Source organism: Talpa europaea, assembly GCF_964194135.1.
Source record: "Talpa europaea genome assembly, chromosome: 6".
NCBI lineage: Eukaryota > Metazoa > Chordata > Mammalia > Eulipotyphla > Talpidae > Talpa > Talpa europaea.
In genome coordinates, this window is record NC_140072.1 from 117,035,266 (window position 1) to 117,107,354 (window position 72,089).

At 41.9% G+C, this 72,089-nt stretch overlaps 2 protein-coding genes across 2 annotated transcripts; one reads left to right on the top strand and one right to left on the bottom strand.

The window, feature by feature from the left end:
- Window positions 1-822: 822 nt before the first annotated feature.
- On the bottom strand, window positions 823-1,996 carry KCTD12 (potassium channel tetramerization domain containing 12). The gene has a single exon (XM_084235379.1). The coding sequence runs from the start codon at window positions 1,959-1,961 to the stop codon at window positions 981-983; it is 981 nt and encodes a 326-aa protein (XP_084091505.1). The 5' UTR covers window positions 1,962-1,996; the 3' UTR covers window positions 823-980.
- On the top strand, window positions 1,960-59,738 carry ACOD1 (aconitate decarboxylase 1; the record flags this gene model as incomplete). The annotated part of the gene is made up of 6 exons (XM_084234902.1): window positions 1,960-2,615; window positions 4,167-4,218; window positions 55,404-55,565; window positions 56,326-56,415; window positions 57,664-57,869; window positions 58,760-59,738. The coding sequence occupies 6 exons, from the start codon at window positions 1,960-1,962 to the stop codon at window positions 59,736-59,738; spliced, it is 2,145 nt and encodes a 714-aa protein (XP_084091028.1).
- Between the last annotated feature and the right edge of the window lie 12,351 nt (window positions 59,739-72,089).

Genomic DNA, 72,089 nt, shown 5'->3' on the forward strand with positions numbered 1-72,089 from the left:
CCCCACCCCTCCCACCCCCAAGTCTTAAGAGCTAAGGTCCTACTGCCAATCACTGCAAGAATATGGGCTTTTCTAATACCCACGACGTGCATTACTACCCAGTTCTGTTTACAGTCACTGCCAGGTGATGGCCCACAGTGCTTGGTGACCTGGGCTGTCTTGTCTCCTCCAGCAGCCGTGCTTTCTGTCTCTCCCGCCAACAAGGGCTGCCATGTCAACCAGTCCAATGGAAGGCTTCTGGCGAAGAGCCAGGAGAAAGGGAGACTCCTCCGGCGAAGGTAACACTCTACAAGTCTAGGCCACAGGTTAAAACTTTAATTCTGCATGGAAAAGATAAACTCCTTCACTGTGCCCGCACTAGATGCTTCTCCTATTTTTACCTGTAACAACTTCTGGAAACTTTATTCATGTATAGTCACTGAACTGCTTCATAGGATCCTGATTCCAGGCCCAGATTCTTCCATCCAGCCTCCTAAAACTACCTTTAAAGAGGGTGGACAAGACTGTATAATGACCTTAAAAACATTAGCTATCCCCAGACAGCATTATCAATTCCTCTCTCTCACGCTGGAATGAGTCACAAGGGCTTGAAAACATTTCAAGGAATCTTCGACACACTGGACACGGTCCAATCAGGTTCTCAACATGTCATTTATTCCCATGTACTTGGTGGCTCTGTGGCCATTCTGCCCCCACTAGATCCAGACTGAAGGGCTATGGGAGAGGAAAGGCTAGAGGCCCCGGGACAGAGAAGCAGGGGGGCAGGGCGGGAAGGCCGGGGAGGGGGGAATAAGACAGGGCTCTCAGTCAGAGGATTCGCGGCTGCAGGTTCTAAAGTGGGGGTGCCAGTGGGTCTGGTCCCAGCTACTGGAGGTGGCGAACAAGGGGACAGGAGGGTGGTTGGGAAGGAGAGCACTGATCCTCTCCCGCGCAGGAAAGAGGAATCACGCGCGCTGGAGACGCGCGGGGGTCTGGGGGGCTCACTCCCTGCAGAAGACGTACTCGGTGTAGCTGGTCCAGATCTTGTCCTCGCTCTGGTCGGTGCTGCCGGCAAAGGCGCAGGTGCCCGTGGAACTGCACGCCACCATGTGGAAGCCCGACTCGGACAGCTTGTCGAAAGCCTGCTCCAGGAAGTTGAACTTGAGGTAATAGCGCGAGGTGTAGCGCTCCGGGGGCCGGTCCGGGTCCCGGCTCTCGTTGAGAGTGTCCCCGAACACCTCCTTGGCCAGGGACGTCTTCCCGCACACGGTGATGCGCGCCACTCGCCGGAACTTGGCGTCTGCCTGTGCGTCCCGCCCGATGGTGTAGGAGCCGCGGTAGCCGATGGTGATGTAGCCCGAGCGCCGGCTGCCGTCCAGCGACTGGGAGGGCGTGAGCAGGGGCCCCACCGCGCCCCCGGACGGGCTGCGGCTCGCCAGCTCCAGCGTGGGCGACGGCGCCCCGGCCGAGGAGCCCTCCTGGTGCTCCGACTCCGCGTAGCCGAGCGGCAGCAGCTCGTCGCCCATGGAGCCCTCTTTGTGCACCCCGCGCCTTGAATGCGGCGGCGGCCCGGGGCCGGGCTGCTGGGGCGCCCCGAGGCGACGCACGAGCTCCGGCAGCTCGAAGTACTCGGCCTCGCGCTGCAGCCGGCTGCGCTCGGGGAAGTAGTCGGGCAGCACGAGCTGCAGGTCCCGCAGGTAATCCAGGATGTAGCGGAAGAGGAAGCCGTCTCGGTCCAGAAAGAAGCGGCCTTTGCTGTCCCGGGCCAGCTCCTGCGGCTGCTGCTGCGTGAACATGCGCCAGAGCAAGGAGTCGGGCACCGACACGACGGTGCAGCGCCGGGTCACATACACCTGACCCCCCACGTTCAGCTCCACGATGTCGGGGAACAGCGGCGGCTCGGCCGAGGACGACGAGGAGCCGTTGCCCCCCCCGCCGCCGCCCCCGTTGGGTAATCCACGTGTGCTGTCCGCCAGAGCCATGGCACGGCGGTGGCGGGGTGGCAGCAGGGACTGGGAGCGCGGCCGCGCGCGGGAGCCGCAGCCGCCTTCCCCGGACGCCCGCTCAGCCCAGCACCCCGGCCGCAGCCGCAGCCGCCGCCGAGAGCCGCTCGGAGCCCAGCGGTGCAAGCGCGCCGCGCTGCGCCCCCGCGAGCCCCGGTGCGCTCCGCCGCCTCGCCTCGCCTCGCCTCGCCTCGCCCGCGCGCTCCAGGCGAGTGTCGGGTCGCGGCCGGCGCGCCGCTTAAGTAGAGCCGCCGGCTGGGGCGCCGCGGCGCGCAGGAGGCGTGGGCGGCTGCGGAGCGGCGGAGCCGCGCTCCCCCGGCGGGAGGGGTGGTGCCGGAGCGGAGAATCGATTTGCATTTTAAACGCTGACGCCGCGCCCCACTGCTGGCTCCACCCCGGCCGCGCGCGCCCGGGGCGACCCGACTCCCCACGCGCCCTCCCCGGCCTGCGGGGCCGCGATCCGGCCCCTTCCCGCTCCCGCCCAACTTTTCCCCTCTGCGAAGGGCCGATCCTGGGACCGGCCGCGGCCTTTGGAGAGGCAGTGCCTCACCCGGTGGGTTCCGAACCCTCTCCGGCGCCAGAGAACTCTAGGGGGAGGCGTAAACTTTCGGGCTTCCCCTGCGGAGACTGCAAGTGAGTGGCCGCCTCCGGCCTGGCCGCCTCCGGAGCAGCAGCTCACACCCTGGCGCCGTGGCCGTCGTGTTGCTGACCGTTCTCGAAAGAGGACATTAATCTGGAGCGTCGAAAGGGCCGCCTCAGCGCAGAGGCAGCCAGTTCTTGCTCGCTTTGACGATAGCTTTGAAAAAGCCCCGAGACACAAGTCCCGCAGGCTGGCGTCTGGAGGACGCACTTCGATCGTTTATTTTCGGGGTAAAGAGATGGACTTGTAGATTGGGAGAAAGTGAGCTGAAATGGCTCTGGGGGAACTTGAGTGAGCTAAGGAGTGACTTGGGTCATGGTCTCCCCCCGGAGGTAGCCACAGAGGCGCCCACAGGGCCTTCCAGGCCAGGCTGAGTCCGGTGAGACCAGAGGGACCCTTCCAGCCTGCTCTGTAAATTGCGCCATAAAACACAGAGGGTTTGCAGCTCTAATTTAGAAAAACCACCTTTCAGCCCTTGTGTATCGCCCCCAAGGGCCAAGCGACCCTGATCAGGCCCGGTTCCCTTTAGTCTCAGGTTTCCTATACTTGAAGGCCCTCTCCTCCTGGCTCACCCTCTCACACCTGCTCCCTCCAAGTTTGTCTTCACCTACACTAGCCCCCAGAGGACTTCCTTAGCTTCCCAGGGCTTCCAGATCGCTCCCATCACAGGCATGCCCTGCTCAAAAGCCAAGCACACTGAGATTTCACATCCATGAATGACTGATCTCTGACTTAAAAAAAGAAAAAACAATACAAAATGTCCCTAATCTCCACAGAAAGGACAGAAGAGAAGAAGATAGAGCATACGGAATCATTAGATTAATGGTATTTGTGCACCTGCTGTGGGCCAGACACCAGTTAGTCAAGAATACAAGCTTGCATAAGCTTTGGGGCGCTTTCAGTGTGGTGGGATGGGCAAAGTCAAAGTCTGAGCAGTTATCATATCAGTTGGAAGTAGAGACCATCAGTCAGGATGAATCCAGGGAGACTTTTGTTCTTGATAATAATGTTTACCCTTTTGTGTAACTGCCCAATCAGCTTTACAGTCTCCTCACGGATAAGTGTCATTTTTACTTTGAAATGTTTATGTCTGCTGAACAATTATCTCACTCATGTCAGTGTGCTGAAATAAGATCAAGCCCCAAACCAGCTCCCTTAATTGCTAGTACAGATTTTGATACTGACTATATTTGACCACTCTTTTGTCTGTTCTTCGGGATAAATAATAGATGACACTAAAGTTCCAAGTTCCAACAGCTGAATTTCTAGGTGGTTATGCTACTATTTGTTATTTCAGTGTCACAGGAGGACAAAATCAGCTTTTTTTTTCTGCAATCCAAGAAAAAAACTTCTTTGTATCAATACTGCACATATTTTTGTGTCAATTCTTTGTTCATTGTATCAGCAAATCTTGTCAGTTCTGCCATCAAAATTCCTTCAAGACTATGTTTCACCACCTTCTGCCACCACCCTGGGCCAAGCCACCCATCATCTCTTGCCTGGCTGACTACCGATTCCCTAACTGCTTCCACCTTTGTCCTCAGAACATCAGAACAAAAAGTGATCGCCATACCCAGGAACTCTCCTACATTGCTGGTGGGGTGTGCACACTGGTCCAATCACTATGGAAAGCTGTCTGGAGGTTCTTCAGCCTACTAAAAATGGGGCTACCATAAGACCCAGCAATTCCACTCCTAGAGATCTACCCAAAGAATACAAAACCATTAATTCAAAGGAACATCTGTACCCTATGTTTATTGCAGCACTATTTATAATAGGTAAAACTTGAGGGCCTCCCCTGGTGGCGTAGCGGTTGAGCGCTGGGCTGCGAGGCTGCCCGCAGCCTCTGTAGCGCCGGTTCGTTCCCTGGCTGCCGGCGAGGGTCCCATGAAAAAAAAAAAAATAGGTAAAACTTGGAAACAACCCAAATGTCCAAAAATAGATGACTGAATCAAAAAGATGTGGTACATGTACACAGTGGAATATTACTCAGCAATCAAAAAAGATAAACTCATGCCATTCACAGCAACGTGGATGGAGCTAAAAGGAATTATGCTCAGTGAAATAAGTCAGAAGGAAAAAGAAAAATATCAGATGGTTTCACTTATAGGAGGAATATAAGGGAACCAAATAAGACATCAGAGTAAAAAAATAGTAACAGTACAAAACACAACAAAGCAAAAACAGACAATCATAAACTAGAGACATCCTGCAGGGGAGGAGGCGGGAGAGGGATCAGAGGGCGGGAGGGAGGCGCACAGGGGGCTGAGGTGATGGTGCACGGGTGCATTGATGAAGGAAATTCTATGGGGACTACACATGGGGGGAAGCAAATATTGTTTAAAAATGAACAATGATGTAAAAAAATAAATAACTTAAAAAATAAAATAAAATAAATTCAGGACAGGAAGAAAAAAAAAGACATTCCTATTAGAACCTATGGCACATCATGACACTCTGCTCAGAGTCCCTCAGGGTCTTTTCAATGGCCTACAAAATGCTACATAATGGAGCTAATCCCCCTAGCACCCCACCTCAACCCCTCTTTCAGAAGCTTGCTGGCTTTGCCATATTAGCCCACTCTCATGGTTTTCCACGGCTTTGCATTTCCTGTCCCTTTCACCTAAAGGGCTCTTTTCCTTCCCCTACCCCACCCCCATATCTTCCTTGCCTTGTTCAGGTCTTTGCAGCAATATTGTCCCTTGATTATCCTACTTAATGTAGCATAGCCCCACCCATGCAGCTTCCCACTCCCTGCTTTGTGTTCTGTTTCCCTGCGTTAGAATGTGTTGGATTACAGGGGGAAATCCTTCACTCCCCTTGGTTCTGCTCAGGCTGGATGAAAAATCAAAACAGTATTGGGTGGGCAAGCAAAGGGAAAAAATCAATTTAATAATATGTGTAAGGGAATTTACAAGACTGTAAATTCTGGCATAAAATGGGGTAAACCAGAGATATATATTCTGTGGTAAGGGACCAGAGATCTCAGAGAGAGAGGGTGAGTCTTCATATGACAAGGACAAAATGGCTCATCTTTTACTCTAAGTTTGGGGGGGGGGGAGATGAGTTTCTCAGATAGGGAGAACACATTCACTGATAAATCTACACTTGAATGCTACCCCCCAAACTACAGTCCCCAAGGTCATAAAAAGTGGGAGCAGAGATTGTTTCTTTGATTAAGAAGAGGGCCTCCCCTGGTGGCGCAGTGGTTGAGCACTGGGCTGCGAAGCTGCCTGCTGCCTGCAGCCTCTGCAGCGCTGGTTCGATCCCTGGCTGCCGGGCGAGGGTCCCACATGGCGCACAGACCTCTCCTGCCACCTGCTGCTCCCCTCAGCAGTGTACCTCGGTCCTTCTGCCCGCTCTGCTCCCCGCTCTGTCTCTGGTGAATTCTCTCACCCTCCCGCGCTTCTGACTGTACCCAGTGCTTGTATAAATAAATAAACAAATCTTAAAAAAAAAAAAAAGAGGATTGAAATAAGGGCAAAAGCTCTTTCTCAATTTTTAGGGTCTTCACTCCTTTTAAAATAATCTGCCTTGGCGAAATAAGCCAAAAAGAAAAAGAAAAATACCGGATGGTCTCACTCATAGCAGGAATCTAGAAAACTTAAATAAGGGACCAGGAAAATGAATAACTATAAGAAAGTGAAAATCAAAATCAACAAAAAACTATGAACCAGAGACACTTTTAGGGGGGCGGGGGCGGGAGGGGAGGGATTGGGGTCAGAATGGGGGGCTGCAATTGTATGGGGAATATAACAATAAAATTTATAAAAAAAAAATATTCTTTAAGTAATAAAGAATGTAATAAAAAAAAAATAAAATAAAATAATCTGCCTTGGACCTCCCCGGTGGCGCAGCAGTTGAGCGCTGGGTTGTGAAGCTGCCCGAAGCCAAAGCCTCCGCGGCACCAGTTCGATCCCCAGCTGCTCCCCGGCCACTGGAGGAGGGTCCCACATGGCGCGCAGGCCTCTCCTGCCGCCCGCTGCTCCCCTCAGCAGTGTACTTTGGTCCTTCTGCCTGCTCTGCTCCCCACTCTGGCTCTGGTGAATTCTCTCACCCTCCCACGCTTCTGACTGTACCCAGCGCTTGTATAAATAAATAAATAAATAAATCTTTTAAAAATAAATAAATAAATAAAATAATCTGCCTTCTTTAAGAAATGGTAACATTTTCTCCAGAGGCCCATTGGGCCTCAACTGATCTTAGTTGCAAGTACGAAGGTGACAATTATTGGGCAGAAAGCCTTCTGATCCTTTTGGGAAGATCAGTTTCACAAACATAAACTGCAAGAACTCAGATTTTCCTCTGCTTGATTCATGGCTGCATCCCCAGTGCTAGAACAGAATTCACATATACTAGGCATTCAATAAATATCTGTTGCTCACTCACCTATTCCAACAATATTTATTAAGAGTCTACCACGATATTTCAGATGGTGTGTTAAAAAATATTATATGTTCTCTTGGAGCTTACAGCCTGATGAGGATGACAGATAACAAATATATAGATAAGTAAGTCCACTTCAGATAGAGCTAAATGCCACAAAGAAAATAAAATTGTGAAATGTGACAGAGTGACTGATTGTGTAGATACTACTTTATATGGAATGGCAGGAAGGCCTCTCTATGAAAGTGACATTTGAGCTGAATCATAAGAGAGTCAGGTGGAAGTTCTGGAGGAAGCGTATTCCAGGCAGAGGGCAAAGCGAGTTAAAGGAGCTGGGTTAGGAATGAGCTTGAAGTATCTTATAGCAGAAGGTTATCTGTCATATCATCAGCTTGCACCCAGTGAATCTCCAAAGTACCCTTGATGAGTCCAAGCTCAAATGCCTAGACACAAACAATATACTACCTTCATTCTCTGCTACTTGATATAACATACTCACTCACCATAAGCTAGTCTACACAGAAAGTCCTTGGTATTTCCTTCTAGAAGCCCAGGTTGTATGAGAGAGACATAATAATGAATGAAGCAGGAGATATGAGACTGAAGGTGTAATTTTCTGGTTCATCTGGGTGTTCTATTTCTTACCTATGGGCTGGTGTCATGAAATTCAAGAGGAAATATAATTATGGGACTATAATGCTGTTCTTAAGGACCTGAGTGCTTCTGGCGGGGAGAGGATTATAACTCTTCAGCTTCTTCAGTATATTGAAAATGCTTAATTGTCAGAGCAGAGGGAGGGAGGGATTTGGAAAACCTGTGTTTAGTCTCAATCCCATTTCTAGTGATAGATATATTGATGGTCATTGTTCCTTTTCAAATGACTCTCCTAAATACTCTCCTAAATAAAAGACAATGTATCTTGAAAGGGCTTTGTCCTTTTTGTCCTAATGTGTGGGGCACTGGAAACATCTCTGTACGTACATGCTCATTGGATTTGTATTTCCTCCTCCATCTACCACCTTCTCTTCCAGCCGGCTTCCCATCCCAACCCATCCCCAATGCACTTAGGGACTATTCTGCACACCAAAGATTTGAGGCAGAACTCAGGAAGATTAGGAGAAATAGAAAATTAAAAGGAGAGGGAAAACTTGGGTGGAATGAAGCGAGCACCTCTGAGGACTGAATGAATTTAATAAATGTGAAAATTATCAGTAAACTGTAAAACACCATTCAATGTCAGAATCATGATTTTTCACCACCTATCAGGTTCCTGACAAGGCTGCTCAATAATACTGAATGAAAAAAATGAATGGCAAAAACATTAAAATGAATACTGTGAGGAAAGGAGAAAAGAGACAGAATCAGAGATTGTCTCAAAGAAATGTTCAGTTCATTCATCATCCCTCCAATAAGTGTGAGTCTTTTCTGTATGCAGGCTTTAAAAATCATTGAGTTTTTGCATTCAGAAGAAGAAAAGAATTGGATACAGAGATTAAATAACATTTAGTTTGAATGAATCCTGGGATAAAATTATCTTAATAAATATTTGGTAAAAGATATGCCAATACCAAATTTAAAAAGAGAAAGAAATGTTATATGAAGGACAGAGCTGAAATATTAGGTTTAGAAAATACAGAAAATCCCAGTATTACTATAAATGATATTTATACTTAGTAGAACCAGACAAACAAGTTAATAATGTACAAATTAAAAAAAAATTTCTTTCTATATCTTTATAAACAGTATTTAAGGCTTTTTAGGAAATAATAATATAATAACAAGTATTTATATAGTATGTGCCATGTGCCAGCCTGTTTATAGAATTATAGATTAACTCATTTAATCCTCACAATAACTCTATATGATTGGTACTTTTTTATCTGAGTTCTACACAACTGAGTAAATAAATGAGCTATACTTGAATCCAGACAGTCTAACTTTTAGAACCTGTACTTTTAAAAGCCATATTTTAGTCTCTCATGTGTATAAGTGCATCATGTGTGTTAAATAGATTCTATATGCTTGGGAGTGATAGACCATCATTTTCACGGACTCTTCCACCCTCAATGGCTGGGAGATTATACAGGGCTGTGGGTCATCTTATGGTAAATTTCTGCCTACCAAAAAGCACAAGATTATTAATTGCAATAGAATGCAGGACAGTGGAAATACAGCCATACAGCAGACCTCATACTATGAGGCCCAACAAAAAGCATAAAGCCCTCTCCTATAGAAAGACATGCTATCAAATTAGAAAAAGATGTCCGGATCTAGACTGTATAGGGCCATGTTTATCTTTATGTAAGCATTGGAGAAAATATGAACTTGAGGTTGTTTATATTTACTTAAATTTATATAAACATGTACTGAAAGAAAATAATTAACTGTTGGGCGCAGGCTGGGTGTGGGGTGGGCAAGGGATGAATGAAGATAGACTCATGGGAGTACGAACTCTCAATGTATACTCTATCTCATGTGATTGGTAAGTGATCCAAATCTATTACCTATTAAAACCAGGATTCAAAATTTAATAAGGGCCTCCCTGGTGATGCAAGGGGTTAAGCACAGCACTATGAAGCAATCTGCAGCATGTGTTTGATCCCCAGCCAGGGAGCTACCCACATGGAGTAGCAGACCTCTCCTGTCTCACCCACTGCTCCCCACAGCAGTGTATTTCAGTGGATCTGCCTGTTCTGCTCCCCATTCTGTCTCTGGTGAATCTTCTCACCCCCTGCACCTCTGGCCTGTACCCCACTTCTTGTATGCATAAATAAATAAATCTTTTTAAAAAATAAAAATATAGGCCTCCCCAGTGGTGCAGCAGGTTGAGTGCAGCACTATGAAGCTGTCCACAGCCTCTGCAGTACGGGTTCGATTCCCAGCCTACGAGGGAGATACCCACATGGCGTGGCAGACCTCTCCTGTTGTGCCTGCTGCTCCCTTCTGCAGTGTATTTTGGTCCGTCTGCCTGTCTGCTCCCCACTCTGTCTCTGATGAATCCTCTCATCCTCCTGCACCTCTGGCCTGTACCCCAGTTCTTGTATAAAAAATAAATAAATCTTTAAAAAAAATTAAAAATAAATAAAATTTAATAAAGCAAGCATTTATATAATACATTCTATTATTGTCCTCAGGAAAAAAAAAAGAGGTTAAAACCTTGATAACACACTTCTCCTGCCAGGGGAAGAAATAGTTTATATTCTACATATTGGTAACTTGAAATTCAATATAGCTGCCATGAAGAAGGATTAGGAAAGAGTTAAGACCTTGGCGCTTATTTCTGCTTTCTATCAGTGGCACAATCCCACCTTAAGTAGGTATCTCCAAGGATACATCTGAGCCCATGGATAAAATAGACACACTATTGTCTACTCCTTGACCAACTTAGTTACATACACAGTAAATATGATTTTTGTTTCTGGCTCTTGGAGTTTGCAAAACTCCATGTTCTTAGTATATTTATGCAGTTTTGTTCTGATCTCATTAACTCTAGACAAGGATAAAGTAAATCTGTGGAAACTGCTGAGATGTAGATGCCAATATTTGAAAGCAAGCAGTATCCACTGGCCTTCTGAGGCTTGTAAATTGAATAAATGTATCCTACTTGAGGCTTTTAGTAATCCAGTTGGACACAAAAATAACTGGATCTCACATAACCAGGTGATTCTTGATTTCTGAGCAAGGCTAATTTTAACATCACTGATATATCCTAAGAATTTGAAGGCCTTGAGTGCAAGTTTTGGTGTTATACTTTGAGTTAACGATGAATGATCACATTTTGCTGTGGCGCTTCACTGCTTTCAGGGCTTTCCTATTGTCAGATTCACTTGATTATCACAACAATTTTGGGAGTACTCAAGTGTCACAAATGAAGAAAGTTGCTCAGATAAGGTGACATTACCCCACGTCTCAGGTAGCACCTGAATACAGAGTGCCTCTCAGGTTGCTGAGATGCCTTGCTGGAGTGCATATGGATGCTTCCTGATTCAGAATTTAGTGCTCTTAGAACTATCCAGCAGCCCTATCAAATCTACTAAATGTAATGCCCTAAATGTCATTCAAAATAATCACCTTGGAGACTATGCTTATTTGAGAAATGTCAGAATCACTCACCATTTTAGCACATCTGCTTAGAAATTTTCCTCAAAACCAGTTTACACAAGAGTAAGCATCATGCCTTTATTTATCCTTATGCCAAATTTTGGGTCGATTTCTTTTTACAAGACTGTAAAGTAGACACACTTCTGCAGAATAGACACTCATGCCTGAGAATAGGCCAGAACAAAGCCAATTTTCCTAAGTGTGAAAATGAGGTGATGATGATCAGGTTTTCACCTTTTGACATTGAGTTTTAAAGATCTTGTCCCTGGAGTTCTCTAATTTGCTGAATAGTATTGAGTTTAGGTTATGCAGAAAGAAGGGCTGATTCAACTGCAGAGATTTTAATATGCGATTCCAGAAAGTCTGCATATTTCACTGTGAGGTTTGGACCAGAAGCCAAGCCACTGGCTAGACTGCCACAGTCAACTTCTTATGTAATTGTAAGATCATTTTTTGATACAATTAGGGGGGAAGAAACATTTCCCCATTTTGCTTTCTAGTTATGACAGAAATATGCGTGATATTTCATAGTAGGGAAATGGTCTCAAATTATGCTAAACTTTAAATTTATATAGTATTTATATTTAGAAAATAAGTTTCTTTTTATTTACAGTAATGCACAGTGAGAAAATTACATACTTTTGCGTTGGGTGAAACTATATTCTTTCCCAGATTTTGTAACTTCAAATCCGGGATATTAAGCAGTTACTTAAATATTCTGAACTTCAGATAATTACCTTAAAATGGAGCAAAGACATCTACCTCCTTGGACCTTATGAGATTAAATGAGATGATATAAAGTATTTTATTTCACAGTTTTGGGCACATAATTGACACATCATAAACATAAGTTTCTGCCTTAATCCTCCCCATCACCCATCTCACTTCTACAATCCAAACATTGGCTGTTGATTTTGTTTACCTTGCTCTTCTCCTGGTGTTATTACACCTTCTCTTGGATGATGTCTCTTCACCAGTATCTAAAATGGATAGGGTAACCAGCATTTCATCCTCTTTCCTTCTCAGTCGCCATATCTAACACAAGTTTGCTGTCTGAGTAGAAGATATAGTCAAACATCTAGACAACTGGGAACTCTCAAGTTTCACAACTTATTTTTCAACCTACGATTTGCAACTCAAACGACAAGAGCTTCACTTCATCTCTAACTGAAAGTGCAACCATTTGCAATATCTGGGAGGTAAAGTCTGGGCGAGAACGGGCAGCCATATTGTCAAGAGGGGAACTAAAACTCTCCAGATGGCCTTAGAATCTAAAGACAGTGACTTCCTCTTTGTGCTCAAGCCAGGGGCTTCGGCCAGGAAATGAAGAACCAAGTCTAAAAAACCAGAGCAGCAAGAGTAGCAGCCCAAACGCAACTGTACGTTTCCCCACAGTTCCCAGACTACAAGGGGACTGCAAGAGGAAGAACATATGTGCAAAGGAAACAGAAGTTTTACATCATTGTAGAAGATCAAAGAAGTTTAACTCTTCCTTATATTGCATGCAGCATCCCTTCAAATGCTTATGGAGCACCTATTCTGTGCCTGATCTTCACAGAAGTCACTCCACAGGTCCATGGTCCGTGAGAATCCACAAAGGTGCAGAGTGAGTAGCCAGCAATGGCAGAGGTCATGCATCAGGTGTTGTACATGTCACATGTGCAATTGGAAGGGAAGCTATGGCTATGTTTGTGAGATTTCTTTAAAAAAAAAAAAAAGCCAACTGGATACATATCAATATTTAGATATTTATATCATCAATCAATAAAGAGAAAGATTGATTTTTAAGAATTGACACACGATTGTGGAGTGGGTAAGTCTGAGGTCCCTAGGAAAAGTCAGTTGGCTGGAAATTCAGGCAAGAGTTGAAGTCACAGCCTTGAGTCTAAAATCTTCAGGCGACTGGAAATTCAGACAGGATTTTTATGGTACAATCTTGAGATGAAATTCCTTCTTTGGAAAACTTCAGGGTTTTTGGTTTGATTGGATCAATTTGATTGGATGAGTCCTACCCACACTATAGAAGATGATAATCTCCTTTACTTAAAGCCAACTCATTGTAAATGTTACCATCTTCACAATACCTTCACAGAGATGTCTAGGCTAGTGCTGGATCCAACAGCTGGGCACCACAGGTTCGCCAAGTTGGTAGTACAAATAACCATCAGAACTTACAGTATTTTATGAAGGGTGAAAAATGGGGGAAGAGGCCTTTCCATCAATAAGAAACCACAGCTTTATAAGGTATAAAGAACTGATACTACACTGTTTCATGTCAGGGCATCTGGGATTATAAATTTTGTCCCCTAGTCACTCTGTACTTAATGTCGCCTCGTGGGGCGGCAGTGTTGGGAGCGGCATGGGTTGGAGGAAAGACAGCTCAAGTCCAACTACAGAGACCTAGATGGGCTTGCACCTCTGGAGACACAGCTGGCGGCAGCTGGTCCCTGATCCCTGTTGGCTGCCAGTTTATCCTCCCAGTGAGTCTTATGGCAAAGACCCTTGTGGTATTTAACTGCCCACACTTGCCCTTTCTGTGTGGCCTCTAAATTGGCTCTGAAATAAAGGAAACATTTAGCAAGAGAGAAACATTTGCCAGGTGAGCCTTTTTGGCCTATTTAAGAGAAGCATACGACATATGTTTTCCAGCCGACTTTTTGTAAAGACAAAGAGGAAAGGAAAAAAAGAGACAGGAAAAAAGAAACCTCTAGGTAGAAAAACCTAACTTGACCCCCCCGGATGTGTGGAGCTAACTCTGCCACCACCTGTTGTCTTACTTAACCTAAAATGAAGTCCGACATCCTTTATGCACCCTTTTGTCGGTCTCTCCATTTTCTATCTTTCTCCATCGGGCACCGCTCCCAAGGCTGCTGCCCCTCAAGGCGACACTTAGTGTCAAGTGAAATCCAAGCTATTTGCTAACAGAGGAACACCGCCAATCCCACTCTCAGCTGTGGAGGATGGGGCGGAGGGTGGGTAGCTCCTCTACGTGTTTGCAGTGCATGAGCCGATATAAACTAGGTGTTCAGATACATTGACTTGGGCACATAATACTCACTTATTAAGATAGTCTCTATTATTAAGTTATTCTTTTGGTATCACTCATTAATAATTGTACTAAAGAGTTATGAAGAGGTCATGAAGAAGGAAACATGCCATAACCAGTTTGATAATGCCCCATCTGCGCCAAAATTCACTTTCCCACCCATCACATACCTTTCTATGTCTTCAGTTTCTAGATTTTTTACTAGCATAGTGTTAATGGCTTGACCTTCCTACCCATAAATGAGAAACAAATGTTGTTTGACTTTCCAAGGGGAAAAGAGAGAGGGAGGGGAAAATGAGAGAGAGAGAGAGAGAGAGAGAGAGAGAGAGAGAGAGAGAAAAGACCCCTTTCCTTTCTGAATAGCATTCCAAATCTCATGTAGTATGTTAACTCTGTAGACACAGTATATTACAGTTTTACAAGGTATCTGACAGCTAACTCATAATATCTCTTTGGAAAAAATCGAGAAATAGAAGTTGGACAGTAATATCAATTAGATAGACACATCGTTGGTAAGATAGATCTATAGATCCAAAGACTGTTGATTGATAGAACAATGTTGAACTAAAGTGTAAGGACAGGAACAAGGTTCTATTTTCACCCTTTTCTAATGAACTTTTATTTTTTGACAAATTAATACATGGGATTCATGTTAATAAAATAGATGAATAGATAATGGTAATCTAATCCAACAAATATGGAATTAACATTCAGAATCATCCACATAGGCTTCATGCAACAAAGAGAAGCAAACAAGAGATGAAAAATAAGGATAAAAGTTAAGTCATGCAGTTAAAGTGCAACTTAGTAGAAGTTCATATGAAATGTTATCTGGGACTTTGCATCAACCACAAGTTCAAGAAGTCAAAAACGGTGTACCTGTAACATAGCACAGACCCCGAACGCAATAGTTTTTGAAAGTTGGAAAGAACTTTAGAAATTATTCAAGTCAAATCCTTCATCTTACAGATAAAAACTGAGCATGCAGTAATAGAAACACACAACTGATATTAAAACTCCATCTGGTATCTCTGTTACGTTTCCTGTAGACAAGAGAATTTTAAGTCATTTGATAATAGTTTTTTTTTTTAAGGATATTTTCAATTTTTTTTAGATTCATTTTTTTATGCATACAAGAGCTGGGGTACAGAGATGCGGGGGCAGGGGGTGAGAGGATCCACCAGAGACAGAGTGGGGAGCAGAACAGGCAGACTGACTGAAATACACTGCTGAGGTGAGCAGCGGCTGAGACAGGAGAGGTCTGCCTCGCCATGTGGGTTTCTCCCTGGCCAGCCGGGGATCAAACTCGTACTGCAGAGGCTGTGGATTGCTCCATAGTGCAATGTTTATCCCCTTATACCACCAGGGAGGCCCTATAATAGTTTTGAATGTATTCCCTAATTAGTAATGTTGAGTATCTTTTCATATACCTTTTTTTCTGTATGTCTATATACCTTTTTTCAGTATGTCTTCTCTGCAGAAATGTCTACTCAGTTTCCTTACCCATTTTTTTTTTTTTAGTTAGTGTATTTATTTGTTACTGAGGTAATGGAGTTTCTTACACATATTGGATATTAACCTTGTATCAGATAGATGGGTTGCAAATATTTTCTACCATTCTTGAGGTTGTCTTTTCATTTTGTTGATTGTTTTCTTTGCTGTGCAGGCGGTGTACCTATAACATAGCACATACCCTGAATGCAATAGTTTGGTTTGGTTTGATGTAGACACGTTTGGTTTGATGTAATCCCACATGTTTATTTTTGCTTTTGCTGTCTAAATATCCACAGATAGATGAATAAAGAAAAACGTGGTGTGTGTGCATACATACATGTGCACAATGGAATATTTTCATCCTTAAAAAAGGAAATCAAGTCATTTGGGACAGAACGGATATTCCTTAAGCACATTATGCTAAGTGAAATGAACACCTCACAGGAAAGCACATACTGCAGGACTTACCTACATGGGGAATCTAACACAGTCAAATTCATAGAAGCAAAGAGCAGAATAGTGGTTGCCAGGGGCTTGCGGGGGTGGGAGGGACGGGATGAGAATGATGAGGTATTAGTCAAAGGGCACATATATTTCAGTTACACAAGATGAATAAGCCCTAGAGATCTGTACAGAATTGTGCCAATAATAAGCAGCATTACATCACACACTTAAAATTTTGCTAAGAGGATAGGTCTTATGTTAAGTGTTCTCATCACAAATAATAATAATAGTAACAATAAATACAGGGAAAAATAACTATTTGAAGGCAAGAGTTATTTCAAGGAGTGTAAGCAATGTTGTAAAGAATCCAAAAAATATAACGGCAATAGTTTGCCTTTTTTTCTTTTTAGACAGGGATAGAGCAGAATTGCCAAGAAGGGAGTACTATCAGTGGCAACATGGCAACTAACTCTACTTTTTCCAAGTACAAACAGCAAAACTAGGACCTACAAGTAGGAGTTATTAAAAAGACAAGTTGATGTTTAGCTTAGGAAAAAACTTTTTGGACAAGCAGAACCACCCATTAGTGGGAAAGTCCATTTCAGTAAGAACTGGGTTTCTATTCCTCCTGTAGATCAGAAGTGCGGCCCCACTGAAGACAGACCATGTGGAAGGAATCTGTGATTTGGGATAAGATGCTGCACTAGATGACCTCTACTTACTTTCTGTTTCTAAGATCTATAATTTCAAAGAACAAATTTCCTCACTGACTTCTTATACAAAGATAGTTATTTTTTCTAATCTCTCCAACTGCAGTGATCAAAGTTTGATAAAACACTATAACATTACAGAACCGATAATCAATAACGTCTATGTCTTATACCCTCCCTCTGTGCCAGCATATGTCACAAACAATAGATCAGTCATGCCTTAGAAGTTCAAATGAATACCCAATAATTAGCAGATTTGAACATATGGCATAGTTTTCTTTCGTTGAATCTTTGACTAAATGTAAGGGTAACATTCTGATTATCCACCATTCCTAAGTGTTATATAATCAATTTTATTCATTTATTTAAATAAATCCAACCATATAAACATAACACAAGAACATTTACTAATAAATCCACTTTTATAAGAACATTACAGTGAGTTACAATCCTATTGGAAAATATAACACCAATTCACATAATTTAAATCATTTTATTGCACAAATTGATTTTTTAATTATATTGGCTTCTTATCTGTTCATTCTACAAAACATTATTTAGCCCTTGCTCTGGATAAAAGTTAAAGAAATCATTATGCATTTGGCAAAATCCATATAATTATACAACACAGAGTAAATCCTAATGTAAAATATGGACTTTAGTTCATAATAATGTATCCATATTGGTTCATACAAATACACCATACCAGTGCAAGATATTAATAATATTAATAGAAGAAACTGGGGTGGGAGGGAAGTACATGGGAACTCTGTGCTTTCCATTTAATTTTTCTTAAACCTAAAACAGTTCTAAGAAATAAATCTACTTTTTTTTTTTAGTGAAGTAGTCAAACTCATTAATCCTCTGATTGTTTACCTTTGGGTAATGCCTCAAAAGGGTCTATCATTCTGCATTCATAATTGCTTGCCAATATCTCATTCATTGAGATATGGAGATAAAGAGAAAAAGAAACAGCTTTCATTTATCTCAGAAATTGTCCCAATGTGTGACATTGTGAAAATCTGGAAGTTAACTTTATTCCTCTCAATTTAATATAAGACCAGTGTCCTTAGTATATTCCAAGGAAAGAGAGACAGTTCTTCCATAATTAACAGTTTTATACATATTTGGATAATCTGATCCATTCTCCTAAAACAATCTTCACCATCCTTCTGAATCTTGTGGCTGTCTAACCGAAGTTATATTGATGCATTCTAAGCTATTCTAAGTGTGCAGGGATAGACTTGGTTAAAATGTTCAATATACCACATAAAAAGAGTTTAATAGTGTCACAGATAGGATAATGTATACATATTCAAGTGCTTAAACTAACTACATAATATTGGTATAATCACTTCTTGATGTTTTAAGTTTCAAATAAGCCCTATTTTTTAAAAATAGCCCTTTAAAAAAAATTAGACAGCAATTCAGCTGACCAAATAATTTTCCTGATACTTGGTCAGAGCACTTTAGGAAGGGTATGTATATGTGTATGTGTGTGTGTGTGTGTATGGTGTGTTATATGTGTGTATGTATATACGTGTGTTCGATATTTAAATGTTCTGATCAAGCCTTCAGATGGTCAGTTCAGAAAGGAATGGGTGAATGCTCTTTTTGTCCTATCAGCAGGATAAGGTAGTAACAATGCACCCTGTACAGAAACATCAAAAGGCACATGTTTTTTCCCTCTTGATATTTTCAGCTACCCAGGTGAAGCCAAGAGTGGGATTTACCCAGGAGGGGAGTTGAAGGTATAGGCAAGGGAGTGATTAAATTGATGAAATGAATCCAAGCTGTGCAAGGAGGGAAATGAGGACATGAGTGGGGCCTTCTCAAAATAGCACTTAAAGACATGGGATTACACTTCAATATTCTTTTCTCCACAAAGGAGGAGTTCAGGAAGTCAATAGAGCATATAATGGGGTTTCTAACCAAGAGCAGATAATGGAAAGATCATTTCCCAGCTCTCACCTTTACTGTCTCTCCATATCTCTCCAGCCTCCTTATTAACATTGAATGTCTGACTCCTGCAGCTTGGAGTCCACCCTGAAAGCTTCTTTTCAGCTTCTTCTAGATTAATCAATATTCCTTTCACTTACATTCTCTTTTGACCTTCAAAAGTAACCTTTGTTACTTGTGTGAAAGAAGTTGAATTGCTAAATTCAATCATTATGTTACTTCTATCTATTTCTGTCTGGCTAAAGACTAATATCCTATTTCCAAAACTAGAACAGAAAGCAGGTCCTTATTCCTCCAATTTAATAGGTACGTAACAGGAAAGCTAGACTCAACAGACATAATAAGTAAAACAAAAACTAGGAACAACTTTATTCCCTGCTTACCTTTGACCCAATTAGAATGAAAAGGAGTAAATCTCATCATTCCTGCCTGTGGCATGTGTGGAGGCCTGGAGGGAGACAGGTGGCTCCTGGGAACTCACCTGGCCCTGAAGTCCCTCCCAACACTTTCACATCAATCTCTTAGGCCAAAACTTAGTCATGGGACCTGTTTTGCAAACATCTCAGGGTGGGTAGATTCACATCAGTTTTAGCAGTTTGCAAGGGAATTCTGGAGCCCTTGACATCACTTTCATAGGTTTTAATGGTTGGCCATTAAAACAAGCCAGCAGGGAGACAGCAACTTGAGCTACCTTCCCCAGGATGATGCCACCCTTATATCCCCTCCTTCCTAGGCACAGTTGTGCACATTTGCACATGTGCACACACCCATGTGCTCAGGTATCAATAATCAGGTACACCTGCCCCACACCCACAAGTCTTCTACATTAAAAAGAGCAAGGCCACAGTGATGGCCACAGAGGCCAATGGCGTAAAAAGTGGCATCAGCTTCATTTACCCTACATGGCCACATCCAGTGCAGGAAGAAATTCACCTAGAGGATTAACAGCGAGTGGACAGCAAATCAGAATTTATTTTTAATTACTTTCTGGTTGTATTTTTTGTATGCATTTAGAAGTGAAAATTTCATAGTTTCCATATTTTGTAACTTCTGAATTTAAAATCGGGCCTCCCTGGTGGCACAAGGGGTTAAGCACCGCACTATAAAGCAATCCACAGCTTCTGCAGCACAAGTTCAATCCCTGGGCGGCCAGGGAGCTACCCACATGGCACAGCAGACCTCTCTTGCCTCACCTGCTGTTCCCCTCAGCAGTGTCTTTGGCCCATCTGCTGATTCTGTTCCCCGCTGTCTCTGGTGAATCTTCTCACCCACCCCCCCCCACACCTCTGGCCTGTACCCCAGCTCTTGTATGCATAAATAAATCTTTAAAAAAATAAAATAAAATCAGATGCCTTACTAAAATGTATAAATCCCTTCTTGAAAGGGTTCAGTGGACATAAAACTGAAGTTTGTTTATGTTCTCTTTATCTTCAAACCTGCTTACTTTGCATTCACAAGCAATGGGTGGGAGAAAAACTTCCCATATAAATTAAACAGGAATCCCTATCTCTTAGCTGCTTACTATCTATCTCAAAACCCTGAGACTATAAACTGATTCCATTCATTGCCCTTCATTAATCTCCAGCATATCAATAATATCTCTGGGGGCTTACTAATATAATACCTAGCCATTAACTTAGATTTTAGTATTTTTTGTAAAGTTCACCTGTAAAATTGTTTAGATACAATATGTCATCTTTTCAGGAAGAAATGCTAACTTTTTATAAATTATAACACTTTAGCTTCCTTATATTAATAAGAATTAAGAGCAACAAGGGGCATTAATTGTCTTCAGTTTTCTGAAATGTGGCATGAACTGATAATACAGAAGCCAGATACAAATTTCATTCTCTGTAAGTGTTAAGTGTTTAGTGAACCACTTTAAAAATACTACAATGTTAGAATGATGAGTAAATACATGAAGTAAAGTGGTATCTTCTGCTTAAATGGCAGCCTAGAGATAAAGACTAGAGTGGTTTTGCATTCACAACGCTTGAAACTGTAAACTCACTTGTAATGGAGGAAGAGCAGCACCTAGTGGTTGAAAGCACCAGCTGCGCCCACCAGGAAGTTGTCTGGAAATTTTCCAGGAAGCATTTCCACCACAGTTTCAAAAAATGACATTTCAGACATTTTAAAGGCTGGCATCTGTGATTCCTAAGATGGTGCTTATTTTGTCAGTTACCCGATTTGAGTCAATGAAATGTGTTTAAATGTTTCCAAATAAAAGCAGAGGTCACTGATATATCCAAGACTTTAGAGGGAGACCCTAAGCTTTTCAAGTATATATATGTGTGTGTGTGCATACACACAAACATATATATGGGTAAAATGTGCAGGTTAAGATAGTCTAGTTCTTAAATGATCTAAGTTTTTTTTTTTTTTGATGTGATGAGTCTGAAGTTATGTGAGACCATCTCTGCAGTTAGAGATATACTCTTATAATTAGGGATTAGTTTTTGGTAGAATAGCATTTGACTATATTAATTTTTCCATGCATGAGAATTGAATGTTTTTCCATTTCCTATATCATGATCTAAATCTTTTAATAATATCATGTAGTTTTCATTACATAAGTCCTTCATCTCTGGTTATGTTAATCCATAGATATTTGATTCTTTTTGAGGCAATTATAAGTGGAATTATTTTCTATGACCTGAGATTTTATTTGGCAATTATCTAAGTCTCCTAATACATTTGTACAAAAGAGTATTTATTTCTTAAGTATGAAGCTGGTGTTTCACTACAATTATTTCAAGAACTTGGAAGTGTCCATAAATAGCTACTCTGAAATTCTTTTCCTTTAGTGATAAACATAACACAGTATTTTACACACTTTGGACATGCAATAAATTAATAATTGAACATTAAAAAATGTTATAGTGGGAACAGATTTAATTATACAGCTTATAGTTTGGCTGATGTTGATAGTGGTAAGTAGAAACAATCAGAAAAATTACAAATAACCACTTGTGCATATGTTAATTCCTAAGTTAGATGTAAATTCAACTAAAATTACATCCAATTGCAAGTTCTCTTGTTGACATTGATTTTTCCCAGTGGCTGTAAAATTTCTGGGTTGTTACTTCTTCAAGACCAGCAACAGAAAAAAAGGAGTCTCAGTTGCTTGAAATCTCTGAATTTAGGGAAGGCATAGGTCATCTTTTATTTATTTTTGCATAGAAGAACTGGGAATTAGGCCAGAAGTGCTGGGGGGTGAGAGGATTCACTAGAGACAGAGTGGGTTACAGAACTGGCAGAATTACTAAAATACACTGCTGAGCAGGAAAGGTCTGCTGTGCCATGTGGGTAGCTCCCTGGCTGGAGATCGAAATCAGGCCGTTGGTGGTGATAGTGCTGAGAGTTAACCTCTAAGCCACCAGATCATCTTTTAAAGGCCTCAACTCATTAGGTTAGACTTGCATAGAATAATCTCTCTTTGATGAACTCAAAGTTAACTGATTAGGGAACCTTAATTACATCTGCAAAATTCCTTCACCCTTGCAATATAATGTAATATCATGGGATTGATATTCCATTTGCTTTGCCATACTCTTGATGAGTAAAAGCAAGTCCCACCCAGATTTCATCCCAACCCAATGAGAGGAAATTATACATAGGTGTCACTCACTGGAATCACCTTAGTGTCTGTCTAACAACCCACTATGCCCATCCATTTGAGTTATATCACCAGCTCATTCTGCAAACCTAGCAGGAGCCTCTGTCTCCTCAGCTTTGCTGGGCTCTGGTTTTTTGTGTCCCACCTCCAACTTCTCTGAGCCAAGAGACATAGTCCAGGTTGACGGCAGCAGAAAAAAGGCAAGCAGTTCAAAAAAGCAGAGGAGTTTAGTGACTCTGCCTCAGAGCCTCCTCCTACTTCCAAGACTTCTCAAAGTGGTTCTCGTTCAGGCTCCTGTAAGAAAGTCACTCTTCCATACACCATCCAAAGATGGTCAGTGAGTGATTCTGGGCAGCTGCTCCCAATAATACTATTTTTTTTTTTGTTTTCTTTTAAATATTTATTTATTTATGCATACAAAAACTGAGGTACAAGCTAGAGGTGCGGAGGGTGAGAGGATTTACCAGAGACAGAGTGGGGAACGGAACAGGCAGACTGACTGAAAAACGCTGCTGAAGGGATCAGCGGGCGAGACAGAAGAGGTCTACTGTGCCATGTGGGTAGCTCCCTGGCCGGCTGGGGATCCAATTCATGCTGCAGAGGCTGTGGATAGTTTCACAGTGTTCTGCTTAACCCCTTGTGCCACCAGGGAGGTCCCTCCCCCCACCAAATAACACTATTTGAACAACTCTGACGATTTTAAAAAAACTGAGCCTGTGATTGTTTTAATACTGCAAAGTAAAAAGTAAAACAAGGTTTTTTAATGCTGGAGTTTGGGTTATTTAATATACATAAAGTCATTTTAAAAAAATTAACACAGAAATAAGTAGGAAAAGTAAGTAGGAAAAGCATCAGATGTGACAATAAGACTGGCTGGGGATGTTCATGCATAAAGCGCAGTCAGTGAAGCAAGCCCTGGGGAGAAATACATGAGCTGCAAAGGAAATCAGAAGCTGCAGACCCCAAATGGAAAGCAAAATGACTTACCCCACGAGAAAAGAAAGCCCTGAGGAAGAAAGACCAATTTTATAAAAGTATAAAAATGAAACTAACTGGAAAAAAGCCTCAAAATTGTATAGAAAAATTTGTTTTAAGTACATAGAATTTTCTAATGTACTATTTAACACACACACACACACACACACACACACACAAACTTTTCTACCATTAATGTTTCTCTAAACAGATGCTCTTTTCCCTTTAGGGGCCAAGTTGTAAAATTGACCTCTATTTTCCCTGGCGAGGATGCTCAGTCAGGACCCAGTGCCTCTATAACTCTCCCCACTTTTCTTCCTGGTTCCACTTTCTTCCTGCTTCCCAGCAGATAATTCCTCCACCCTGTGCTGCCTTTGCTTTCCTTGATCTCCCACCCAAGGGGTTGGGAAACCAGTCTGGCTCAGTAGGTGGCACTGTCACCCTGGGTTTCTCAGTCAGGGTGACCTGGCCACAGCAGAGCTCGCCTCTAGAGATGCCATCACCCTCCACAGCCCTCCACAGTCCTGTGGCATCCCAGCTTGTCTGCTGCCCTCCCCTCAGGTCACTGTGCGCAGTTATGCCAAAGTACCTGCCTTTCTCTCAAAGTCTCTTCTGCCTGCAATGCCTTTCTCCCCTTTAACTAGCAATTTTTTTTAATTTTTATTTTATATATTTTTTACATTATTTTTCATTTTGCACAATGTATGCATTTTCATCTTGGTTATCATCCCCGTAAAATTCCCACGCCCCCCTTGTATTGATCCTACTCCCTTCTCCACCTGTGTAGTGTGTCTTTGGTTTATAGTTGCTTGTTGATTTTGATTTTTACTTTATTATAATTAGTCTTTTTCCTGATCCCTTATTTAGGTTTTCTAAATTCCTGCTATGAGTGCAACCATCCGGTATTTTTCTTTTCAACCCAAATGCCCAAAAATAGATGAGTGGATCAAGAAGATGTGGTACATATACACAATGGAATATTACTCAGCAATCAAAAAAGATAAACTCATGTCATTTGCAGCAACATGGATGGAGCTGGAAGGGATCATGCTCAGTGAAATAAGCCAGAAAGAAAAAGAAAATAACTAGCAATTTTTAACTTACCATTTTCTCCTAAGGCCTTAATGAAATGTCACTTCCCCTATGACACCTACTTGGGGCTTCCATGCAAATTTCGTAATCCCTACCTTAGTGGTCTCTCAGCCTCCCAACAATCCCCTCTGTTATGTTACACATCACTTTATGCTCATTCATTTATTTCTTCAACAAATATTTACTGAGCAATCGCATGGATCTGACACTGTATGTGGTTGAGGGAACAGAAATACAGAAGGTGTGGGGGGGTCTGCTGGCAAGAAGCTGGCAAGCAGGAAAGGGAGACAAGAGCCTGGGTAGAGGATGGACAAGGATGTGCAAGGTGGGGAGGGGTGTTAGGGACAATCAAAGGAGGCCCAAACTGCTGAGTCTTGGAAGTGGCAGGATGAAGATAGCTATGTGGTTGTGTAGAGGAGAGGGATATCTAAAATGGTCAACAGAAGGAGCAGTCAACCACTCCCAGGAAGAGAAAGACATCGGGGGCAGAGGGACAGTGGGGAGGCACATGACTGGGTTATGCATGGGGTTGGATAAAAAATACAGCATCTTCATATTTAGGGGAACTCAGAGAGATTGGTAAGAGATAAAGCTGGAGACAAGAATAGCGCTCAAAACATTCATGTCCCTCAAGGAGGTTTAGGTTTTATTCAGGGGGTAGACTAGAAACCGCCCTGGTAGTATCACAAAAGTACATCCCTAGGCTGCACCCCCAAAGGTGCTGATTTAGTAGGTGTATGGAAGGAACATGGTCAGAGGCTGCAGGAGAAGCAAGAGAGCACCATGTGGTGGGATCTAAAAGAAAGTTTCAGGAGTGAGCACAATGCTGGGATTAAGGGCGTAGGTTCTGAAATCAGACTTCTCTGTGCCTGTCCTAGGTACAGCAATTAGTAGTTGGGTGAAATAGAGTAAATTATTTTTTACTTTATGTCTCAGTTTCCTAATCTGCACAATGGACATACTTCTGGTACCCATCTTGTAGAGTTACAGTGAAACAAGTAAATATAAAAAGCATTTTGACTACTACCTGCCACACTTTATGTTCTTTTTTTTTAATTAAATTATTGTAATTACTATAACATTAGTGTACAACACAGCATAAGATGGAGAGGTTGGGGCTCACACCTCCAGCGATGTATGCCACAAAGCCTCTATGGAATTTGCTTTGGGACATCCTTTTCCCCCTAACACTACCACAACACACCCAACACCACAGCACCCAGAGTCCTATCCCTTAGTCTACTGGGCCTGCTCCCTCCTTTGTTACTCCCCTCCTACACTCCCGCTCTGGCAGCCTCAGTTCTGCAGTCAGATTTCTGGAGTTCATTTTGGTTTACTTTTTGCTTTATTTCTTTATATTCCATATATTGTAACAGGCTAATCCCCAGGCAATAGGGATGTTCCAGGGTCCCTGCCCCACCCAAGGGAGGGTGGAGCTGAGCAGGAAGGAAAAACGAGATAAGACTGAGGAAGGTAGGAAAGGGATCAAGAAGACCTGGAGGAGGCGCACAGGGCAGAGAGACATGTGAAGAAGCTGAGCTTGCTTCTCAGCCTTGGACTTGTAGCAGGGACTTGGGGGACATGGAAAGAGATACTTGAAATAGACATGGGTGAGAGACCCATGGTGAGGTTGACAATGGCTACCTTTACCTTGACCTGTTTGCTCCTTTGCTTCCAGACTTGCCTGGCCTCTTCTGCCCCTTTCCTGTGGGTCCCGACCAGAAGGGGCCTTAGATTTGTGGCAAGCTTTGGGCCTCAGTGGTCCTGCTTTGGACCAACCCTGCCTGTTTGGCTGGGCATTTACCCACGAGGGGATGAGTAACTCTGGGTGCTTCATTGGGAAACTATTTTAACTAATTTTTTTTCCTTTCTCTTCTTTTTATTGCACACAGTTATATTACAGTTTCTTTTCTATTGAAGGTCTTATGCACTAAGAGTATGTTTTATCTTACATGGCAGATGGCAAAACCCATTTATAGCAGGCAGGTTTGGGGATTCTGAGGTGCCCCTCACTGTACCCCACCAACAATATGAGTGAAATCACCCAGTATTTGTCTTTCTTCTTCTGATTTTACTTAGCATAATAACCCCCTCCAGTTTCATCCATGTTGTCACAAAGGGCAAGATTTCATCTTGTTTTGTAGCTTTTTCTGCTGTTTCATTGGTCTGTATATCTGTCTTTATGCCAATACAGTAGTACTTCAATACTGTAACTTTGTAATATATTTTGAAATCAGGAAGTGTGATGTCTCCAACTGTGTTCTTTCTTAAGATAACTTTAGCTATTTTGATCCCTTGTGATTATGCATTTAAAAATTGTATTTTTTCTATTTCATTTTTAAAAAAATGCTATTGGGATTCTGATGGGGAGAGCACTGAATGAGCAGATCATTTTACTTAATCACATATTACCAATCCTCATAGCTAAGTTCTAGTAAATCTTCTTTTATTAGTTTCTTATTATAGGTTCTTTTCTCCCATTTAATATTTTCAACTTTCCCAGGATCAGAGACCACTTTGTAAAAAATCGTTCCAGCTCTAATATCTACCATGGCCTATTACTCATAACAGGTACACACAAAAAAATTGTTATTAAATGAAATCTGACACCCTCTACATGGTCAGAGTATCTTTTGTTACATTAATTAGACAGAGCTTTGACCCAGAGTCACATTTTTTGAGTGTTTTTGGTTTTTTATCATTTTTCCAGCTTTATTGGTATATCATTGATAAGTAAAAAATTAACATATATTTGTAGTATGCAACATGGTATTTTGATCTATGTATATATTATGAAATGATTACCATAATCAAGCTAACTAATATCCATCACCTCACACAGTTCAGTTTTAAAAAACCTTTGCTTTGTGAGAAGTGGAAAAGTCTTATTTTGGATGTTTAAGGAGACATTTGTTGAATATTCATAAAATTTGAGAGTTGAACAGAATATGAATGTAAAAAATCCCCAACTTCCTTATTAACACAGGAAACCCCTCCCCACATCCATGAAATCCAACTTCTGCTTGAGCACTTACAATGATAAAAAAATTCCCATCTTACCCATTTCTGTCCATAATCGTGAATTAAAATTTTGCCTTTTTAAAGAGGTGCTCACTCTTTTCTTTTTATTTAACATTCTATAGGAGATATTCACTCATGCAATTAAAGAAGAAAAAGAAAATTTAGGTAAAATTATCACTATTTTCAGATTGGTACAATGTGATAACCAGAAAGTCAACTAGTACTAATTTTACTTTATGAAATTACCCAGCCCACTGCTACATTGAAGCTAACAATACTTCAAGACTACTACATTTAGGGGCCTCCCCCATGGCGCACTGATTGAGCGCTGGGCTGCGAAGCTGCCCACAGCCTCCTCAGCGCTGGTTCGATCCCCGGCTGCTCCCCGGCCACCGGAGGAGGGTCCCACATGGCACGCAGACCTCTCCTGCCGCCCGCTGCTCCCCTCACCAGTGTACCTCGTCAGTCTGCCTGCTCTGCTCTCCCCTCTGGCTCTGGTGAATTCTCTCACCCTCCCGCGCTTCTGACTGTACCCAGTGCTTGTATAAATAAATTAAAATTAAAAAATTAAAAAAAAAAGACTACTACATTTAAAGACCACATCATTTCAGGTTTTGAAAAATGAACAAGGAAAGCCCCAACACTATATCAGAAAGCTTGAGCTGCTATGACAAAATTCATAGATGTTTATTTCTCCCAGTTTTGGAGGCTGAGAAGTTCAAAATCAAGGGAGTGTTTAAATGAGCCAATACTGAGGTAAGAGGAAAGTGCAAACGCCATCTAAAGGCTCATTAGTTGGAGTACATAGCGCAGAGCACCAGCTGACTTCTTATGGGTCTGCCCTCAGCTTGGACCTTGACAGACTAGTCTAGCAAAAATGGACTATCAGGAAATGAAGGGTTTGCAAAATGTGGCTCCATGAAACAAAGTTAAAATAACAGATTAAGTGGCTGCGTTATACCTCAGGCCTATGACCAACTGACAGTACACGGGTGTTCATAATGGCTCCTGACAAGTCTGCTCTGGAAGCAAGTTATAAATCTTTCAAAGTTCTGTTGTTCTGGTGCAGCTTTTCAAATTGCTAAAAAAAAAAAAAAAAAAAAAAAAAAACTAAATAAAAACAATCTGATGTGAGATTAATCATATCAGTTCTAGCTTGGTGTCAGCTGTAAATCTGGAATATTTTTTACAATTTCATTTAAAGCTCTAGAAGGTGGTGGTATAATTAGTATCTGGCCCAGAAAAAGCTCTCTCACCTCTTTGATCCTCAGTTTATTTCTCTATAAAATTTAATTAGGTGGTCTTGAAGCAAAGTACAGCACAGAGATTTACATAAAAGCTTAGGAAGCAGGCCTCCCTGGTGGTGCAAGGTGTTAAGCACAGCACTATGAAGCAATCCACAGCCTCTGCAGCATGAGTGCAATCCCCAGCCGGCCAGGGAGAAACCCACATGGTGCCACAGACATCTCCTGTCTCGGCCACTGCTCCCCTCAGCAATGTATTTCAGTCAGTCTGCTTGTTCTGTTCCCCACTCTGTCTCTGGTGGATCCTCTCACCCCCCCCACATCTCTGGCCTGTACCCCAGTTCTTGTATGCATAAATAAATAAATCTTAAAAACAAAACCAAAAAAGCCTAGGAAGCTTCTTTTTGCAGCAGGTGGTATTTTATCGCCAAGATTTCTCTGGAAATCCACTGATGTCATGAAATTATATGTCAAATTTTATCTCAGAAAGTATTTTTCCAGATAAAGGATCTATAGTTTTCATGAGATTCTTACAGAGGTCTAAGAACCACTGTTCCATGATGATTATGCAAGTAGACACCCATCCATCCATCTAGCTCTGCTATATTGACACATTCCTCTATCTCCATCATGAGGACATTGAAGCAGAGCACTGTTTTGATAGAGTAACTGGTAATTTCTTTTCATTTTTCCTGTTACTTTTGATGATCCACCTTTTCAGGAGGCTGCAGTGGTTTTCTATATCTGCTTCCCTTCAGAAGAGTTGTCATAGAATGTAAAAGGAACTAAGATTCAATTTCCAGTAGTTTTGTTTCAAGTGGGTTTGAGGCGTAGGGTCCAGGACTGGACACAGTGCAGGTTTTCTAGGATCCAGCAGACTAGGTAAAGGAGGAGTCAGAGTCCTCAGTGGTTTTCGGCAGGTTTTTTATTTTATTGGCTGGCAGGCCTCCCAGCCCCCAGCAAGTCTTCACTCTGTCTGGGTTCTCCGGCCTTCTCTCAGCTTCTGCTTCTTTGCTTCTCTCTCGGCTTCTCTTTCAGCTTCTCCTGCTCTTCTAGGCTTCTGCTGGCATCCCCGTGACGCTGCCCTTAAAAAGCACAGTCTTAGCCCAGGTGAATCCCATCTACCTATGCCCACACCCTACTCCAGGTGCCCGCCATCAGGCATGCATTCAGGACAAGGATCCATCATCTATCCTGATGGCGGAAGGGCAGAAAAGCCTGACATTTTTCCTTACCCTACAGAGGACATATGCTGAAAGACTCAAGGTATAAAGTTTATTCCATACTCATTAGATTAGGATGCCTGCCTGACCAGGGTCAAGTCCAGTTCTGCTACAAAACTACAGACAAAGATTCTGCCAGGAAGAAAGGAATCAGAGGAGGAGAGATGAGTTGTCTCTGAATTGGAACCCCACACCTGCCCCCCACCACTGGTGAAAGAGGATAAATAATAGTCACTCTAAATGGATTAGGGGGAAACTTTAAACAATGCATAAAATTCCACAAAATAGAAGCAGGTAATAGGAAAAATAAATGCGTATTTCCGCAGACAAGACTGAAACATCTTTAGGGATTCCTAAATCAAGTGAGGCAGAGGAAGAGTCAGGCAATACCTTTGATTAGGATAGATACACAACAGAAAAAGGGCAAAAGAGACCTTTCAGTTGATATGAGGCTAAGATTTAGCTTCTGCCCTTCAGCAGAATAGAAATTCAACAAGGAATACATTTAGTTAAAACATTTTGCAAAAGATACACTTCTCAAATACCTATGTGTAGAGGCAGGACCAGGCACAGTGCAGGTTTTCTGATCCCATGCAGACCGGGTAAAGGAGCAGTCAGAGTCCTCAGTGGCTTTTTGCAGGTCTTTTATTGGGGTTCACCAGGCATATGGCAGGTACGGGTGCTGGGGGCCGGGAGGCTGGCAGGCCTCCCGGCCCCCAGCAAATCCTCACTCTATCTGGGCTCTCTGGTGATCTTGGCTTCTCTTCGGCTTTTGCTGCTGCTTTCTCGGCTTTTTTCTGGCGTCTCTCTGAAGCTGCCCTTAAAAGCACAGTCTCAGCCCAGGTGAATCCCATCTACCTAAGCCCACACCCTATTCCAGGTGCCCGCCATCAGGCATGCATTCAGGACAAGGATCCATCATCTATCCTGATGGCGGAAGGGCAGAAAAGCCAGATATTTTCTTTACCCTACACTATGTTAATGGGTGGGTATGTGCACCTGCTACAGAAATCATGAGAGACCATCAAATGTGCTGCTAACATCATATAGTATTGTGGTCAGATCTGCGGCACCACCACAGTGAACATAACCTAATCAGCTATCCAAGAAGGAAATAAAATGACTTTGCCGCAAGCCTTTCCTCTTGCCACCAGCACTGCCCTGACCCATCTGGACCATATGTCACGTGTTCACTATCTGTCCGCTGAAGGAATCCTGACTGGATTCTTGTTTGACTGAAGCAGTCCATTGTAAAGAAAATCCCTTTAACACGTTCAGATCCAAATAATCTTTTATATTTTGTGTGTTGCTAAATTCTGGTCTTTTAACTAACCTTTTGAAGTACTTAAGGAAATTCAGTTTCTGCTTTTTGAAGAAATCTACCCCTTCCCCAATATCACATGACTGTTTTATGACAAAAGACAGAAATCAGGATTTGAACTTCATGGCACATTGGCCTCTCTGACCTGGTAGGTAAAGGGGTGCAAATAACATAGAACATAAATTAGCATCCAGGTTGAGAAAAATCCAACCACAAACCAAGTTAAAATGAGTTTTTTCCAAAGCTTCACGTGAGACCTCAGCTATTGGGCCTCCTGAAGGTCACAGGATGAGGCACTATTTCTTGCCCCATGTCCAGCCTGCCCCTCCCCCAGACAATGGGTGAGACAGCACAAGCCCATTTTATTTAAGCTTTCTGCAGAAATGGCTTCCTTTAATTTTTTTCTCCTCAGCTTGTATAGATGGTTTATAGAGGAATTGTAGGGTAAATGGTTTTCAGGCTTTTCTGCCCTCCCACCATTGATTGCCCTGCCTGATGGGGCACCTGCAGTTGTTACATTGTTGTAAGCTGTGTTGTTTACTTATGTGGGCCATGGGAGGAACATTGAGATAGTCACCAAAAGAAGCAGAAGCAGGAGAGAGGCAGGAGAGAGAAGGGGAGAAAGAAGCCAGAAAAGCCTAGGGTGAAGACTTGCTGGGGGCTTGGAGGCCCCTGGCAACCCTGGCACCCCTGCCTGCAGAGTACCTGGTTGCTGCTCTACCTGTAATAGATCAATAAAAGTCTGAGAAAGCCACCGAGGGCTCCAGGACTCTCCTTTACCCTGGTCTGCTCCAATCATAGATAACCTGCTCTGTGGACATCCTGCCCCTACAGGAATATATCTTCAGACAATGTTCTGTGATTCTACAAGGCCACAGGAACATTTAGAACTATTTCCTGTTGTGAAATGTCCCTCTCATGAAGACTAGTTGATAAATTGGTTAATTCTGGGCAAGAAAAATTGCAGTTCCTCAAAGAGCCTAAATTCTGCAGCCAAACAATAACTGTATTCCCCAACTATTTCCCTTTTTGCTGTCACTCCAGAAATTAGAAATACATCTTGTAACATCCTGTAGTAACCGATTTCTCTTAAAATGGGGCTCATCTACTATCTTTATCTGTCTCTGATCTAAATTGTACATTGTATTTGATTTTATAAACAGTCTCAGCCTTTCCTGGAAATACGCTAGAGTATCATTTTAAAGAAATGCACTTAGTTTTACCTAAAATGGGTTTCCTTCAAGACTTTTATCTGTTTTATGTTTGCATTACTTTTCCTATTTTATTAATTTCTGTTACCTCTATTAGATGCTAAGTTTCATGAGAAAAGAAACAATATCTAATTTGTTCACTGCTGTATCTTCAGTGCCTGGCTCTGTGCTTGAGAGTAGATGTATCTGTGTTAGTCGAGATAAATCAGGTTGTGCTGCATTGAAAAAACAACCTGGGGCCTCCCTGGTGGCACAAGGGGTTAAGCACAGCACCGGGAAGCTCTCCGCAGCCTCTGCAGCACAAGTTCGATCCCCAGCTAGGGAGCTGACCCACATGGCACAGAAGACCTCCCCTGTCTTACCCTGCTCCCCTCAGCAGTGTATTTCAGTAGATCTGCCTGTTCTGTTCCCCACACTGTCTCTGGTTAATCATCTCACACAACCCCCCTACCTCTGGCCTGTACCCCAGTTCTTGTTTGCATAAATAAATCTTTAAAAAAAATTAAAAAAAAAAAATAAAAAACAACCTGAAAACCCCAGTGGATTGATGGTGAGGTTTGTTGTTTTGCTTTGTTTCGTTTTTTTTGCTCACTTTACATATCTATTGTAGAGGTTAGCTGTGTCTCTGCTCTACCTCATAGCCACTGAAAGATTGTTGTAGCAATAAAAAAAGAGTTATGACAAACCACAAATCACTTGTTAGCATTTCTTTCTCCTTCAGTATCCAAATCCCACTTATATGCTTAGAAAGGGATGTATAGCCCTCTTAGGGGGAGGCATTGCATTACTTTTCATTTGGTAAAAGGTAATACCACCTATAGCGCACCCTAGCAATTAAGCCATTTGGACTTAAAAATTATATAGTCTTAAATTAGGTGCTCCTTAATTATTTTTCTCAGGTATCTTTAACTTTTGGTATATTGAAATTGCTTATCTTATAATAAACTAATTTCAAAGTATCTCACTATACAATTGACTTGGTTATACCTGGGTCAATTATAATTCAGCATGAGTATCAGCTCCCTCTTGCATACAACTCAGAAAGTCTAGAGAGCAGCATATTAATATTCCTGACACTAATATAGTGACAGAATTGACTGTTACAAAGTCCCTATCAGAGTTTCCATCTTCTGAGACAGGATAGACTAAAAACTTTAACACTTTCATTTTACAAGACCTGAAAATCCTGGACAAAATTTATTGACTCTTTCAATTGGAAAAGCCACATATAATTTATAGTTAGCCCTCTGTCCCTGTGGGTTCTGCATCCAGGAATTCAACCAACTCACTTTGAGTTTCAATCTGCGAATGCAAAACTTGTGGGTAGAAAAACACCCATGTAAGTGGATGTACACTGTTAAAGCCCATGTTGCTCAAGAGTGATATGCATGACAAAATTCTTTTAAGGGCATTCCTTAAAGAAAATCAGGGAAGTTCAAGCATCAAAAATAAACATGAAATGAAACTACAGTAAGAAACCAGAAAGCCAAGAGTACATTATCTTGTGGGTGAGGACTTTCCAGTTGGATGTTAACATTGCAACCCCAGGGCTGAGGTGGTAAAGGCTTCATGGAATCTGCATACCATACTCAAGCTGAGGAGTTATAGCTAAAAGGACTAACTAACTTAAGTTACTAAAAGTTACACCTAAGCTTGGGCCTCCCTGGTGGTGCAAGAGGTTGGGACACAGCCTATGGAGCTGTCTACAGCCACTGAAGCACGGGTTCAATCCCTGGCCAGGGAGGAGACCCACATGGCGCAGCAGACCTCTCCTGACTCACCCGCTGCTCCCCTCAGCAGTGTATTTCAGTCAATCTGCCTGTTCTGCTCCTCACTCTGTCTCTGGTGAATCCTCTCACCCCCACACCTCTGGCCTCTCCCCAGCTCTTACATGCATAAATAAATAAATCTTTAAAAAAAACCAGTTATACCTAAGCTTGGCAGATTTAGCAAAAAAAAAAAAATACAGGGCATGTAGTGTCATAAGTATTACAGATGGACAACAAATGAAGTTTGTTTTTTTTTTTTTTATAGAGGCATGTTTTATTTATTTATTTATTTGTTTGTTTTATACATGCACTGGGTACAGTCAGAAGCGCAGGAGGGTGAGAGAATTCACCAGAGCCAGAGCGGGGAGCAGAGCAGGCAGAAGGACCGAAGCACACTGCTGAGGGGAGCAGCGGGCGGCAGGTGAAGTCTGCGCGCCAAGTGGGACCCTCACCCAGTGCGAACCGGCACTGCAAAGGCTGCGGGCAGGCTCGCAACCCAGCGCTCAACCGCTGCGCCACCGGGGAGGCCCCAAATGAAGTTTTAATATAATTATATTTAGTGCAGTAAATTATGTTAGAAAATTATTTGTTATTAACTAATTAATTAATTATTTGTTATTAACTTATGTTAGAAAATTATTTGTTTATCTGAACTTCATATTGAATGGGAAGCTCTGCATTTCATCTGGCAATACTAGATGCGCCAGTCCTGGTGGTGCAGGGCTTAAGTCTCAGCGCTATGAAGCTACAGGCAGAGTTCCATCCCCAGCCAGGTTGCTAACCCACATGGCACAGAAGACCTCTCCTGTCTCACCCATTGCTCCCCTCAGCAGCATATTTCAGTGGATCCACCTGTTCTGCTTGCTCCCCACTCTGTCTCTGGTGAATCCTTTCACCCCCTGTCCCGGCACGTCTGGCCTGCACCCCAGTTCTTGTATGCATAAATTTTAATAAAGATAAATCTTTAAAAATAAAGAAGGCTTTCCTATCTCCACTTGGGTTCTGAGTAGAGGAGGGAAGTCTCTCTCACCAATCCCCGCAAGAATTAACAGTTATAGGGCCTCCCTGGTGGCGCAGCGGTTGAGCACTGGGCTGCAAAGCTGCCCGCGGCCTCTGCAGTGCAGGTTCGATCCCCAGCTGCTCCCTGGCCACCAGAGGAGGGTCCCACATGGCGCACAGACCTCTCCTGCCACCCGCTGCTCCCCTCAGCAGTGTACTTCGGTCCTTCTGCCTGCTCTGCTCCCTTCTCTGGCTCTGGTGAATTCTCTCACCCTCCCGCGCTTCTGACTGTACCCAGTGATTGCATAAATAAATAAATTAATTAATTAATTAAATCTTAAAAAAAAAGAATTAACAGTTACATGAATTTATGATTCAAATTTATTGAACTTGCATGATCTTCACCTACCAAGCCAGAAATGAGCACAAGAAACGCCCCCTGCTCCCGGTCATAATACATAGCAGAAGCAAGTACAAAACTTCTTTGAGTGGTGGGGGTCACCCATTGAATTCAGGCCACTGTGGAGATCCACAGAGAAAGTCTCACTAAAGATGAGTTCACAACCAAAAATTACAAAACACAAGTGGGAGTGGGAGTTGCTTGTGTACAGCAAGTAAGACAGGCTGTCACTTGCCAGCTGAAAAAGTCAAAGGGCTCAAAGACCTTGAGACATGACCTGAGGGAGGGTCATTCCAAGCTGATTTCTTCTCTGTGTTCACTCAGGTGGAAAAAAAAAAAAATCTCAGTATTTAATTTTATGACTTCAGACATGATTCTCAGAAAAACAAAGCAAAATAAGCCAGTTGTAGTGATGGCAGGTCTAGCATTCATTAATCAATTTAGAACAGATCTTAAGGCACTTCAGCGCCTTTTGTTTTCTTTTATCACAAGAACTACTTCTTAAGCAAAGCTAGAGAAAAGCTCAAGCAATCTGCTTTTAAAACTTTTGGCTCCAATGATTTCCTTGGAATGCCTGTGGACAGATCAACTGGCCCAGTTTGCCTGATTTAGCACCAAAACTCCTCAGTCCTGGGCAAACCAAGGTAACTGGTCATAGGGAAAATTCTTCATCCTAGTAAAAGACAAATCAAGTATATCTATGAAGGTTTTCATCTATGTCCTCCTACCAGCAAGATCCAGGCAAATAAGCTAATAATTATCCCTTGGCAGTAGGTTCTGCAAAGGTATTGATATATCAACACTTCTACCACTTTCACTATTAAGCTTCCCTAAGCTTCAGCTTGTTCAGCTATACAACATAAATAACCATAGAATCATAAAGTGGTGCCAAGGATTAATGAGATGGAATAGAACATATATACGTATATAAAGCACTTAGTTTAGTTCCCTACACATAGTAGTAGGTTCTCAAGAAAGATATTTTGATTAAGTTTCAGAACTTTGAAGCCGTTAGATTTCATACTTCAGAAACATGTATTAAACGCTTCCATCTTCCATATTTGCACTCCATGCAACTGATAAGGGACTTATATCAAAGTTCTACAGAGAATTTATACAACTCAACAAAAACAAACAATTCAGTCCAAAAGTGGGCAGACGAGCTAAAAAGACAGTATTTTCATGGGCACATGAAAAAATGTTCAACATCACTTACAATCAGGAAAATGCAAGTCAAAACCACAATGAGTTACCACCTCACAACAGTAAAAATGGACCACATTAAAAAAAAACTGCCAACAATAAATTCTGGTGAGGCTTTGGAGAAAAAAGAACTCTTTCACATTACTGGTAGGAATGCAAACGGGTCCAATCACTGTGGAAAGCTGTGTGGAGGACCCTCAAATTATTAAAAATGCATCTACCATATGTCCCAGCAATTCCACTCCTAAGAATCTGCTCAAAGGACACAAAAACATTAATTCAAAAGGAGACCTGCACTCCCATGTTTACTGCAGCACTATTTACAACAACCAAGATGTGGAAACAACCTATATGCCCCCCAAAAGATGACTGGATCAAGAAGATGTATTGTACATACACAATAAAATACTACTCAGCAATCAAAAAAGATAAACTCATACCATTCACAGCAACAGAGATGGAGCTGGAAGGGATTATGCTCAGTGAAATAAGCCAGAAGGAAAAAGAAAAATAATGGATGGTTTCACTTATAGGAGGAATATAGTGAAACTGAATAAGGGGTCACAACAACAACAACAAAAAGATAAAACTAGCAGGCAAACTATAGAATTGAGGCCTACTGCAGGGGAGAGGGAGGAAAAGCGGGTCAGAAAAGGAGGGGAAAAGCACAAGAGACTATAGTGAAGGTTCATGTGTGATCTGGTGACAGGAATTTTATTGGGGATTATACCTGAGGGAAGAAATCAAACATTATACAAGGAACAAGATGTAAGTAAGTAAATAAATAATAAATAAATGCTTCCATTGTCCAAATTTTTGATGTGAAGTAACAGATTGGTGAATCATTCTCATATAGCACGTCAGAATCCATTAGCAAATTATTTTCTCTTAGTTTGTCTGGCTACTTATCTGATTATTCAGCCTTTGACTTTCAAAATCCAAAAATCTTTATCAAGACTTAAGGGAAATAACAATACTCTCAATAATGATCTTTTTCACCTTTAAAACAGCAAACTTGATGTACCTTATCTTGTCTGCCTATTCTTTTTTCCAAAATGTAAATCTTACAATGAAAATAACTTTTCTCTTTCCCACTTCTTACCATCAGTGACCCAGAACTAACAGTTTTCTTTTCTAACTGACTGATTTTCAAAGTATTCAAACTCCAAATAACCTTTAAATGGGGTGTATGTTTTATGCCATCCATTGTTTTAGTGACAGAGATAGAAGGAAAGAGCTCATTTCCCCCATGGTTGAATTGAGCATGTGCATATTAACGACCTTTTAAATTGCTATCAGTTTGAAGACATTACCCTCCCTCTGTTAGAAGGACTCAATGCTGAGCCATTCAAGTGAATTGTGATAGATTTGCCCCAAATCATCAATATAATGTTATTTGATCTCTTTTCTGGCCAAAATATAATGCAATGTTGTGACTGTTTTGAATATTGCTGTCAAATAAAGTTTATCTTTGACATTAGAAATACTAAAGAAATCTAAACCCGTGCTTCTCAAACTTTAGTGTGCATATAACTCATATTTTGAAAAACTTGGTAAGGGCAGATGCTGATTTGATAGATCTGGGCCCTGGCCCGGAATTCTGCATTTCTGACAGGTGATCCAAACCTGCTGGTCTGTAGATCTGGACAGCAGCAACACAGGTCTCAGACCATGGTTCTCAGTGCAGGGTCACGGGTCTAACAAATCTGGGCACCATCTGGTGACTTGTCAGAAATGCAAATTCTCAGACCCTGCCTCAGGCATTCTAAATCACAAACTCCTCTGGAGCCAGGCCCAGTAAACAGACATCCAGGGGACCCTGATACATACAGTTTGAGAACCGCTGCTACAAACTAATAAATCTGCCTGCCTACTTGGATTAAGCATTGTGCTGTTTCCCATCAGGAAGGGAACCAAGGCTGTCTTGGGGCCCTGACCAGACAGGCCAATGCTCACTTACTCATTGCTACTTACTCATTGCTCACTTAACTCATTGCTACTTCTTACATGAGTCACCCTCAATCATTAGTGCTCAAAACAATTGTGTGAGCCTACTAAACCTATAAATACTGTAAGCCCACAATGCTACTTGGGAGCATATTCAGTTTTATACAGCCTCTGCATTCCCCCAAATTGCAATTCCCAAGACCCCAAATAAACTTCCACTTTCCTCCACAATTTGGCACAGTTTGTTGACATATCCTTGAAAAGATAATCTGAAGTAAGTGCTTCTGCTAGCAAAATGTAAAGAAACATGTGAGACACATGGAGAACTGTCTTCCATCATACTGTGCTTTCATTGTCAGAAAAAAAAATGTAATATAATGATTTTGTTAGGGGGAAAAGGGGCTGCTCCATAACAATTTCATTATGTCCTCTAATGAGCAATTATAATAAACGGGCAGAAGCACAGTGTCTCTGATGTAAATGGCACCCTCTTATACACGGCATCACCGTGCAATTCACAACCTGCACAACCGTGGAATTGTTTGTCAGCTTTTATATTTTCAGCTTGCATGCCTCCTCTACTTGTATTGGTATTCTACTCTACTCAACCTTGCTTTTGCACTTATTTTATTCATTTGACCATCTCATTCCTGATTATATTCCTTCCCCCACCCAACTTTCCACTAAGATTTCCACTTAAGATTTTGATAGTTTTATACATGATCAGGCCCATATATTCCTGGACCTAATCCTACTCCAATATTGGAGTAACATTTGATGCCCCCAAGACTGGGACATGTAAATTAATTCTTAAAGATAAACTAGCAAAACAAATGTAAAATTACTGAATTCTATACAAAGCACACATGCTAAGGGAAGAGATAAAACAATAAATTTCTAAGAGTTACGGCATGGTCTCAGGAGCACAAGCATATGCCAAATGGAAGCTGCCATTTTAACAGTTACAAGAATTCAATATTTTAATTTAAAATATTTGGGGATTTTTTGAGAAGTATTTTTTAATTTTTTTATTGAAGAGCATTGTGTGATAACTTTGTATAAGTTCTACATGTGCATCATTATAAATCAACATCTATATATACATTAAGTTCACCAATATAAGTCCAATTCTATCTTTACACCATACAACTGACCCTTTACCTGATTTACAAATCCCTCTTATCCCTTCTCTTCTGGTAACCACTAATTTGGTCATGTGGTCGAAAAGTGTATTTTTGTTTTATCTGGCTCATTTGTTTGCTGTACCACATATGAATGAAATCACAAAGTGTTTGGATGATTGTCATTCTCCATCTGATTTACTCCACTAAGCAGAGAACCCTCTATTTTCCTCCATGTTTGGGACCATCTTCTTCATCCAGTCATCTGCCAATGGGCATTTGGATGGTTTCCAACTCTCTAAGAAGTAAAACTTAACCTCTAACAAGAACTACACTGAAAAGGTAGGTAAACAAGAATGTGCTATCATGTGTATAGATGTACTGATAATGAGAAGATGACAACTGATTTTAAAAGGGGAACAAAGAAATAGAAGTGGACAGAGTCTGTCTTGTGTGTCCTCGAAAGTCCTTGTATGTAGAGAAGACTGACAGAGAAATCTCCTCACTCACACAGAGACCAAACTCTTCCCTAAGCCTTGTTGATCTAAATCCCTGCAATCCCTTTATTCCAGCTCCACACTCAGCAAGCAGCATACTTGTCTGACTGCCCAGCCACCCTGGCATTGGGAAGAACCCTATGAAGTGAGAGCATCTATCTTTGCAATGGCAGAGAATCTCCAAAATGTAAATGCTATAGCGGCGTTCTGATCTATGCCTCAGCATTCTAGGAGGGATGAGGTAGTCCCTTCCCAGTGGCAGGTTACCCCCAGAGTTCAGAACTCAGGGCTGGGTCCAGGGCAGTCACTCAGGAGACTTCACAAAGGCATTTTCCCAAGAAGGCCCTGCTGGAGTGACCACTGGACCCTAAACTTCCCTTCATTACTCCTGATGACAACTGGTCCAACCATCAGTGTTCTTCCCTCTTTGAGGATAGTTCCTGAGCTGAAACAGATCCCAATAGTTCAGAAGTCCATGTATGCACAGAAACTTCAGGGCCTTTCTGGAAGACCCCTTCTATCCTGCTCCCCTCCCTCCAATCCTACACCCCCCACTCCCATCCCCAGTCTAGCAGACAAGAGAGTAAAGGCACCTGCATAGACTTAAAATCAGAACAGACTCCATCCTGTAGATTATGCAGGAATCTGCTGCCTGACTATAAACCAGACTTTCAACCCACACTAAAGACCAAGGAGCCAAGTAAAGATTTTAACAATGGGTTCCTAGCATTTGTGTCTCCACAGTATTTTCCTTACACATCAGGGGAGTGATTAAACTCCAGCATTTGCCTTCCTTTGCACAAAGATATCATCAATCTATCTTTACATTTTTAAAGTCAATGACTCACTGTTCCTACCTATACAAACTATATTCAAACTTGTGATTGCTGGAACAGTTCTCACAGAGTAAAATCTGTCAGACTGCTTCCTGGTTTCAAACCCTCATTTTTGACTCTTTAATACACTCATTAAGTTTTACTTACCCCAATTTATTTAAGCAGGCACATGTTAGGCAGAATGTCACTCCCAGGATTGAAATGCAATTTCTCAGCTGTTCAAAAACCAGAATAGGGTAGGAACATGGAAATGCCATATTCACATGGGGCCCTCATTTATGTACTCCCTCACTCACACAGAACGGTGGAGGCAGCAGTTATAGGTACTGAGCTACAAAGACAAATGCCAGGGAATCTGCCTGTTCTAAGGAGTATTTTTATTAGCAGGGTTCCTCTGAAGAAACAGACCCAATAGGATGATATGTATATACTGTTTAAGAAAGGAAAGATGGGGCCTCCCCTGGTGGCGCAGCGGTTGAGCACTGGGCTGCAAAGCTGCCCACAGCCTCTGCAGCACTGGTTCCATCCCTGGCCACCAGAGAGGGTCCCACATGGCGCGCAGACCTCTCCTGCCGCGCCCACTGCTTCCCTTAGCAGTGTATTTCCTTAGTCTGCCTGTTCTGTTTTCCACTCTGGCTCTGGTGAATTCTCTTACCCTCCCACGCTTTTGACTGTACCCAGTACTTGTATAAATAAATTAATAAATCTTTAAAAAAAATTTTAAAAGATGAAATTATGCCATTTAAAACATGGATGTAGAGCGTGTGGTGTTTAGTGAAATGTCAGACAGAGACAGACAAACTGCCCATGATTTCACATGTATGTGATACATAAAGAAAAAGGCCAACAAATGAAAAAAATAAACAAACTTTTAGACTATAAGACCAAATTAATGTTTATCATGAGGGGAGGGAGAAGGAAGGATGGGTAAGTTGGATATAGGGAGTCATTTGCATGAATGACAAAATTAGACTGTTAATGGTCAACATAATGTAGAATATATAGATGTTAATTTATATTATGTACCTCCAAAACTTATATGATGTTACAAACCAATAAAATTTAAATAAGAGATTAGTAATAATAATAATAATAAACAACTTAATTCTTCTGGTAAAAATAAGGAGATTCCTGTTGGTTTTTTTCCTCCTCTTTTTAAAACGCACATAAATCCTTTTGGAAACTAGAGAGGACTCTCATCAGCTTTTAGACCCAGGAATATTTCTCATTCCTGGAAGCCATCTCCCTGAAATGCACCCCTCTCTCCAGTTTCTGTGGGAAAGAAGGAGCCGGACTCCCATGGGCCTCTCCTCCTGTCACAAAACGACCCCATCCTGAAGGTCTGAAAAGTTTATTTTTCCTCTGGATAAAATCAATTAGCTAACATAGGCAGTCACCTCAATTACCAGGTAATCGAGACTGAACTGTAGGAGACAAATAGTGCTGTAAAGATCTCTTACTTGAGGGCCAGTAAACCTGAGGACGGTTTATCTGGAGAACATGTGCGTAATGAGCTGTTATATATAAGCAGATGAGACTCTTTTCTGTCTCTGCAGTGTCTTGGTGGATGGTCTGTGCTGCACATCACATTCTGGTTTAATGATTATTCAACAATTAAATTGTTTTTTCCCCTCTAACACCTCATGGAGCGGATTTCCAGGTTGAGAAAAGGTTTTCCTTTTTAGTTATTTCTCCAACATCTTATTCTTTCCAAACAGTCCTTAGCATCAGTGTTTTCTCAAAAAGAGGAGGTTTTCTGTTGATGTTGAGACAAAGGCTATCTTTCTTTAGTTGGTAGAAAAAAAGAATAACATTGATTCAAGGAAAGAAACAACAGAGGGTTTGAAAATCTTGCAAACTCGATTTTAATGTTAAACTGGGAAAATAGGATCATATTGTTTATGAGTACCAAGGAGGACAAAAAGAGGAAGGGAAGGGACAGGACTAAGTAGGGATTCCAGAAGACAGAATCCAAATAGTCAAAAGGAAGATGCCAAGTTCTAACATAACAAATGGCTACATTAATTCTAAATATTTGTCCTAATGTTGAGGAAATTTTAGGACATTAAATCCATAGCTAATTGTCATACTCTGAGTGAGACATGACAGACATTTGAGCTGAAAGGAATTTTTCACTCAATGAAACATGACAGTAGCAAATATCCTACCAGCACCCAAACTGCATGTTACTGTGTAGTAATCTGCGAGGGTAACAGGCCACCCCACATTGATAGACAAAGCCGATATATTTGAGGCATAAAATTGAAGTCCAGGAATGTCTAGTTACATTCCTCTGTGTTGCATGTTTTTGTTGACCACATGTACATAGCCAGTTATTTCACCAAAAAAGTGGGTTTATCCTGAAACAATAAAAACCAGTTAAGAAGTGCTGTGTTCTCACAAAACATACACGCAATCCCCCAGAGGAAAAGGAGAAATGTTCTTATGAAGATTACAGAAGGGGTAATATAAATGAAGAGTCCATTGGAGGACACTAGGAGTTCAAAGTGTGGTGGCTTTTCATTGCTGAGTGTGGTATTCTCCTGTTGGCTGCGCTGTTTCTAGGCAAGAAGGAATCTCTTCCTCCCTCCCATGGGAAGTACAAGGCATATCTCTTCTGGCTGGATTCTGATTTGTGCTCTGAAAGTCTGTATATGAGAATTGTCTTCTGGCTTTCCACCTCATTTAAATAAGGTTCCAGGGCCTCCCTGGTAGCTCAAGGGGTTAAGTCTCAGCACTATGATGCCATCTGCAGCCACTGCAGCACGAGTTCCATCCCCGGCCAGGGAGCTGACACACATGGCACAGCAGACCTCTCCTGACACACCTGCTGCTCCCCTCAGCAGTGTATTTTAGTAGATCCAACTGTTCTGCTCCCCACTCTGTATCTAGGGACTCCTCTCACCACCCACCCCCATACCTCTTACCTACACCCCTGCTCTTGTATGCATAAATAAATAAAATCAATCTTTAAAAAATAAAATAAAATAAATAAGGTTCCAGTTGATTAATTTTCACATTTTCATAGATAAAAGGCTAATAGGTTAACAATATAAAGGTAATTTATGGAGATTAAAATAATAATTTGGCCAAGTACATCTAACAGAGAACCCAGGAGGCCCACATGTTCTGGGCAGTAGGGAACTGGAGGATTCTGTGAAGCAAGAATCCCATCTGACTTTTCCATAGTGTGGGGAAGTAGCTCTCCTCCCATTTTTCTGCTACTAATCAAGTAAGCATCACTAAATTGACTTCTCAGACACCTTAATACAGAAAAGGTCCCAAGCAGCAGAGCCCTGTGGACGCTAGAAATGATAAAATTTAACCAAGGTATATTATATTAATACATTTGAATTCTAATTGACTCCTCATTCTCATATAACTTGGGTTGGTAGAGTCAGTTCCTAAGATTCTAGTCAACGATGTGTGCACTGTTAGCATAAAGACCTCAAAAATGAACAACTAGTCCTAAGGCTGTGGCTATGCACCCAGGTGAGCCCATGGGGGATGTTTCCATAGGTCCCAGCCTCGGGAACAACTGGTGGTTCTCTGTTCTCTCTCCTCCTCTACTCCTTTGCCTCTCTTCCCTTCCTGCCTTCCCTTTTTCCCTCCCTCCCTCCTCTAATCTCATGAGGCAAGTTTTCAAACTCTATCAACCATGAAGAAAAGATGCAAATACAAGAGAAAGGGGTAAAATCACAGAGACATCAGCAAAACATCCTGATGAATGGTCTAAGTTCAGCTAAATGGAGCAGCCAAAGTCATATGAAAAATAAGAAAAAAAATATGAAAATTAGATAACAATTCTTTGGTGAATAGCATCAAGCATCTGACCTGAGAAGTCAAGCCAAAATAAAGTAAGAGATGCCGGTTGTGGTTCCCCTCTGAGGAATAACTAACCACATGGGTCCATAAGACCAGCATTTATTTAAGGTGTGCAGCCTGGAGACCACCATCACTGGTGATCTTGTGGTGGTTTGATCCAAAAGATCTACCAAAGTGAGATGAGAGTGAGTAATGTGAAACTCTCTCTGAGGTAGAAATATGTAAATTACAATAATCACATTGAGGAAGAGGACAAATGCAATAGATATAATATTTACCAAATACATGTATTCAGAAGGAGAATACAGAGGGAAGTGAGTCAGTGAAATAATGGAAGAAAATTTCCTTGAGCTAAAGAAAAAATTGATGGTGTGAAAAAAGAGCCTCTGGTGTGATGTGGCAATATCAAAAGGAGAACAGATCTTTGCCACTGAAATGCTTAGCCACATTGCTTTTGAGTTCACAACAATTCTATATTTAAAGATAGTTTCAAAAGAATAAGAACTATTTAGAATCTATTATCTGTTAAGTGTTCATACAAAATTTCTGCACAGAATCACATTTTCTAAATGTCTGTGAGATTTATTCAAATAAGGTATCTATCCATTTTATTCTCTCTTAGAGAATAAACATCTGGTGCAGAGCAATATAACCCATGGATAATCACCCATCATTTGCTAGTTAACTGAGAAACACTGACAATTTTATGCTTACAAGGAAAAACACGAATATTACTCTTCTTTGAGGTAGAGTGATCTGGAGAATAAGTTACAACTACCCTTAACTCCCACAAATGGTAAGATTTTTCACAATAAAGTATGTTGAGTAATTTTTTTAAACAATGGTTTTATTTTATTTTTTAAAAACTTTATAGACTTTTTAAAAAAGATTTATTTATTTATTTATTTATTTATTTATTTATACAAGAGCTGGGGTACAGACCAGAGGTGTGGAGGGTGAGAGGATTCACCAGAGACAGAGTGGGGAACAGAACAGGCAGACTGACCGAAATACACTGCTGAGGGGAGCAGCGGGCGAGTCAGGAAAGGTCTGTTGTGCCATGTGGGTAGCTCCCTGGCCTGAGATCGAACTCATGCTGCAGAGGCTGCAAACAGCTTCCTAGGTTGCATCTTAACCCCTTGTACCACCTGGGGAGGCCCTAAGCAATGATTTTATAGCCACAATCAATATTGTTGTGGCTATTCAATCAATAGTTCAGATTCTTCCCTTCATAGTCCCTAGAACCTAATCCTTTCCTGTCTATTTACAAAATTCCATTCAAAGTTTAATAAATTAGCATAGTAAAGTTCTCATGCAGAGTGAGGGAGACAGAACATTACAGAAAAGAAGGTGCGAGGGAGGGAGGGAGGGGGAGAGAGGCAGAGGGGGGATGGTAGGGGGAGGGAAGAATATACCCATAAAAATGAGAATTGATAAATATTGAGCATTAAATCTGTGAGGCATTATCTTAAATATTCATTTTATTCTTATTTTGTTTGATGTTTTACTGAAGTTTTTATCTTTCCTGGGGGCGGGGGTGAGGGGGGAATAGACCCAGGACAATGGCAGATAGACAATGACTTAAGCAATGCAAAAGACTGTAATGACTCTTAGTGTTGTGGTTGCTTTAAGGGAAACTAAATATACTGTAGTCCAAAGTTACCTCTTTTCCAAGAAAATGAAACTTAGTAATCAAAGTCCTGAGATTTGCTCATCAGATTATGTTCAATCTTAGGGTAGGAAGAGCAAGGTAAGAGGAGGAAAACTGCAATTCAAATAGCACAGATCATTTTGTGCAAAATTGATCAGATTATATGCTTTTTCTTTTTTAGAAAGCCGACATTCTCACATTCCCTATTTGTTGTTTCAAATATTCCTTATTTACCCTGATACCTCATATTTACAAGTATTCTCTTGCAAATTGCTATAGTCAAAATGGCAACTGCATGGGGAATACAACCAAAATGAAAATGCATACGTTGTGCAAAAATGAAAAACAATGCAAGAATTATATAAAATAAAATATTAATTAAAAAAATAAAAATAAAAAATAAAAGTTTGAGACTGTATCAAAAAAATGGAAAAAAATTGGTGTGTTTACTATATTCAACTTGTTATCAGGCTAGCATTCTGTAGTATAGTAGATTAAAAGTTATATCCGGGCCTCCCTGGTGGCGCAGCGGTTGAGCGCTGGGTTGCGAAGCTGCCCGCGGACTCTGCGACGCTGGTTTGATCCTCGGCTGCTCCCCGGCCACCGGAGGAGGGTCCCACATGGCGCGCAGACCTCTCCTGCCGCCCGCTGCTCCCCTCAGCAGTGTGCTTCGGTCCTTCTGCCTGCTCTGCTCCCTTCTCTGGCTCTGGTGAATTCTCTCACCCTCCCGCGCTTCTGACTCTCCCCAGTGCTTGTATAAACAAACAAACAAACAAATAAATAAAAACACGCTGCTATTAAAAAAAAAAAGTTATATCCACTTAAAAAATCTTCCTGATAGGGCCTCCCTGGTGGTGCAGCAATTGGGCTCTGGGCTCTGAAGCTGTCCGCAGCCTCCGCAGCGCCAGTTTGATCCCTGGTGGACCGGGGAAGGTCCCACATGGCACGCAGACCTCTCCTGTCATGCCCGCTGCTCCCCTCAGCAGTGTACTTCTTCGGTCTGCCTGTTCTGCTCCATGCTCTGGCTCTGGTGAATTCTCTCACCCTCCTGCACTTCTGACTGTACCCAGTACTTGTATAAATAAATAAATAAATAAATCTTTAAAAAAAAAAATCTTCCCTGATACATTCCCATTACTAATGAAGAGGGGTTAAATGCATTTATGTGTTAGTGTGACTGACTTACCAAAATCATCAAGTTTGCATTAATTCATTCAATAAATTTTGATGAGCATCTACTCTGTGTAGAGTCCAGTGTGAAACCCTGGGATATAGTGATCAATAGGGTAGATCTTTAAACTATATTTTCCAATCTAATAAGAATAGAGAGGGAACTCTTGTGAGACAGATTCTGGTTAGGCAGACAGGGTAGAGACACAGAGAGTGAAAAGGTTACAGGACAATGGAAATTACAGGCCCTGCGCCTGCAAGCTGGCTGGAGTCAGCCAAAAATGCTCCTTAAGAAGAAAGCCGGGGGGAGGGGGGTGATGGCCCTGCTTTTAAGCTGAGTGTTAATCTTTAGAGAGCTTCCTGAGTTTCTAGCTGCAAACTCTTAGCAAACTCCTTCCCCACACATGTACTCAACAGAATAGAGGCCCCTTAGTGAGCTGTATTTGGTATAAAATAACCTAGAAATGACCGTTTTGGGGGTAACCAGCTTGGATTCCCCTCGTCATCATAGGGAAATTTCCTGCTTTCCTATCACTGAATAAACTTTCTTAAGTTCATTCTTCACAGTCCATGATCCTTGATTTTCGTGGCATGAGACAGTAATTCAGCCATCACCATGCCACACTGTGCCCATGAGAACAGGCAGATGGGATTCTTAAAGTTAGTGTTTTGGAAGGCTCCTAGATGTAACCTCTACAGTAAGTAGAGGTTCTCAACTTTGATACTATTAACATTTTGAAGCACTTAATTTGCTGTTGTGGGGCCTGTTCAAGGTTACACTAATTATAGGGTGGCATTCTTGGACCCTCCACACTAGATGCCACGATTTGGTCTCCAAACATCGTTCCTTGAAGGACAAAGTCAACCCTAGCTAAGAACACTAACTGTGATGGAAGATGAGAAGAAACTTGTAGGGTTGGGTCTGAAACAAGAGGTGCAGTGTAGCAAGAAGACATGAGAAGTGAGAGAAGGACACGGGTTCCTAAGGCAATGAAGACCTTGGCCACTTGGTCAGGGGAGAGATGCTAAGCCCAATGTGAGAATGAAAAGAAAACTAAAGGCAGATCTTAAGGACCCATATAAGTCACATTAACAGCAAAGAGATTGTATTAATCATCTACTACTGTGTAACAAATTACTCTCAAGATTTTTCCATTTAAAATAACAAACCGCGGCCTCCCTGGGGGCGCAAGGGGTTAAGCACCACACTGTGAAGGGGTTAAAACACAACCTGTGAAGCTATCCACATCCTCTGCTGCACAAGTTCGATCCCCCAGCCAGCCAGGGAGCAACCCACATGGTGCAGCAGACCTCTCCTGACTCGCCACTGCTCCCCTCAGCAGTGCACTTTGGTCAATCTACCTGTTCTGTTCCCCATTCTATCTCTGGTGAATCCTCTCACCCACCGCATCTCTGGCCTGTACCCCAGTCTTGTATACATAAATGGATAGAGCTTTAAAAAAATAAATAAAATAAAATAACAAACCATTATTATCTCAACAATTTCTAAGGGTCAAGAATACCAGAGCAACTCAGCTGGTGACTCTGACTTAAGGTCTCTTAGGAGGTTGCAGTCTAACCACAGGCCAGGCTGTCTCAGAGATTGGACTTCCTGTGGGTAGATGAGCTTCCACTCTGGCTGTCAGCAGATTTCAGTTCCTCCCCTTCCACAGGGCTGCTCACTGCATTGCTTTCCCAACCCTACCCCTACCCACCCCCAACTCCACCACCCTCAACCCTGAGAGAATGATGGAAGAGAAGATTTGTATTTAAAAAAAATCATTCTGTTTTTTGAATGCTGAGTAATATTCCATGGTGTATATGTACCACATCTTCTTGATCCAGTCATCTATTTTTGGGCATTTGGGTTGTTTCCAAAGCTTAGCTATTGTAAACAGTGCTGCTATAAACATAGGGGTGCAGGTGCACTGGAAGGGATCATGCTCAGCAAAATGAGCCAGAAAGAAAAAGAAAAACACCGGATGGTCTCACTCATAGCAGGAATCTAGAAAACTTAAATAAGGGACCAGGAAAAAGAATAACTATAAGAAAGAAAATATCAAAATCGAGAAAACAACTATGAACCAGCGACACTCTATGGCAGGTGGGGGGCAGGGAAAGGAGGGCTTGGGGTCAAAATAAGGGGGTTTTAATTGTATGGGGAATATAAAAATAAAATTTATTTTAAAAAAAATTTAAAAAAATAAATAAATACACAGGGCAACCATAAAAAAATTAAATTAAAAAAATAAAAACAATCATTCTGGCTTCTACTTAGAGCTAAAGAGCAAAAGGCACCCGGAAGTGATCAATTGTTTTTGACTGGAGAGGTGCCATCAACATATAATTAATCATTTAAACCTCTGGACAGTTAGAAAGTGATTCTAATTACCGAGGGTCTTAGTCTTTCAATTGGCCATAGCTCTGTAAAAGCACAAAGCAATTAAATGAGAAAATAATTGAACTAACTCTTTTTCTCAACTCAGTGGTGGCAAAACTTGAGCCCAAAGAAGTTGAATCACAGTACTTCCAGTAAAGTTCATCAGACTTAATAAAGGTCATCACACCTTTAACTTTTCCACAGTGAAAGGGTGGCGGTCAGCATAGCCCGTAATTCATGTTCATGTAAAAGTGGTTTGGGAATCTCTAAATGAACATTTAAGCTGAAGACTCCAAACTCCCAACGGGGATAATGCTTAGGATCAGGATCAGACTATGTGTTTTTCTTTTTTTTTTTTTTTTTTTTTTTAATAGAGGCATGCTTTATTTATTTGTTTGCTGGTTTGTTTTGTTTTTTTGTTTATACATGCACTGGGTACAGTCAGAAGCGCGGGAGGGTGAGAGAATTCACCAGAGCCAGAGCGGAGAGCAGAGCAGGCAGAAGGACCGAAGTACACTGCTGAGGGGAGCAGCGGGCGGCAGGAGAGGTCTGCGCGCCATGTGGGACCCTCCTCCGGTGGCCGGGGAGCAGCCGGGGATCGAACCGGCGCCGCAGAGGCCGTGCGCAGTTTCGCAACCCAGCGCTCAACCGCTGCGCCACCGGGGAGGCCCAGACTATGTGTTTTTCAAACTTGTTTTTCCTTTCCACTCAATGAGATTATTCTTAACATCAATTTAGGTGGACTACCCAGCAATAAATCACAAAAACCTACAACATAAGTATTTGTACTTGCTGGAATTTATCCAAATGTACCCAAAATACCCATCTTATACCCCTCTCATCCTCAAATAACCATTTTATTCTTTGGATACAAGGAGCCATCTTTCCAATGGAAGTTGGCATTGAAGTCCACTGATATAAAATAATGATTGTCTGAGATAGTGTTATACCTCCATGAAGGTGAGATGCCATTTTCTCTGCCCCCAGTTCCCTGCAGCTGCCTTGGATTACAGGTCCCAGTGCGCCATGAACTGGACTTTCTGAGTTGGGGAGTTACTGGGAACTAGGGGCAGAGCAGAGTGGCCAGGTGAAGCTATATAAAATGGAAGGCAGGTGGACTCCGGGGATTTTGTTTTTCTGACTTTGACTTGTACCCAGGGGGTTGGAGAAGAGGAAAGGAGGAGATGAGTGGAGGAGAGACATGTTGAGACACCTAAAAGAGCCACATGGGAAGGCTCTCCTTGGAAGTGACAGTGGCAACTATTATCTTGATGTTATATTTCTTTTGCTCCTTTTCACCCAAGATCTGCCTTACCCCTTTTTTGCTGTTACCTGCCAGAAGTTACTTCAGACTGTGACAAGTTTTGGGGCCTCAGTGGCCCTACTTCAGTGACCCTGTTTGGCTAGGTATTTGCCCATGAGAGGATGGTTAATTTTCAGTTTTATTGGGAGTATCCTTTCTTCTTTCTTTATGCACGTTACATGTTTTAAAAAGCTTTCACATTAAGAGTCTGTTTCATTTGCCTTTCTATAGTGGGTGGATAGACCCCGTTTTAAAGTCTGTACCCCTTAAGTTTGGGATCCCTGGATACTCCTGGCTAATGTACTAACAATGGTACCCTGTTGCACACAACCACCATGTTTGTCAAGACTGATCCTAGCTCAGGATTTTCCTAGTCTGGACATTGGTTGGGAAGCCCATTAGCATCCAACTGTCCCCTAGTGTTCATCCTTTGGAGTTGCTCATCACTTTGCCATCAAGAAGGTACAACCATATCCACATTACTTTGACTGTTCCTTAACCATTTAGGATAACCAAAATGCACCTAATAGTCCCCACATTGTCACTTCACCCTCTGACTAGTAACTTGAGCTTATTTCTCCACCCCTCCATGCACAAACAACCATCCCTGCCTTCATTTCCCAAAGTAAGACTGACACTAGATTATAGAATGTAATAAACTTTTCTGAGAATGACATAAGAGAATTATTATATTGTGCAGAAAAACTCCAAATGAGATATTCCACTTCAATGCTCCTGCATCTGTCTACCTGTGTCCTTCCATTGGGGCTCTCTACTGATCACCCTCCCTTACCTATCTCTGACCCATAGCCAAGGCCTTTCAGAGCATGGACCTTGCTCTGAGCTGTTTTCAGAGACTCAACACTTTTACCACAAGTTCTACATAAGAGAAGGAAAACGACTTCAAGTCTTCTCCCAGAGATAGCCGTCTACTCACAAGAAAGATATCTTTTTGCATTTTTATGAAGAGCAGTTTAGTTCCTCTTTGTCTAAAACTCTCCCTTTTGTAACAAGGGTGGGGTAGAACTATGTGACTTGAGATTTCCTCCAAACTTGAAGTGCAACCTTTCCCAAAGACGAATTCTGCCATTATGTCTGGAACAGCAAGCTTGGACTTCAAATATAGTATGTATTGAATATTTTGTACACACTATAGGTACAAACCCATTGGCCAGGACTGAACAGCCCAAAGACAATGTAGTTGCCCAGGAGAGCAGAGCTAGGTCCAGACAAGCCAATCCACAGTGATTGATTATAAGCAGAAAGACTCACATAAGCTATGCTGAAGTCAACTTGGGTAATAGAAAATAGAAGGGAGAGAAGTGGGCAGTATGTTCCAGAAGACAGACAGAGCACCAAGACCAGGAGGCATATATGGGGAATGTAGTTCAGGAAGGAGCAAGCTGGGGCGAAATGTGACTAACTTTTAATGCTCTTAGGCATTAGGCGCTCAATCTCATTTACCATAAACTCAGGGTGTCACATTTGTCGGTAGACAATGAAAAGTTAAAATGAAATGTGTTTTAAATACTGCACAAGCCATATTTTAATTAACTAACTTACTATTTGGGGGGCATTTGCTAGTTTCTAATTCTAAGTTTTATAAGCAAGTCTATGCATTTCATGTTTTGGCTTTTTGCTAATTTTTTCCCATAAATCCCTGCCTATTTGGTTAGGACAAATTTTTGAAGTGGAATACCTAGATAAAAGAGCATGCATAGTTTCCTAAGTCATATAATCATCAGTATTATACTTCCCAGACTTAAGTTAATTCTTCAACTGATGGTAAGTTGTACAATTCGTTAAAGAGGAAGTTGAAGTAGGTTTAGTTGGGAATTGTTGAAATAGTGGAAATTTCAGAACTAGAAAAAAGTGAAAGTGAATGGAGAGTAATGAAATGTATAAAGGCACCCAATAGCAAATCTCCACTTCACTCCTGAGATAAACCGTCTCGAGAACAGCAAGATGCTCAAGGTATTGTGCCATCTTCTGTGGTTAATTTAAATTTGCTTTCTAGCTTATCTCTTTTTTCCTCAATTGCCTCAGTTGCCCCCTCCTTCTAAAAGCTGCTTGCTTCTACTTCAAAACTAGAATTTAAACATTTCTCATATCCTCGGGACAATCTAATTAACTGCATCTTGTTTTTCATCCATGTTTCACCAATAAGAGACTTGATTTTGTTGTATAATATTAGGAAGAAAATAATTCATTTTAAGTTCGTTGAATTTTTAACCTCTTAGTATTGGGTATGTCCTTTATGGTATTACCAGATAGCATTTCTAATAATCTGCTTACTCGTTTTAGTTGCCTGCAGAATATAAGGTTATTTTTTTTTCAACAGGAACCATAACATTTTGTTTTGATATTCGAGACAGATTAGCACAGTGTCACACTTGGATAAGAACTTGTGAAACGACATTATTTATTAAATGACTGCATATTTTGCCTTAGTTTATACATTAATCACAGTTTTGTACTAAAAAAGAGCTATCAATACCATGAGAAAGTTTAGAAGACTGAAAAAGATGTCTTAGAAATAGATGGATATAAGACCAGCCAGCTGAGCGGCCACATGTGCAATTTCCTTACATTCCCTTCCACTGGGCCTGAAAGAGGCCATTCGCTCTTTGGCATGAAGGTGGTGTTTAGGACTTCTCAAGGGGTCCCCACAGGGTCCTACTGCCATGAGCCACTAGCACCATGGGGTGCAGTAGATGGATGCCACTGCCTCAATCACTTCCCAGGCTCTCTGTTGGTGTCCTGCCAACACACGTCCCCAGATAAACCCACTTCCCCACAAGTCACCTCCAGGTCAGCTCTAACCCTGGAAAGATGGACAATCAGTCACCAAGTTCCTTCAACTGTAGGATGGTGGGGGTGGGAACAGAGCTTGAAAAGAGGCAATTCTGGTTACAACAAGGGACCCAACTGTTGCCAAAAATGCCAGGGTCAGGCTGCCTGTCATTGGCAAAGCAAATAAATAGAGACAGGAATTGAATCTATAAGGTGCACTTTTTTTTTAAAGAAAGCCAGCAATCTGAGAGAATGGCAGTCTATTATCCCACAAAAACTGTTCTGACATCTCATCTTATGAGAGCCTTATGTACACACACACATCTTATGTATACACACACACACACACACACACACATACATATATACAAAACATTCAGCACAATACACAAGGGGCATGAAGCTAATGAGAGCAGGGCAGCTGCTAGCTGTTTGAATGCACCCCACACCCAGGCAGGCCCACCTAATGGAGGAGGCGTCCCAGCATCTTCCTTCTCTGATCTTGTGCTTCTCTCCACTGTAGCCCACATACTCCGTGGTCATCATCTGTTTGAAACTGGCTACTGTGCATTTCCACATGCTCTGCATCACATGGAGCAAGTCCCAGTACTCTTCAGTTTTAAGAAATTGAACTTAACTAGGTCAACTGAGTATCCTCTAATGAAGGAAAACTCTACATCAAAGTACCTAGAGTTCTCATATAGAAAAGAAGTGTAGGGCCTCCCCGGTGGTGCAGAAGGTTGAGAGAAGTGCTATGAAGCTGTCCGCAACCTCTGCAGTGTGGGTTCAATACCCACCGGCCAGCGAGAATCCCACATGGCACAGCAGAGCTCTCCTGTCGCATCCGCTGCTCCCCTCAGCAGTGTGTTTCATTCAGTCTGCCTGTTCTATTCCCCACTCTGTCTCTGGTGAGTCCTCTCACCCTCCCACGCCTCTCCCCAGCTTTTGTATAAAAATGAATAAATATTTTTTTTAAAAAAAGAAAAGAAGTGTAGAACTATAAATGAATGTGGCAGGGTCCTGACAATTTTTCTTTTAAAGTCTGTCACAGAAAGCTTTGCCAAAGTGATCCATGGCCTGAAAGTGGAACACCTGACTGATCACGTTCTCCGAAGGAGCAAGAGGATGATTCTGGATGCTCTGGGTGTTGGGATCCTGGGATCCAGCACAGAAGTGTTTCACAAAGTCAGCGAATATAGTAAAGTAAGAAGTTCAATGTCTACTTTAGAGATAAAACCAAGTGCACACATCTGTCTGCTTAATGAGGTGCTCTCCCCCCACCTCCCAGAGATGTGTGTTCATGTTCAAGTACTCTACCCTCCTTTTTAGAGACAGTGCTTGGTGTATATAGCATTTTTGATATTTGTTTATGCTTTTCTATGCTTTATTGTTTGTATTTTAATATTCATCCATACCCTGTACTAAGTCACTGTATCAAAACCAGTCTCAAGACTAATCGTAAGAGTAGTAATGCCTCAGAGATTTTTATTATTATTATGACTGAAAGCACATTTTTACCTGAGAGTCTTAGAGGTAGTAGCACCTACTACTACCAAAGAATCCTTAAGATGCTGTGGAGAAATGGCTAGATCAGTCCTCGAGTAGAGGATGGGTGTGGACATAGAAGATGGAGCTTCATACTCCAAAGGAAGGGATCAGTATTGACAGCAAGTCTTCCCCAGGATTTACCCTGAAGGAGTACATAAGAGTAAATTCAGACTCCATTCCCCAAAGCACATCTGGATCATGATATGGGATTAAATAACAATGCCTCTTTTCCCTTTTATGGAGAAAATTGTGTACTGTTTTGTAAGGAAGAAAGGAATCCAATGGTTTGGGCTTCAATCTAGCACAAAGGTTTATATAAAGTAATGCCTCCACAGATGAAGACCATCTCTTGGAGTGGTGAATTGGCATGTTGTGTTCACACCCTGTATCACTGATCAATACTCTTTTGTTTCAGATCTACAGTTCCAGAATGTCCAGCACTGTTTGGGGCCAGTCAGACCTCAGGCTCCCACCAACATATGCTGCTTTTGTTAACGGTGTGGCTGTAAGGAGGTTTTCAAGTCTTTTCAACTGTTAGACAATCATAACCATTTCAGAGTCAGGAAATATCTCAGAAATCACACAATCTCTACATTTTACTGCTGAGATCACTGATGTTTAGAGAGATGAAACGGACTGCCCTTTCTTTTAGATAGTAATTTTACTTTCCTTGTTTTTACAGTGAATTGGTCTTTTTAAAGAAATTGTGAAGCAGAGGAAATAAGATGGAAGGTGTCTCAACTCTAAACTCTGAATGTATATAACAAAAAAATATTAAGCTCAATATAGAAACTAAATTCCTTCTCAAGTCCTTTGCTGTGCCCAGTGCCAGTTTCATCATTTTTTTTGGTCATTCAACAGATATTTACAGAGAACCAATACAGTGTCTATTTTTTCCCAAATTAAAAATTGTTTCTCATCTGAGAAACAATTTTTATACTTTGTGTGTATGCTGGGCAATCTACAAAAGGTAATTTGGACAGGAATACATTGGGATTTCTGAGATATCTCTTTGGTCTATTGGGACAACAGCTTGAATATTTAAAGCTGAACCCCATGAGCATAGAGAAGTAGCTGTCCAGTAAGCCATGGGAAATGAGCCAGCCACATCTAACAGAAAAATCTATTTTTAAATGAACTTCTGTTTATGACTATAATATAAAGTAATAGCAAATGGCTAGGATGAAGCAGAATGAAACCCTATAGCAGAAAAATTATGATTTTAAAATATCGCTTATCAGGGCTTAAGAGTCTGCAACTTTTCCAAAAAATTGATATTATTTCATAATAAAAATGTACAGAAATATATGATATGGAGGAGCAGTCACCCAATTCCACAACTTTCTTTTTAAGTGGCTATTGATTTCCAGGTGCTGTGGCAGTCAGCACTGGACACCTGGGTAGGGTCCACGTGCCTTTTTTTATTTTATATATTTTTTACATCATTTTTCATTTATGCACAATGTATGTATGCTTGTTGATTTTGATTTTTTCTTTATTATAGTTATTCTTTTTCATGGTTCAAGTGCCTTTTGAGGCTCATTAGCTGCTGTCCAAGGTCCTACCTATTGAGGGCAGAAGAGAGCCCAGTCATGTGATTAAGAGTCAGGCAGTTCATAGCTTTTATTTTAAGGAATCAGATCCAAAAATCCAAAAATCTTACTGGGTTATTAGTAATCTAAACTTTTACTGATTCAAAAACCATTGCATTCAGGGAAATACATGTTGGGTTTGGTTGGTTGTGTGTCCACAGATTCACTCAATGGATTTTGACGACACGTGGCACCCTCCCACCCACCCTTCTGGAGCTGCCCTTCCTGTCCTCATTGCTTTATCAGAAGACCTGCCTTCAAGTCCAAAGTTTTCTGGCTTGGACCTTCTGCTGGCTTTCAATGTTGGTATTGAAGTACAAGGCCGATTAATGCATTTCTCCAAAGAAGCCAATAACATACCAAAGAGGTATGGAGAGGATTTTCCTCATTGAGAGGCAACTAATTCCCTTCATCTGTCAATTGTGATCTCTGTAGAGCTTTTTGGTATAGAAAGTGGCTTAGTTGAAGATAGTAGTAACAGTAGTGCTGGAAGATAAGTTAATTCACTATTCACAAATCAAACCTTATAACTCATCGACAATGGTGTGAATTCAGAAGTGCTAATGAAAAATCCCCTTTGGGTTTGGAGATCCAGTCAAGCAAGTAGAACCATGAAATAAATGGGGGTCACTCTTCTCAAGGTGACTCATCCTCGGACTTCTGTGGGCGCTCAGAATATCCCTGACCACATCTCAAAGTAGAATTTATTTTGAAATTTGTTATGGTCCTTCAGCTAATGAGAACATTTAGAAAATCCTAAACCTGACTGTTCAACCCACAGATCAAAAATGGTCAAGTGGTGGCTTTATCATGTGGTTCAATCTAATATTTACTTTGTCACTCGGTCCAGCCTGCTAGGAGAGGACTAAATTGGAATACTGAGTGAACATTACAATCTGCAAGGCCCTCGATTTTTATAGCTGGGCTCTTAGCAATCAACAACTTTTGCTTTTCTGGTAGTAATTTATATACAATATCATCTATAAAGAATTTACTGTCAGGCACTATTACAAGCAAGTGAATTTTTTCAAAAGTCACAAAATCCTATGACGTAAATACTATGTCATCACTCTTTTATGTAAGAGAAAAGAGGAACAGAAAAGTTGAATAACTTTCCCAAGATCATATAGTTAAAAAGTGGAAGAGGTGAAATTTGATCCTTTGGCTCCATTTTCTACAGTCCTGACTACTACAGTTCACTGCCTCCTGATAGTTGAGATTTATAACTTGCTGACTCTTTGCCTTTTTGTTTTTCAGATTTCACCCCCCCTCAGTAGTAGGAACTTTGGGTAGTGCTGCTGCTGCATCCAAGTTTTTAGGACTCAGCAGGACAAAGTGCCAAGAAGCTCTTGCTATTGCTGTTTCTCTTGCTGGGGCACCCATGGCAAATGCCGCCACTCAGACCAAGCCTCTTCATATTGGCAATGCAGCCAGACATGGCTTAGAAGCTGCTTTCCTGGCAATGCTGGGTCTCCAAGGAAACAAGCAGGTCCTAGACATGGAGACAGGGTTTGGGGCCTTCTATGCAAACTATTCCCCTAAAGTCCTTCCAAACCTAGATTCCCATACCTGGCTGCTGGACCAGCAGGACGTGGCCTTCAAGCGGTTCCCTGCACATCTGATCACCCACTGGGTGGCAGATGCAGCTGCGTCTATGAGGAAGCACCTTGTATCAGGCAGAGCCCTGCTTTCCATTGACCACATTGAGAGAATTGTGCTCCGAATTCCAGATGTCCCGTATGTCAATAGGCCTTTCCCTGACTCAGAGCATGAAGCCCGTCACTCCTTTCAGTATGTGGCCTGTGCTGCCCTGCTTGATGGTGGCATCAGTGTCCCATCATTTCATGAATGTCAGATCAACAGGCCACAGGTGAGAGAGCTACTCAGTAAGGTGGAGCTGGAGCACCCTCAGGACAACCTGCCGAACTTCAACACACTGTACTGTGAGATAAGTGTCACCCTCAATGATGGGGTCACCTTCAAGGAGCGCTCTGATACCTTCTACGGTCACTGGAGGAAGCCACTGAGTCAGGAGGACCTACAGAGGAAGTTCAGAGCCAATGCCTCCAGGATACTGTCCCCAGACACAGTAGAAAGACTCATAGAGATGGTAGAAAACCTGGAAGACCTAGAAGACTGTTCTGTGTTAACTAGACTTCTGAAAGCACCCTCTCCACCAGAGGTGGTGTCAAAATCTATCCCGGATTTAACAGTTCCATCATATAATCTTGCCTGAGGCTTTCCAACACCTAAATGATTTTATATTGGGGGAAATTCAATGATTTGCTTTATTTAGAAGCAGGAGTTTGCTCTCAACGTGTCCAGGAGGTAGAGAGAGGCCTGGCACAGAACTGGATATATATGGAAGGGGTTCTGGGCTGTAAATTTTGCTGGGCAGTTTCATTTATAGCAAGATAACAGATATACAAGGAACAGGAGGGATGGATTTTACAAACTTATATAAGGCTGAAATTCAAACTGAGGAGTTAGACCTTGACAGGAAGATAGGAACTTGGGACTCCAGGAGACATAACAGGAGGAAAAATTTATTAATAGATATTGAAGTGCTGTGTTAAAAAGTCACCAGTTTGCCTATATTAGAACATAAGTCCCAAGCAACCAATCAAGAACTGCACAACCACCACTGCTGCTCCCCTAGACCCAAAACATGAGCACTGCTATAAAACACCTGGCTGCATTCACCCAGTGGCAACCCTTTGGGGGACCCCTCCGATGCAGGAGCTGTTCTTCTTTATCTGTCCTAATCTCCTCAGGCCCGCTGACTGCTGGCAGAAGCTGGCCTGTTTTTTAAAATAAACTTCCAGGCCCAGGGGGTTAAGATGCAGCACTATGAAGCTTTTGGCAGCCACTGCAGCCTGAGTTCAATCCCCGACCAGGGAGCTACTCACATGGCACAGCAGATCTCTTCTGTCTCACCAGCTGCTCCCCTCAGCAGTGTATTTCATTAGATCTGCCTGTTCTGTTCCCCACTCTGTCTCTGGTGAATCCTCTCACGCCCTGCATCTCTGGTCTGCACCCCAGCTCTTGTATTTAAATAATCTTTAAATAAATAAATAAATAAATAAACTTCCTTCACCTTGCTCGTGTTGTGTGTGTGGTGTTTCATGCTCCTATCCACCGCCACAGATCCTGGCTCATCACGGTGCCTTGCAAAATTGCCTGTGATTTTCTTATAAAGTTAATCTTTGCAGAAGAGTTATTTATGAATTTCACGAGCCTAGAGATACAGAGGAGTTTGAACCTGCAAGTATATTTGCTGGCAGTGAGGAAAGACTTTGACCTTCTGTGCGGCAGCAGCTCTCTTAGACCAGGGGCTACTGGAAGGCCTCTACAGCCGAGGAGATGGGGTTGTTTAAACAGAAGAGCTTAGAAGATTCAAACCCTGCCTCTGCACTTACTTGATATGATGCTGGGCATGTTACTGGGTATCCTCTGCCTCAGTGTCTCTACTTGTAAAGCAAAAATTAAAAAGTCTAAAAAACAAAGTTCCTGGGGACTGGTAGTCGTGTTTTTTTTTTTTTAAAGATTTATTTATTTTTATACAAGAGCTGGGGTACAGGCCAGAAATGCAGGAGGGTGAGAGGATTCACCAGAGACAGAGTGGGGAACAGAACAGGCAGACTGACAGAAATACACTGCTGAGGGGAGCAGCAGGCAAGACAGGAGAGGTCTGAGGCACCATGTGGGATTCTCCCCAGCCAGCCAGGATCGAACCCGCACTGCCGAGGCTGTGGACAGCCTCACAGCATGGTGCTCATCCCGCTGCGCCACCAGGGAGGCCCTAGAAGTTGTGTTCTTGACACTATGCTATATCGCCTTTCATTACAAAAAAAGTTTTTGACGAAAATATCCCATGAAGAATGTGAGATATAATAAAGCATGAGAGTGAAAAAAGTACTACAGGGTAATTTAAATGCTGAGTGTACATAATAATAATGTCTTTGGGTTAAAAATTCCAACATTAGCAATAGAGCAAGCAGGAAGTTACTAACGTAGTCAATATTTTTTGTGTGGCTTGAAAAGAGGACAAAGTTATTAACTCTAGACTTTGAATCATAAGTATGCATGTTGAAATTTCTAAAGTAGGGCCTCCCCTGGTGGCGCAGGCGGTTGAGCGCCTTGCTATGAAGCTGTCTGCAGCCTCTGCAGCACCGGTTCGATCCCGGTCGGCCGGCGACGGTCCCACATGGCGCAGGGGACCTCTCTTGTCTCGCCCGCTGCTCCCCTCAGCAGTGTCTTCCATCTGTCTGCCTGTTCTGTTTCCCGCTTTGTCTCTGGTGAATCCTCTCACCCTCCCACACATCTGGCCTGTGCCCGGTTCTTGAATAAACATTTTTTTTAAAAAAAGAAATTTCTAAGGTAGCCATTACAGGATAGCAGGAGAATATATCAAGGATGAATATGAGATTACGGAGAGGAACTAATCCAAGGAATTCAAGAAAGAAAAAGAGAAAAGCATGAAAGACAGAAAGCCCAATATAAAACTCTAGAAAAAAATCCAAATAATTCTGCACACCATTAACACCCACCCCAGTACTACATACAAAACAAAAGAGAAGGAAAGAAAAGGAGAGATTGGCTCTCCATATTCCTTTCTAGACGGTTCCTTTCTAGGAATGTCAAAAGCTAGGTCTTTCTTTTGATGGAATGGGAGAGTTATATCTGAGCCCATTATTTCTCCTTCCTTGAGACAGAAGGTACACCGACAGCTTGTCAGTTATCCAAACCCAAGGTGGGGGCTTTGACAGCTCTGGTCTGAGGACTACGCATTCTGATAAATGCTTGTTTTTCTGCTTTCATTTTATTGTGGATAGAAATAGTATGCTCTTTGGCTGACCAAGGGGAAAAAACTCACCAGGAGACTAGGGAAGATTCTCCACTTCATGCCTCCTCTACTGTGTCCTCAGCACACACCCAGGGCCCACATCAGACTACCTCCATCACCAGACACTGCTTTGCCAGGTCTGAAGGTCCTGGTGCTGGCTGTTGTACATGTCTTGGGGATCCCCAAGACTGTACACACATTCAGGGATTCACTAGAAAAAACCACAGGACAGCACGCAATTGTACTCATGGCTAAGGTCGATTACAAAGAACATACACATGACAGGATCAACAAGAGAAAAAGATGCAGGCAGCATCTGGAGGAATCCAAGCAGAGGCTTTCAGACCTTTCTCCCTCTAGTGAGAAGACATGGGTGCCCCTTCCTACACAATGAAAAATTCAGGGAAGTGTGTATAACACTTTTACCCTGGGAAAAAGACTTAGTGTCCCAGGTTTTTACCAGTTGCTGGTTGTGTAGGTACCATCCACCCAGCAACAATTATAATTCAAAACTCAAATAAAGAAAGCAGGTGTCCTGCATTAACCGCATTGTTTGTACAATTTAGTAAAGTGAACCTTTTTTATCAGTTAGGGACTGGGTCAAGTGCCAAGTTCCCAAACATCAGCCAAGCATCAACCTTATGTATAGAGGTTCTAATAAAGACAGAAGCCTCCAGCCAGCCTGCTTATGTTAACACTTCTTCACACTTTTTCACATCCTGTTTGTATGGCTTTCTAGGGTAGAGAAATGTTACAGAGAAATTGGACCTTGCCATCATTTTAGGATTTAGCACTGTTCTGTAGCACCTGAGCTATACATTATGTGTTTTATCATAGCATTAGCTAAAACTCGCATCCCTACTAGGCTTAAAACTACTCTCACAGAACAAAGTGCTGTACTGATTTTAATGCAGGCTCTTAAAATAAGAATAGGCAAGTTTAAATTATTTTTTATAAATTGTATTTTATAGCAACTTCACTTAGAAAGCTTTATCTACACAAGAGATCACAGCAGAGAAGCCCCTATGATATCTGGGAGTACTTTGAGGTCGGTGATAAACTCAAGCATAAGGGGACCTCTTCGGGGATGCTGGGTAAATGGTAGGTTGTCCAATTCAACAAGTGTGTACTGAAGGCTTAATGTGTGCCAGAGGACAATCTTGGTGTAAGTGACAGAACACTGAGCAAAACAGGCAAAAACCCCTTACAAAGGCAACCTTACAATCTAATGTGAGTAGAAAGACAAGCAAAATAAACAGGATGAGAAAACACCGGGCACTATTCTGGGCCAGTTCCGTGTCTTCATTCCTCCCTGATGGGAATGTGAGTTTTTGGAGTTTGAGTTGGATTCCCGGGCCAGGAAAGTCCAATGCATGCGAGCCTGCCTTAAGTAGAATTAATAGCTTTTACTTCTTCCTGAGCCCCAAAATAACCTATGACAACCAAAGGCTTATGGCACCAAAAAACTGTAGCTGCCTTTTGAATTCCAACAGGATTTCCTCGCACAGAATAAAGCTATATGGAACCGAAGGGGCGACGTCAGAACAAGGTGTTTTTCCTTCCAGCAGAGGTGTGCATGGGTGTGCAGGTACAAACATGTGTGGTTTCCTCTCACCACTGTGAAATCTACCCACAACACTTCAGTTTGTTCTCACTCATTAGTAAAATTGTTCCATTCTTCCTAGCACCTGCCCTGCATTTAAAAAAAAAATAGCGAAGGAATAGTTCACAGAAAGTGACATTTGAAGCAGATGAGTGTTTGAAAGGCATCTATGCTGGTTCTTGCTAAAGTCTGTCTGCCCAGCAGTTGACAGCTTTATAGCACACCAAAAGAATTTATGACACATAGAAAGTTGTTTTTAAGTGGCCTGATTTATCTGAATCTTAAAATACAGAATAAGTCCCTTCACAGAAATAGTGAAAATTAGTTTAGTCATCTAGTTCAATTGTAAATGAAAAAAATCAACATTGATATCATCTCCCTTAAAAAAATTCTTCCAGCTTTTAGTTGTAATTATTAAAAACAAGTCAACCCACGGTTACTGTTGGTACAGAGATAGGAATCAACCTAGAGTTTCAGGAAAAGTCTTTGGAATAGCCCGGGGCCCATCTTTTGAAAACATGGCATGGGAGAGTTGCTTCTGACTCAAAAAATGAAAGCTAAAATGACAGTGTGCTTTTCTAGAAACCATGCATATCTGACTGATTCAAGGATGATTATTTAATCTTTGAGTTAAGACAACAATGGACATACCTGTTACTAAGTGATAAAGCATATAATTCATTTGATTGGAGCTAAAATATTTTTGCATGAACAATTTTTTCTAAATAGTGTGATTAAAGCACCACTTTCAAATACCTTATAGATCATCCCCCACCATTTTCCCTGTTCTATCAAAATGCCACGTTGGTGGGGTCCCAGCAGCTTCCGTACCAACCCACAGACGTTTCTAGGTTTCAGCACAGCTGAAACTACCCGCACCAACAAACCTATCAGAAAAAAAGATCTATCAGAAAAAAAAGATCTAACCGAGTGGGGGAAAATGTTTCTCAGGCACCTGACAGCATGACTGTGAAGAGAGTTAAAATTATCAGCTGGCATTGGCCTCTCCAACACGGTAACACTTAGAACAAAAGCTCACAGGCACTGTGCACTTTAGAAATCTGTTCCAACACGAGGTTTCATTTAAATATTCAGTTAGTAAGAGAAATGAAGGCTATCTGCGAGGATCAATAGAAAATAATTAAAGCAAGCACAGTTTGATCCATACAGTTGAATGATATCACCCAAGACAATTGCTATATTGAAATTTTTCCTTCCACAGCAGGCCAATGCATTTTGAAAGAGTATATCTTCCCTATGATTCAAAGCCATCTGCTCTTATCACCTTAAACTACCATCCCCTACCATCTCCACCACCAGCCTTGTGCCAATCACCAAATACGAAGCCCGATAAGGAAAGACTATTAAGTGATCAGAAAGCAGTCACATTTATATTCATCCAGAGGAAGGAAAACAGGAATGCATACCCGGCAGGAAGCTGTTCATCCGTTTCTTCCCTTCCATCCACATTGTCATGCTGTCCCACTGTGACTTCACAGGCAGGAAGGTTCAGTTGCCAGCACAGGGAGGCAGCACCAGCTGATGGGCTTCTTAGCACAGTGGAAGGCTGAAGAGTCCTTTACAGAATTGTCAGCAGCGCAATTCTCAGCCACCCCAAAACCACCTGCAAAGACACAGGAGCCGGGATGACTTAAGGCAGCTGACAAGAAGAATCTGAAAACAATGAATTCTTAAGCAAGGAATTAAGGTGCTTAAGCGCAATAACATGATTTGAAAGTAAAAATAGCATTTCTCTGGCTCTTCTGGAGTTGACATTTATTTTAATTCCTTAACTTTGTTTTTAAAAGTCAGTATGGCAACCTATATTTGGCAAAGTTGCTCAGAGATTTTTTGAGCCAAATACTAAAACACATGCCCAAAAAAACACGAGATTTTATATAACTTCAGCATAACCTTTATAAGAGGTGGACTTTACAGACACAAAAGGTTTCTGTTATTGCTTTCATTATAATAATAACAAAAATGAAAAACACTTTTCGTCTACATTATAAAAATCTGAGGACACAAGTTGGGATACTCATCATGACCAATATTTCAAAGATATTTTAAGTTTGATACAAAGTAAAATTATATTCTTAATAAGGCATTGGAGATAACTTCATTTCTCTTTAAAAAGTTTGTCTTTATGTGCTAGAATAAAAGATTTTTTATTAGCAGTAATAAATTCTAGATTGATTTACAAGTAATACTGCCTCAGATGTGAAAACACTAATTTCTTTTTTTTATTTAAATATTTTATTTTATATAATTATTACATCTTTTTTCATCTTTGCACAATGTATGCATTTTCATTTTGGTTATATTCCCCATCCAATTGCACCTTCCCCCTTATTTTGACTCTAGTCCTTCCTTTCCCCACCCCTCCCCCCCCATCTTGTGTCTCTGGTTTATAGTTGCTTGTTGATTTTGATTTTTACTTTGTATTGATTAGTCTTTTTCCTGGTCTCTTATTGAGGTGAAAACACTAATTTCAGCATGAGACCAATAATCTTTACAAAGTTGCTTCAGGGATATCCCATTTGCAATGAAACAAAAGAGTAAATCCTCAAAATACCAGCAGCTCAAATAAAACTAATCTTCCTCCTTCCCTCTCTTTCTCTCTGGGGTTTTGTGGATATTTAAGTTTATATTTTATTTTTTTTAAGATTTATTTATTTATGCATACAAGAACTGGGGTACAGGCCATAGGGGCAGGGGGTGAGAGGATTCACCAGAGACAGAAGGGGAACAGAACAGGCAGACTGACTGAAATACATTGCTGAGGGGAGCAGCGGGCGAGACAGGAGAGGTCTGCTGCGCCACATGGGTAACTTCCTGGCTGGGGATTGAACTCGTGCTGCAGGGGCTGTGGATTGCTTCATCGTGTGGTGCTTAACCCCATGAGCCACCAGGGAAGCCCCTCTAAGTTTATATTTTGCACCCAATGTGGAGCAGATCTCTGAAGATGGTGCTCCAAGCCCAAGCCTCCCAGGAGACACACCCTCTCCTCGTCTCCTCTTCTTGATTCTGGCCTTACTCCTGACCATAGAGCACAGCATAAGAGACCCCGGGACTTTGAAACTGGCCATGAGAGGAGAGTCTAAGTCTTCTGCAGGTTGTTTGGATGATGTCAGCTCTCAAGCAAGGAACTCAACCACTCTGACACGTAGGGAGTTTGAGGAGCCCGAATTACTGCATGGCCAGACTGCAACGGTTTCTGTCAATCACAGACCAGGCACCAGATACCATTATGGTGCCTTCAGTCAGTCAAGACTTCAGATGCGGCAGCCCCAGCCACAACCTGACCGCAACTACATGAGAAATCTCAAGCCCCGTCCAGCTAAGCCAAATCAACCTGCAGAACTGGAAAAGGTGATAAATTATTGTTTGAGCCCCTAAATTTCAGCAACAGGTATCTGGAAAACTTTCTATGTAAAATGCCAGTGAGCAGTCTATTTATGTACGTATCTATGAGTGTCCACAAGCAACATACTCGTGATAATAAAACAGTAATTTCTGATTCTCACTGTGGAAAATCTCTAGATTGCATCCAAAATGCTTAAGGATTTTGTGAACTTTTAAAATAAAACCAATTTTCACTGTTTAGTTTGGAAAAAAAATACCAAACACACAATTCCTTATGGAGTTAAATAAAATGAAATCAAAACTAAGATGATGAATTTTTAAATCAATCTTTTATTTTTCTAAATCATTCTTTTTTAAAAAAAATATTGTATTGAAGTGCCAGTATTTTACATCCTTGAGAGTGTGTTGACAGTAAAGGACTTTCCCTCTCAGGTGTGATCACCAGAGCTTTCCCACCACCTAAGCAGGCACATCCTCCACACAGCCCACTGTGTTCTTCTCCCCACCCCACCAACATGTCTTGCCTCCCCTCCCCCTCTGAAAGCCCAAGATCTCTGGTTAGTTTTCAAGGGCTGATCTTAAAGGTTGTATTTGCCTGACACTTTGGTTTCTTCTGTTCCACATATGGAGGGTAAGGAAAAAGGTCAGGCTTTTCTGCCCTCCTGCCATCAGAAGAGATGATGGATCCTTGTGGTCCTGAATGCATGCCTGATGGCGGGCACCTGGAGTAGGGTGTGGGCATAGGTGGATGGGATTCACCTGGGCTGAGACTGTGCTTTTAAGGGCGGCATCACGGGGACGCCTGTAGAAGCCGAAAGAGAAGCTGAGAGAGAAGCAGAGAAGGCCGGAGAGCCCAGATAGAGTGAAGACTTGCTGGGGGCTGGGAGGCCTGCCAGCCTCCCGGCCCCCCAGCACCCCCTGCCTGCTGTGTACTGGGTAAACCCCATGTAGGGTAAAGAAAAGGTCAGGCTTTTCTGCCCTCCCGCCATCAGGATAGATGATGGATCCTTGCGGTTCTGAATGCATGCCTGATGGCGGGCACCTGGAATAGGGTGTGGGCATAGGGAGATGGGATTCAGCTGAGCTAAGACTGTGCTTTTTTAAGGGTGGAGTCACGGGGATGCCAGCAGAAGCTGAGAAAGAAGCCGAAAGAGAAGAAGCCCGAAGCAGAAGCAGAGAATGCCAGAAAGCCCAGATAGAGTGAAGATTTGCTGGGGGCTGGGAGGACTGCCAGCCTCCCAGCCCCCCAGCACCTCTGCCTGCCACGTACCCGCTGAACCCCAATAAAAACCTGCAAAATCACTGAGGACTCTGACTGCTCCTTTATCCGGTCTGCATGGGATCAGAGAACCAGCCCCGTGTCCAGTCCTGCCTTACACCCCAATAAAAGCCTGCAAAAACCACTGAGGACTCTGACTCCTCCTTGGCCCAATCTGCTGGATCATAGAAAACCTGCCCTGTGTCCATTCCTACCCTTACAACATACAAGTGACACCAACTGGAATCTCTCTCCTTCAGGCTTATTTCACTTGGTATAAGCCCTTCCAGTTCCATCCATGTTGCTGCAAATGGCATGAATTTCATTTTTCATTTTCCTGCACTGAAAAGGTCCAGAGATAGGCAAACCTCCACTGTGATTTCTAGAGTGTTGAGGCCTCAAAATGTGGACTGCTTGTCATGTGTTACCTGTTACCCGGGCGCTGAGTGTGAATCTGCAGTGTAACAAGATCTCCAGGTGATCCAGGCACACATGAAAGCGAGAGACAAGTCATTCATTCATTCATTCCTAAATTTGTCTGCATATAAGAATCATCTGGGAATTTAAACAAATTCTAAAATCCAATTCATAGGGACAGACATTGATGACTTTGAAGTCCACCAGGGGATTTCTGGTGCAGCCAGGTAGAAACCACGGTGGCATTAGACCTGAGCACTGCTTTGCCAACCTCACTGCCCAGTGTCATCACCTGGAGAGTGTCAGGAACCATTAAGTCTGTTTCTACCCCCAGAAGTTCTGATGTAACTAGCCTCTGATGTGGGAGTGTGGGGCTAGAAAGCAAAGTTCCCCAAGTGACCCTTGGGTGTAACAAAGTTTGAGAACCACAGACCTAGAGCCTGGAATAGAAGGGTTCAAAATGGAGGCAATCCTGCACCACTTGCTCAGGAAGAAGGGTTTAAAGTCAGTGAGCATTAATTAAAATGAACAGTTGGCCTCACAGCTTTCAGCTAACTCACCAGGTATAATGACAGCATCAAGCTCGCTGAAGTTCAGCTCTGCCAAATTGTGTATGTCCCCATGGGTTTTTCTGGCACTTTCCTCCAGCACATTTCTCTTCTCTTCTGTTGGGCTCCCTTTCAAGTGATTAATGATGTGCATCTGCTCGGCATTAGGAGCAAATATCTTCACCTTCAAAAATAGAAAGAGAAACAAATGATGTCATCGCCTGTATGAAAACAATCAAGTAAATCAATCTCAGAGTCTAAACCAGAAAGGAAAATCAGAAGACCACAGCAATTCTGTATGCCTTCAGGGCCAACACCATCTACAAATATTACAGCTCAACCACAGGGAGAAACCAGGGGACTTCCAGAGGGGAAAAAAATAAAGCCATAAATTAGTTTCCAAAAGGAAATGGAACCAAAAATGGTTGGTTTCAAAAATGAACACACACATGCATAATGAAAAAATATACATGTGCTTTTTAAAGAGATAGAAAGATGATCTAATTTTATAGATAAGAACATACAGGGCTCAAAACTATGGGAGAATTGATTAAATCACTCCCTGAAATCTTTCTGAAGAAGTGGTTCTCAAAACCCACTGCATATTAGAATTACGTGGGGCCCAAATGGGTCAGTTAAATAGGAGCCTCTGGGAGCCAAATGACAGCCTGGGCATTGGTAGGTCTTAAGCTCTCCACAGCTGATTCTATTTATCAGGGTTGGCAACCACAGATCTAAAGAAAGTGAGATAAAACTTACCACATCAGAATTCTGAGTTCAATTCCCAGAGGCATTGATGCCAGAACCCAAAGCAGACCATTTGGAAGCCATCACTTGACACGTCCACACTTCTGGCCCCAGAAGCTCTGCTTTGACAGCCACAGTCTGCCATCAGAGACTCCTGGTGGGGAGGGGACTGCTCCAGTCCTCCCACCCTCAGCGCTTGGATCCTTCCATGGCAGTGATCTGGGGACCCAGCAGGATTGAGAGGCAAGGAAGAAAGGTGGAGGAGGCACCTGTATATTTGGGGGCGAGATGTTTTTAAGTCATATCTTCTTCACTGACTTCTACTCTACCCTCAAATCTCAGGTCCGCTGTGGAAGTGGACAAAACTGATCTGAGTCACGTGTCCTCTGAGTCTCTGGTAGGGTGTCATCAGGGTTAGCAAGTTCAAGATCACGAGTCTATACCTCTTAGTTCTAAACTTTGTATTTGACAAAAATAAATATTAACATTCTTAATGTTCTTTTTCCATATTTTGGATTTCATAAAATTATCTTAAAAATATCTCCCATCTGTGATATATATGTATATATCAAATACACATACACATATACATACACATACACGTTTGTATACACACATGCATTAATAGGTATGCATATATGTAGTTTTATATATATATAACAGTTATCTGTGATAGGAATTATATCCACTGATTAGTAGTGGATATAATTAAGGGCAAGAAGGGCATTTTGAAGGGCAAAGAAATGTGAATTGGGTTTTAAATCAGTAATTCTAGAAACAGATTGACTCTCACCTGCCCAAGGTAGATGTGAAGATGATGGTGAAATGCACATTCAACACTTCCTTGGAAACTATCTAAGTTCTAAGGCATTTGTTGCACTGAATAAGCAAGTTCCTTTGTCTCCACCAGACTTCACCTCAAGGAGAGAGACGTAGACTCATTAAAACATTGTAGGACGTTGTCTTTCTCCCATTAGGAAATCAATAAATACTATTGAACAAATACAAAAATGGTCATTTTAATTTTAATATCCTTCAAATTAAACAGGCACTGGGTTTAAATGGTTTCCTTTACTAAGTTGTAGAGACAAGAGACTTGGCTTCTATGTCTAGCTTTGCATTAACTAGAAATGATGTGGAGCAAGGCATTTTTCCTCCTAGAGAAATTCAGCAAGCCCCTCAAGAATAGGAATTCCGGGCCTCCCCGGTGGTGCAGCGGTTGAGCGCTGGGCTGCAAAGCTGCCCGCAGCCTCTGCAGCACCGGTTCGATCCCCGGCCGCCAGGAGAGGGTCCCACGGGGCGTGCAGACCTCTCCTGCCACCCTCTGCTCCCCTCAGCAGTGTACTTCGTTGGTCTGCCTGTTCTGCTCTGGCTCTGGTGAATTCTCTCACCCTCCCGCACTTCTGATTGTACCCAGTGCTTGTATAAATAAATGAATAAAACTTTAGGAAAAAAAAAGAAAAGATTTAAAATAAAAAAAGAATAGGAATTCCTCAGGATTAGGAATGTCTTCTGACTTCAGATGTCAAGTCCTACATTAAGGATTAATGAGTAGTATATCTTAAAGCATTATTAAAAAGAATGGTGTAGATACTGCGGAAATCAGTGTGCTGGTTCTGCAAAAAAGGGAAACCATAGAATTACCATATGCTCCAACAATTCCACTAACAGGTCTGTACCCAAAATAATTAAAAGCAAAGCAGGCACTCAACGGATACTTGTACATCGATGTTCATAACAGCATTATTCACTGCAGTCAAAAGGTGAAAATAACCCAAACACCCACCAAATGTGGATTAAAA

Bases quoted from the DNA above. Each gene is read 5' to 3' on its own strand.
- KCTD12 (XM_084235379.1), bottom strand. From the start codon at position 1,961: ATGGCTCTGGCGGACAGCACACGTGGATTACCCAACGGGGGCGGCGGC.